This window comes from Artibeus jamaicensis, unplaced genomic scaffold, assembly GCF_021234435.1.
Source record: "Artibeus jamaicensis isolate MK-2021 breed Jamaican fruit bat unplaced genomic scaffold, CSHL_Jam_final contig_867, whole genome shotgun sequence".
Lineage (NCBI taxonomy): Eukaryota > Metazoa > Chordata > Mammalia > Chiroptera > Phyllostomidae > Artibeus > Artibeus jamaicensis.
The window spans coordinates 10,172,282-10,233,377 of record NW_026521995.1 but is presented as its reverse complement, the minus strand read 5'-3'; the positions used below and the strand labels follow the sequence as shown (position 1 = coordinate 10,233,377).

Below are 61,096 nucleotides of genomic sequence, written 5' to 3'. Positions count from 1 at the left end.
GATACCAAACTTTCGGGTTTTCTCTAGTGGCTCTTTACACTTTATTTATTGCATCATAAGCTGTGTGGTAGTGGTTTCATTTTTACCATGTGAACTGGATTATTCCACTGCAAATCTCCCTGGGGTTCTTGGAAAAATATCTGAAATTGATAAGAAACAGGACATTTTCCAGGAAATACCCAACTAAGGAATTATTGAATACTTTGCATAGTTTGCAGAGGTTTTAGGGAGATCTTAACTGTCTCTCTAGAAAGGTCAATCTAAAGCTTATTTATGTGTTTCGGGGACTTTCATGGAGTGCTTATTTTTAGAACAACGGAACAGACAGTAACTACTTTTTAATGGGTTGGGCCTTCAGCTGTGAGGCTTTTAAAGCAGGCTTCTCTTTTCCCAACCCAGCTGTGTTGCCACACACCAAGCAGACGTGGTTTGACCTAGAGAGAAAACATGGGCTCCATCCCAAGGAGTGAGAGCATCCTTTCCCCAGGGGCCCCGAGTCCCTATCCCAGTGGGTTTCCTGTGCCGTCCACTCGTGGCCTGCAGCTGTACTGCCCACACAGAGACAGTCTCACTGTAGGTGGCTGCAGCAGCCTTTGCAGAAGGGAGGACGAGGGAGCTAGTGACAGATGGCTGGGACAGGGGACAGCAGCCCGCACTGGAAAGGACAAGACAGAGCAGTCTCACTTCCCTCTTGCCTCTTCAAAGGCTTTTTTCTACCTTCTTTTGTTTTCTTCCTTTCATTCTTTTTTTTTCAAAGAAGATATGAGTTAGCATTAAATGCAGTGAGAGTAGAAATGAGTATTTCTGTGCTGATGATTATGTGTCTGAGATCATGAGCTTGATGGGATCTCAATGCCTAAAACTCATCAATTAAAATATGAGATCATAATTAAAAATCACATATAAGTGAATTAATAAATGTAATCTCAATAAAAATTAGTATAAATGCATTTAGCAAACATAGCAAATATTTTATTATAACAAATATAGCAAAATAGCACTCATTGTTTCTCTATGAAGAAAAGTAATGAATGCTTACAATTGCTAGATTATGTGAGGTGTTTCATGGTGTACAACCTCTTCCGAAAGGTGTGGAATCCCATGGGGTGATACATCCATAGTGATGGTCTCCAGCAGTGGTTCTCAGGGTCAGCACACCTACCAACTTGTGAAAAAGGCAGATTCCCGAATCCCACACCTTGATAATCTAATTAATAAATACATCTGGCAGGATAATCCAGAACTCTCTATTTTCATTTAGCTTTCTCTGGTTTAAAATTTTTTTTAACATTCAATATTATTTTATAATAATTTCAGGTATCAGCATAGTGGCTAGAAAATTATTACAAAGTGTTTCCCTTGTAAGTCTAGCACCGACCTGGCACCACACACGGTTATCACAGTATCACTGACCACACTCCCTGTGCTGCAGTTTACATCCCCGTGACTACTCTCTAACTGCCAATTTATACTTCTTAATCACTTCATCTTTTTCGCCCCCTCTCCTATCTCTGGCAACCATCAGTGTCAGACGCTTCATATTTCAGTGAACTCACCAAATGCTTCTCATGACAGATCAGGGCCCTGGATCAACCTTCCCTAGCCTCCCTGCAAAAAGAGAAGCAGAGCTTAGTGTGAAATACACAAAGTTAAAGCTGATGTTCACACTTCAGAACATTTGCTTACAAGCATGTGTGCATGACTCTGAATCTGTCACTTCATTTTCCCCAAATAGCAACATTTGTGTAGAGAAAAATCACAGGGAAAAGAGTAAAGTTGTTAATGCTCGTTGTTTACATGGAGCATGTGAGTGAAGAAGACACTAAACTTTGAGTTAAGGGAACTTTGTAGCTCAGAGCTGTTTAATTCACTGAATCAGAGGTACCTCTGGTCCTAATAGAAACACTTTTCATGATTTAAGGCCTGTCCAAAAGCCATCTGTTTTCTGAGATGCCTGAATCACTCTTTTAAAGGATGCTTTGTAGGTTTTTTGAAAAAAAAATGTTTAAAATATTACATGTTCCTGAGGGGGTGGAGAGAGAGAGAGAGAGAGACTTGGACTGTTGGTCACTCTGATTCCTGTTGTACCTTCATTCACAGCCTTTTTATTCTTTAAAACTTTGGAAAATTATTTAATTTCCATGTACCTCAGTTTCTTTATCCATAAAATGAGGGGTGACAATAGCTTATTTTTATCAATTCTAAAATAAACATTCTCCCTTATTTTAATATCTCTGAAGTCAGCGTACACCTCACCATTTACAATGAAAAAGTATTGCGTCCTAGATTAATTGGCAGCATGTATTTAGTGGTGCATAAAATAATGGAGTGTCTTCTAATGATAATGTCTTAGATGAAGTGAAATATGATAATACCTATGTCCTAGGGTTTTGTGGGGGTTAACTGAGTTAAGAAACAAAATGCTTAGTGCTGTGACTGGCTAATATAAATCACTTAAGAAGCATATTACAGTTCTAATATGTGGGCGGATTATAAATTAACTAGGCCTTCCCTGTTGAACCTTAAGATGGTCTCCGATACTCTTATCATTATACACTGCACTGAACATCCTTGTGTGTGAAGCTTTATGTGCATCTCTAAATGGGATAGATTCCTAAAAGTGGAATTATTAGGTCAAAATCATGGACACATTGAGGGACGGATTTGTATATATATATAATCACAGTGACTGGAAAGTCAGTCACACTTGGGTTAGAATCACTACTTACTTACCCTGTAGTGTTGGCCATTTTACCTAAACTTTCTGCATTTCTGGTTTTGCATCTATAAAATGAGAATAATAATAACATCTACAGGCATATTGTAAGGTTTAAATAAGATGATACAGTCAGACACAATATCATACTGGCCCACAGTAAATTCAAAATCAATGTAAGTTGTTGTTGTTTTTTAATTAGGGCATATTGACCAGCACTGTCTTGCTGCCTCCTACTTTGGAAGCCATACTTTGCACTCTGTAAAACCACCAGTTTACAACAGTGACCCCGTGTGACAGTAATGGAAACAGCAGCAGCAGAAAATCTGTGGGTGTGTCATGGGGCTTGTTGACGAGACTGTCAGTCCATTTGACGGTAGAAGCCTGTGCCTCAGATTCTTGAACCATCTGAGATAGACAGACTCTCGAAATGGATAATGAACACTGCCCATCTGAATATGAGAGCGAGCCTCAGCAATTGCTTCAAATATTGACAGGTGATGATGTCTTTTAGGTCTCAGACATACATGAATTGGTAGAAGAATTCACCATCATTTCAATGGAAACAGCACAGGAATGATTTATCTGTTTGAAAAATAAAACCATGAGAAATCACTTTGACAATTTTACTTGTACCTTATAAATCCCAGCAAACTCTAGTACTGAATTTCAGTGAACAGTGGGATTGGCAGGCTGTTACCCAAGCTATAATTCATGAACGGCCTCCTGGCTTGGACTTCTGGAGAGGTTGGGAGGGCTCGTGTCTATAAATACAACCAGAAGTGATTATATAATGAGCACATTGAATATATTAAACTGGTGATTTATCAGATGATGGATTTACATATTTCATAAATTTTATTTCAGAGAACATCACACCAATCTTAATTCCATGGTTTCTATAACCTACTCATAAGGATTAAATAAAAGAAGATATGATTTTAATATAAGCTTTTACTTTATTAAATCTATGAATATCTAGAAGTATAGAGATTCGAGTAACAGTTGAAAAGTAATTTTGGTAGCAAAACCAATCAATAAAACCCCAAAGTTATGTATGTGAATGGTCAGTTTGAATTATAATAAATTTAGAATATGTATATGATTTAAAAGGCTTATATGATATTTAAAGGTATTTGACCACATTTAGGAATTTATATAAGAACTTCATTAACAAAGTTATATGCAAGATCCAAAATGGTACTTCCTCTTTCTCTCAGGATAAATACCTGGGACAAAATTAAAAGGGTACAAGAAAAGTGAAAGGAAAAAGTGACTTTCTCTGCCTTCCCTGATCATTAAACACTAAATTCATCTTCCGTGAAGCAAACTGTAGATCTGAAGGCATCTTACATTTTTTACTAATAGTCAGATTTTTATTTAATAGCTGTATAATATAGGAAAAGTCGTGACTTCATTTTTAGCAGCAGTTTGCATTTCTTTTACTTGAATGCCTTGGTAAGAGAAAAAAAGGGTAGAAGGGTAATTCTTTGTCAATAAAGTACATTTTCCAAATGTGTCAAATAACTTCCTTGAAAATTTTCCAAATATGAAAGTAACACATATTCAACATAGAACATTTATAGACAAAAATCATTAAAATAAACACATTTTACATTTGAATTAAGAAGTATTTTAAATCTTTAAAATACACTTTAGAATTATGTTTTAAAATCTTAAAAAATTCAAAGGTATAAAAGGTATAAATAATCCTCTTTCCACACTTGTCTTCCAGCATTTCAGTTTCACTTCCAGAATCAACCAAGACTATCAGTCTTTTGTGTGTCCTTCCAAACACAGTCGGCCTGCACACAGGCAAGTGCATTGTGTCTCTGTGTGTGTCTGTGTGTACAGTGTCCTACCCTTTGTCTGTTTGACTTAGCAATTTTAACAATATATCTTGAAGGTAGTTCCAGATCACTAAATAAAGGGCTTATTTGTTTAGGTTATTGTCTTTTGCTCTAATAAATCAGCTGCAAGATTGAGTGAGTATACCTATACAATAAATTTCTAGAAGTAGAATTGCTGGATCAAAGCATATATGCATTTGTAATTCTGACAAATATTGCCAAACTATCTGAAGGGCATTTTTAAAGGTTGTTCTTCAAGTAGTTCAAAGAAACTCAGACATGGTTTACATTTTAATTTTGATTACAAATCCTGATTCCATAAATAATAGAGTGGAAAGAAGCCCCTGGGTTTTGAGAAAAAGTGTCATGATCATAACATTCTAGCCAGAGGGCTGAGAGCAGACTATATTGAACATGGTAAAAAGAAGCAAACTAGTTACAAGGTTATAACAAAAATTTAAGCAAGCTGAATGCCACAATAGGTAAAAACAATCACACACCACGAACCAGTGAGGTTACTGCAGGAGTGCAAAGTTGGTTTAACACCAAAGATCAATTACTATAATATACCATATTAAAGGAATAAAAAAACTAAATTGTAAGATCATTTTGATAGATGGGAAAAAAAGCACAGCATTTGACAAAACACCCATTTGTGAAGAAAAAAAAAAGCTTAACAAACAAAAAGAGAAGGTAAATTCTTCAGTCAGATAAAGGGCATCTGAAAAACAGCCACAGCCACCATCCACTTCATGGTGAAAGACTGAATGCTTTTTCAGTGAGAACAGAAACACTTTAAGGATGTGCATTCTTACCTCTTATATTTTACATTGTATCAGAGGTGCTAACCTGGGTAATTTGGCAAGGGAATGAAATAAAAGCTGCAACATTGTAAAGAAAGAAGTAAAACTGTCTCTCTTTGCAGATGACATAATCTTCCATGTAGAAAAGTTTAAGGCAGCTACAAATAAAAACCTTATTAGAACTAATAAATGAATCAGTGAGAATACAAGATACAATGTTAATATATAGAAATCAATTATATTTCCTTAACTTTCAGTGAATTCAAAAAAATTGAGAAAAAATATTTATAATAGTGTCACAAAGCATAAAATACTTAGAAATAAATTAATTAAAAGTGTAAGGCTTAAACACTGAAAATTAGAAAATATTGTTGAAAGAAATTAAATAAGAAGTAAATAAATGGCAGCTCCTCCCGTTTCATGTTTTAGAAGATTTAATATTGTTATGATGACAATACTCCTGAAATTGATCTAAAGATTCAACACGATCTCTATCGAAATCCTAGCTGCCTTTTTGGCAGCAATTGACAAGTTCATCCTAAAATTCATATGAACATGTAGGTACCCTTAACAGCCAAAACAATTTTGAAAAAGAAAAAGGTGGAGCGCTCACACTTCTCAATTTTAAAACTTACTACAAAGTTACGGTAATTAAGACAGAATGTGGTACTGGCGTAAGAATATACAGAGATCAATGGCATGGAGTTGAGAATCCAGAAATAAACCCAGGAGTCTTATGATCAACTGACTCCAGTAAGTATGACAATACCACTTATTGAAGAAAGGAGAGTCTTTACAACAAACAGTGTGGGGGCAATTGGATATCCACACCCAAAATCATGAAGTTGTACCCCTACCTCATACCATACACAAAAATTAACTCAAAATGGATCAAAGACCTAAATGTAAGAAGCTAAAAATATAAAAATAGCTTAGAAAAAACCACAGGGGTAATCCTTTACAAACTTGAATTAGGCAATGTTTCTTAAATATGACACTAAAAGCATAAGCAATAAAATGAAAAATAGATAAATGGATTTCATCAAAATTTACTTTATGTTTCAAAGGGAACTGTCAAGAAAGGGAAATTAGTCCCTCAGAATGGGATAATATACTAGCAAATTACATACCTAATAAGGGGCTTATAACTAGACTATATAAAGGACTCTTCAAACAATAATAGACAATCTAATTTAAAAATATCTGGTCTGAATAAGCATTTCTCCAAGGAAAATATGCAAAAAGCCAATAATTACATGAAGAGAATGCAACATTCATCAGGAAAATGCAAATCAAAAGTGATATACCCATTAAGATGACTACTATTTTAAAAAAACAAAACAGGAAAGAACAATTATTGGCAAGAATGTGTAGAAATTGGAACCCTTGTACTCCACTAGCGAGAATGAAAATGTGCAGCTGCTTTGGAAAACAGCCTAGTAGTTCCTCAGAAGATTAAATAAAGAATAATTACATGACTCAGCACCTCTACCCAAGAGAAGTAAAAACATATGCTCACACGAAAACTTACTCATGAAAGTTCATAGGAGCATCAATTACTATACCAAAAAGATGTCAACAACTCACGTGTCCGTTAACTAATGACTAGATAACCACACGGGGCATCACCATTGTTTGAAACAAGCAACAGGCCCAAAGTTGACTTGCTTTTGCTAAGCCCCACGTCTCCAGATCAATTTAACTTCTTTACAGTTTTAGCTCTTTGGGGAACGGAATCAGACGTCACACGATCAGGTACGAAATCGGTTTAACAGAGCCCTGCCCTCGCGGAAGTGGTAACTCGGCAACAACCAATCCGCTTTTTTCGCCGGTGTGACGTCCTTGTTCACCATCCCCCCCCCCCCGCCCCCCTCCGCTGCCTGCTAGTCTTTCATTCTGTGCAGCTCCTTCAGTTCCTGTCTGTCTGCTAGATGGGAAACTTTTCGGCCCGAATTAATTTTTGCCAGAATAAACTCAACGTTTTTAATATGCCCCAGTTTGTCTTTGAACTTGATACGATGGAATATTATTTGACCGTAGAAAGGAATGAAGTATTGAAAGCTGATACACGGATGAACCTTGAAAGAAGCCAGTCACAAAAAAACAACATATTGCATGATTCTATTTATATAAAATGTCTAGAATGAAGAATGTCTAGAATGTCTATTCCACAGAGACAGAAAGCAGGCGAATGGTTACTGGAACCTTGGGGGAGTGTGGGATGGGGTGGGCGCGACAGCTGACGAGCACCAGGTTTCTTCGGGAGGCGACGCAATGTTCTAACAATGATTGTGGTGAATTTCGCACAACTTTGTGACTTATACCGCAAACAAAAACCATTGCGTGCATTCCTAAAGAGGTGAATTGTTTAGTATATGGGTTAAATCTTAACAAACTTGTGTACAAGAAGAAAGAAAAATAAACCCTGTACCAGACAACCTAGCTTTAACTGCCATCTCTGCCCCGAATGGCTATGTGACTTTAGAAATATTACTTAACTTGTGCGTGCCTTAAAGTCTGCATAAATAGAGACAATAATAGTTCCTCTCTCATAGGGCTGTTGTAAGGATTAAGAATCAACACAGGAAAGGACTTAGAACAGTGTTTGGTAAAGAAAAACTGCTGTCACTTATACTCAAAGTGTAAATTCCAAAGTCAGTAGTTTTCCCTCATGACCTTGCTCTGTTTCTTTTCACGACTTTATTTGAAAGAGAAGGTGGCATGGTCAATCTACTGGGTTCTTTTTTTTTTTTTTTTTACAGGACGGCGGGAGAGTGGAAACATAACAAGTCCGAAAGCTCAAGTGTCTTCATTCCGGACTTAATATCTTCTTTTATAAGCGAACGTCTTTCGCCTAGTTTGACCCTCTAGACTTCCCATTCTTTTTCTCCTCGGTGCGCATGCGCAGCAGCCGCGTGCCCTTTCGTCTTAGCGTTCCAGCTACTTTGACAATGGCTGCTGGCGGTGTGAGTTTGTTTGCCCGTTTACCCATCTGCGGTCAGCGAAGTCAAGTCCTGCGTCCAATCCACAGGCTTCTCAGTGGCCCAGGAACTGTGGCCGCAGACCCCAGGAGAGAAGAGCAGTCCTTGGGGATCGCGGAGACAGGTGACGGCGTCGTGTCCTCGGTTTGCTCTAAAACCCGGACCGTCCCAGGGTGAGGGAAGGGGGAAGAGACTGGGAGCGCGGGCCAACGCGTGGCCCGTGGAATCGGCCGCGGAACTTTTGACAATAGGGTGAGACTGCGTCCCAGCCTCCTCTAATGTCACTACGGGAACCTAGGGTCGCCCCTCATGGTCATGGTGGTGGGGTTCCTTTTTTGCGGACTCCTGTTCTCCGTAATGAAATTGTTTAAATCTGTGACGTTCAGGTCAAGAACACAATTTGCTAGCGTTTTACAATCTGGTTAAATAATGCTCCCAATAATAACATGGATGCCACATACCAGTCAGTTACTTCATCATTCACAAACGTGCTTGATTTTGATACAAGTTGCTGATGGAGGCCAAGTATAGTGAAATCTTGGTGAATAACCGGTGTTCCTGGTTCACAAATGTAGGTCTCTGCCTATAAAATTTGCTGCGGTTGAGTTTATACCTTTATCCGTTTTGAGCAAAATAAATCTGGTAACAGGCGTTCACTGGAACAGGCTATTGCCTTGCAATAGCAATAGTGTGCTTGTGTATTGAGAAGCCCCCTGTTATTGAACACCTCTTGTGATCCTAGGGCTGTGTACGTTATTTACAGCCCTTAAAACAATATAGCAAGAAATGTGTCAATGTCTCCATTTTACAGGTGTAGAAAGAGGCTCAAAGAGCTGAGTGACTTGTGCGTGGTGGTCACGGAGCTGAGTTAATTTAAACCTGAAGTGTGTTAAACAGAATATGTGTTAATTTTGACTGTTGCTTGGAGCTGTGGTTTTTAGATATGAAATTATATCTGGGAACAGTTCTAAAGTAGGCTGAACAAGCAAAATAAATGATAGGCTTGCTCTTGTCATCAGATTGCAGGAAAGACTCATTGACAGTCGTAAAGTCACTTAATATGACATTTCAGTGGAATAATGATTGGGTTGTATTTAGTTAGAAGCTACTTCTGTTAAAAATTCTTAATAAAAGTCTGAAAGTTCGACTAAGGATTCTGCCAAAGAAACCTTTTTTTTGTTTAAACAATTAGCTTTTAACAAAGAAACTATTATAATTTAGCATCTGTATGGTAGTTTATATTTTAGAGTATCTTCATGTGCTTTTTAAAGAATAGAATTCTGTAAAGTAGGTATGGAGGAAATTCTTATTGGCTCCTTTTGAAGATGAGGAACAGGCTAGACTGTGTGGCTAAATCAGACTTACCCAGCTGTTCAGTGGCCAAGGTAAAACCTGATTCCAAGTCTGTACTCACTTATTACAGCTTTGTTGTTTTTCTTAGGAAATGTGTCTCAGTTCATATCATTAGGATAATAAACCGACTATTCAGGGACTCTTGTAGGGCATAACAAGTAACAAAATCTTCATTTGAATTTCTTTTGTTTTAAAAAGAAAAGGTAACCACTTTATATTCACTTAGAAGCATGTAATTTTTTGATGGAAAGGAACCTGGGAAATACCCAATTCAGTTTTTCACTCTGGGAGAACTCATTGCCAAAACATCCTTAGTAACAAGGAGGATACCATTTCATAAGCCAGGCAATTTCATTTTTGGTAAGCATTAATGTTTGAAAAAATGTTTATAATGAGCTAAAATCTCCTTATTTCCCATTTCCATGTTACTCTTAGTTTTGACACAGCTTTCACGTGAGTAGTGGGAAGAACCCTGATATAAGAATAAGAATTATTCTGCACTCAGGAGTGCAGGTGACAGAAACTAACTCAAATTAGCTTCATTAGATAAGGGAGGAATACCATCCCAGGAAAGCAAGTAGCTGTCCAGAAAGACATGGAGCTGCTTTAGGACTGACTGAATGGGTGTGGTCAATGGGAGGTATTGCTGTTTTCCTCAGCTGTTGTTATTTTGGTGGCTTTATTGACTCAGATTCTTCAGTTTTGGAATGATGGTGGGGAGCATGGCTGCCAGAAACTCTATGTTCATGTGCTCTATCATAGCTTTCTTCAAAGGGAAAAAATCAAAATAATCTTTTACCTGAATTTGAAAAATTCTATGAAAGAGCTTTATGAGGATATTTTGGAATTTGCTGAAATCAAAGTACAGTTTGTTTCCAATCTGTTTGTTTCCTTTATTTACCAGTATTATAACAACTTTTAGAAGGAAATGAAACTAAAAGCCTCCATTGGTTTGCATGCAACAGTTACATTTTCTGTTTAATGTCTTTGGAATTTTGTTGAGGGTATTGGTACTGGATGGTTTATAATCCCTAAAATGTACCATTCCAGAGTTTTAGAAGAAGCACTGTTAAGCCACCCAACTATAAGTCAAATATGTTGGATAAAAAAATGAGTTCCCAAGGTTCAGTGTTTGGCTTTAACTTGAATGATTTTTCTTTCTCCTTATATTTGGTTCACTTGTTTATTATTCCTTTGTGGTCAGTGGGTAGTAGTAGTAAATTCTTGACTATCACAGCAGTTGTTGTCTTCATTTCCCGTGATTGTAAAATTCCTACCCCCTGGAGTGGTTTTTAGTGGGAAAAAAATTTACCCTGTATTTCTTTAGTAAAATTGTCATGTGCTCTTTACAAGCAGCAACTAGGTTTTAAATTTTTTTGATTTCCCTGAGCACGTTGGTAGTCGATGCCTTGAGCCCAATCAAGACCCTTGACAAAAAAACAACTGTAATAACTTCACTACATTAAATTTCTAACTTCATTGTCTCACTGCACTCAAGCTTGAAACAATTTCAGGCTATGGAATGTTACACTCACATAGATTATGTATGTATGTATTTGAGGAAATGTTAAATGAGTGACTTTACTGGTTTTGCTTTTAAAATTTTGTGGATCTCTTTTTACCACTATGCATTGAATATAGTAAATCAAAACAGAAAGTGGGCAGTTTTAATGATAGTCACAAGAGAATGATAAAATGAAAATTGAAGGAGTGTAGTAGCTTCGTCCTTAGGAGAGAAGAAGATGAGATTTGGATAAAGTTGTTTTAGTTGGACGTAAAACTTGTATATACCTCACAAAATATGCTTTAAGTTTTACACATGTGTGTGTGTTGGAAATGATTTTTATCTCATTCATAGGCTCTGAAGACAGGACTCCCAAAAAGAGATTCTCTGAGGTGCAAAAAGAAAGACGAGAACAGGCACAGCGGACTGTTCTAATACTTTGCCCAAATAAAATCAGTGAAAAAAAGTTTCTCAAGTATTTATCCCAACATGGACCTATTAATAATCATTTCTTCTTTGAAAGTTTTGTAAGTATTTGAAAAACAATATAACCTATTTTTAAAAATTTCTTGCCTCTGCAATATGGTAAAGTTACATTCTCTTTTGTTATTTTACATTTTTTTATCTAAATTTCTTTAATGAGTTTTCTTTATATGGAAATAAAAATACAGGAGGATTGCAGATTTATAAGCAATATATACTGAAGGATTTTATTACTTGAATACTTTAAATAATTCCATTATTTTAGGAATAAAGGCCAGTGGGAGGGATCTTTGTTTGCTGTTAAATTTCTGTTTCAGCATTCTTTTCAACTTCTGACTAGTCTCACTTTATGGTGTTCCTTTTCTTAATCTGTTTTTAACTATTAAAACCAATATTTTTGTTAGAAGCATATCATTCGTAAATTTTAAACATTAATGTCTGCTCATGATAATTGCTTTGAGATACGAACTAAATATTATTGTGGCAACTACATCATTTTGAAATGTGGTCTGTTTTTCTGTTTCTGTTACAGGGTCTTTATGCTGTCGTAGAATTTTGTCAAAAGGACAGCGTAGCTTCACTGCAGAGTGTGACTCGTATTCTGAGCGTGGGCACAGAGGCCGCGATTCCATTCAGGTCACGTTTCTTCAATTTAAAGTTGAAGAATCCAGCCAGCCAGACTTCTGAGCAGTCAGATATACCATGCAGTAGCCAGTCGCCTCCCTCAAACAAGAAGCTTTTCGAATTACTTTGTAATGCCGAGAGTGTAAGTTTATAGGAATACTTCCTTGACACAAAAGTGTGTGTTTGCATTATTTTGTATAAGTTCTTACTATTTCATATTGAAACTACAGAGTATGTTGAGTGAGCAGTAAATGTGATCTGTCCCCACTTCCCGCCGCCATAGCCCATTTGTACCCCTCAGAAGTGACCACATTCCTCCCAAGTTTCGGGCTTTAGAGTACTGGGGCTTTCTTTATCTTGCCATTATAGTGACATAATTTGTACATGACATTGTTCTCCAAATTTTAAAATGTCTGATTTCTGGTTTTATTTTCTTTCTGCTCTATTAATGTTTATATTAGTTTTTGTTTTTCTTACTTAGATTTTTCAAAGGTTTAGCTAGTTTAGTAGTCTTTTCAAAGAATCAGTCCATGGTTTTATTTATCGAAATATTTTTTGTTTGATTTTCTAATTTCTTTTAAAAAGATTTCATTTTTAGAGAGAGGGAAGGAAGATAGAAAGAGAGGGAGAGAAACACCACTTGGCTGCCTCTCACACATCCCTCGCCACTGCAGACCTGGCCTGCTACCCAGGCATGTGCCCTGACTAGGAATTGAACTGGCGACCCTTCTGTTTGCAGGCCGGTGCTCAATCCACTGAGCCACACCATCCAGGACAATTTTCTGATTTTTAAAATTTTATGTCCTTTATAGTTCTTTTATTTATTTTTCTCGAATGCTTTATTACTGACATTATTTTCAAATATGAGCATTTATGCTATGATTTGTATTTTAAATACTTAATTCTACTTTATACTTTGAAAATGTAATCATTTCAGCATCAGTCACATACTGATGTTGAAACACACATACATACACACAAAATATACGGTTATTATTTTAAAGAGCATAGATCTTGGGCCTTCATTACTTGAAGCATTGCTTATTTCCAGTGTTTCTTGCCTTTAACATTAGTTCTTTTGTCTCCCCAACTTCTTTTAAAATGTCTAGTTTTGTGGTTGTTTTTGACCTTTTCTGGAGCATTTTACTGTTTTCATCTTCCTTATACAGTACTTTGTTCTGATTGACTAAGAAAAGTAATAATTTTAATTCTGGTCACTTTTATTTTGCTAGTGTCATTATTTCTCAGTGCTTTTAAAAAGGGTATTTTAATAAATCTACTTTTAAGGCTGAAGAGAGAAAGATTGCATATTTTAAAGAAGGTCTCCAAAGCCATTAATTCTCTAGAAGTGAAATGACAATTATTTTATATGACTTGTGCTTTTTGTACTTCGTTGGTATTGTTTTGGCCAGCTAGGTGGACGATCAGCTGAACACTCTGTTGAAGGAGTTCCAGCTGACGGAGGAGAATGCGAAGCTGCGCTACCTCACCTGTTCGCTCATCGAAGACATAGCAGCTGCGTATTTTCCGCACTGTGAAGTCAGACCCTTTGGCTCTTCTGTGAATGGTTTTGGGAAATTAGGATGTGATTTGGACATGCTTTTGGACCTAGATGAAATTGGAAAATCCAGTGCTCACAAGGTATATTTCTTTAGATCACTAAAATTAAGGTATTAGAAAAGTAAAGAACATCTTTGAATAAAATTATAACTGTTGATTTCTAAACTTAGTAAACACTGTGGTTAAAGAATATGGTCTATTTGATATTGTAAAGGCTTTCTTTTTATTTGTCTAATATGTGACCATTTTTTAGTACTGTTCTATTTATACATAATAAAATGGTTATTTTCAAAAGTTCAGAAGTTTTTAGGTTAGGCCAACATTTTTACTTACGGTGTTATTCAAAATATCTGCATCTTAACTAATTTCTTATCCGTGTTATCTGGTTATTGGAATATTTTTTAATCTCATGATCTTTGTCCTTAACTTAGAATTCTTTTGATTTTTGTTTTCAATGGCTTCATTAGGTACATACAGGTATATAGGGATATGATTATTATATTTTCTTGAATTTCTATTATATTCATTTATCATTAAATTATGTTTTTTATCTAAATGCTTTCTCCTTAAATTCCTTTTTGTTTGTTTAGGTGGCCACTTGCTATTTGTCTAATATTGTCTTCTTTTTTATTCTTCTTTTCAGCCTTTATGAATGTAAAGGGTATATCTCTTTTTACATTTAGGGTATATCTCTTAGAAATAGCACATCACCAAATTTTGTGCTTTTACTGTGAGTCTTTGAGTTCAATGCATTTATTATTACTGATAATTTTTGGATTCATTTCTCTCTAATTTTTATTTTCTATTTTCTAAGCTTTTTTGTTGCTTTTCATTCTCTTTCCTCCTACTCTTGGATTAATGCTTCCTTTATTCTTGCCTTCCCTTTCTCCTTAAAGTTTAGAATTTATGTACTCTGTTCATGTTCTTACTAACCTTCATGTCTAACAGAGTAAAGTTAACCAGTTTGTAATTCTCTGTGTGCTTGTTTTATTCTGTAGCCTGGGCTGAGGGCAGTTAGGAGGAGTGTGCTAGACTCTTGTGTGTTTTACAGTGCTGTGTAGACCATCCTTTGTAGCACAGCCATTGAACAGATGATTTGCTAGGGAGTGAATAGAAGTTATTTCCTAACTAAAATTGTAAATTTTCATAAAGTTTTTAATGTGTGAAAGATGTATAAATGTGAAATGTGCCATCTAACTTATGACAAAGATTATTTTAGCACAAAGCCAAAAGTTAAAATCTGCCTTTGCTCTTCAGTTTTTCTTTCTCTTAAAGGTTTCTATATTCTAGTGAATTTAAGTAACAGGTGAAAATTGGTGGCTAAGTCCTATTTTCTGTTATCTAAATTATTGCTGTGGTCAGGGTACTTAACTTCTGTTTTATCTTTGTTAGATAGTAGTATACTTGTGAGATTAGGAAGAACTTGTAATAATACTTTTATAACTTATCTGAAATTAAGTAGTGTTACAAGAAATAACAAGAAATATTTATTGATTTAGCTGTATATGAAGAATTTTTCTAATTTTTATTTATCTGATGGAGAAGAGTAACTTTTAAAGGATCTTAGCTTTTGCTCTTAATGATGTGTTTTTTTCATCTGTATCTTCCATAATTGCAGTGTTTGACTTCTGTGCAGAAATCTAGTTACCTCATGTGATTCTCCACGTCTTCTTATGTCAGACAGATTAGACTTGGTTATGCTTTCATAACAAACAGCTCCCAAATTTCAGTGGCTCCCACATCCCTGGCTATCTCTTGCTGAGGCCATTGGGCCAAAGTGGGTCAGCAGGCACTCTAGACAGGTGTCTCTGCAGCACCCAGGCTGACCACGGTTTCATCTCCTGTGCTTCTGCCATCACTGGTGCAGTGGGAAGGCCAAGTGGAGGACGGAGCTCTGGCTCTTGAAGCTTTTGCCTGGAAGTGATGCATGAAGCTGTTGCTTACATTTTATTGGCAAAGCAAGTCATGTGACTGTACTTAACATCAGAGAGGCAGGAATGGGAATCTTGTCAGAAAGGGGATGCAGAAATTTTGGTGAATGGCTTTAGTAACACTCACATTCCTGCCTATAGTTCAGTTTCTCCAGTTTCCTGGCTCTAATTCCATTACTTAGGCCTATTTTATGGTGGTGTTTTCACTTCTCTTACCTCAGTGATTTTATTCTTTTCTCATTTATATTATTTAAATTTTTTTAAATTACATTATCTTTTCTGTTTCTAACCCTTCCTTTGCATCTGAGGATGCAATCCAACAATATCCCTCTATCAACTAATCTGATACTACTTTCCCTATTGCCTTTCATTTGCCATCCTGAGATGATTTAACTCCAGATAAGTTTTTTTCTTCTATACCTGCTTAACCTTTTTAAAATTAAATTTATTGGGGTGACATTGATTAATAAAATTAGGTAAGTTTCAAGTCCACTTTACAAGTCTACAATACATCATCTGTGTATTGCATTGTGTATTTACCACCCCGAATCAAATCTTCTGTCTGTCACCTTGTATTTGACCCCCTGTCACCTTGTATTTGACCCCCTTTACCATTTACTACCTCCCTTACACCCCCTTTCCTTCTGGTAACCACTATACTGTTGTATGTGTCTGTGTTTTTGTTTTTTATCTTGTTTGTTCATTTGTTGCTTTCAATTTTATGTCCCACATGTGAGTGAGATCATATGGTTCTTGACTTCCATCTGACTTATTTTGCTTAGTGTGATCTTGAGATCCATTCATTTTGTCGCAGATGACAGTATTTCATGTTTTCTTATGGCTGAGTGTTATTCCATTGTATGGACCACATCTTCTTTATCCAATCATCTATTGAAGGACACTCTGGTTGTTTCCATCTACTGGTCACTGAATAAAGCTGCAGTGAACATAGGGACACATTCATCTTTGTGAATAAATGTTTTCGGATAGATTACCCAGGAGAGGCGTTGCAGAGTCATGTGGTAACTCATATTCTTAATTTTTTGAGGAACCTTCACACTGTTTTCCGTAGCGGCTGTACTAGTTACATTCCCACCAGTAGTGACTGAGGGTTCCTTTTTCTCCACAGCCTCTCCAAGTTGTTACTACTTGTTTTATTGATGGTAGCCATTCTAACAGGTGTAAAGTGGTATTTCATTGTAGTTTTTTTTTTAATCCTCACCCAAGACATTTTTTATTTCTTTTAGACAGGAAGGGAGACAGGGAGAAAGGGAGAGAGAGAAACATTGATTGATTGCCTCCCATATGTGCCTGACTGGGAACCAAACCCAAAACCTAGGTATGTGCCCTGACCCGTAATCAAACCTGCAACCTTTTGGTTGTGGGACAGTGCTCTAACCAGCTGAGCCATACCAGCTAGGGCATGAACGTCTCCTTGATAGAAGACATTCTTAATCTTGATAGACAATGTTTTGCCTTCTTTGCTTTTTCATTAAGGAGATCCACACTTTACTTACCGGTTTCTCTTGTTTGAATTTCTCCTTCCATATAAATTTGTGTGTTTGTATTTTAAAATACATTGGACTAGGGGAGCAAAAGTTATAAAGATGTTATAGCAAAAGAAATGAACTACATTTTGGAAATTTTAATGTTTTTTAAAGGAAATCCATTTTTTAATCTCATATAAAAGTTTGCCAGTAAGTAGAAATCTGGCAAGTAGAGAAAACATAACATGTTGATTTTTGAGGATTGTTTGTTTACATGTCACATTTATATATTTTTAAATCTTTTTTAATGATTATAAAGTAATAATTACAAGAATGTATAGTGTTATTATCTGTTATGGTCCTACCACTTTGAGAAATAACTACTCTGAGTAGTTTATTTTGTTCCGGATACTTTTCATTTAGAAACGCTGTTTTTTTTTAAACCACAAAGTTATTTTTTATAGATTATAACTTAATTTTTTCCCCTAGTTAATAGTGTTTTGGCAGTCAGTCTACCCCATCCTTTTCAATGGCTGCAGAATATTCCCTGGAATTTATGTACCATTGTTTATTTAACTAAAGCTTTGTTTTTTAGACAACTAAGGTGGTATCTTTTTTCCCCACCTTTATTACCTACTACATTACGTAATATTCTTTTGTTGTACATAATAGAACCCGATCCAAACTAACTTAACCAAAGGGAATTGGTAGTAGAAGCGGCATCGTAGAACCCATGGTCAGGAACGTGGATGAGTCTTAGGAAAGGACTAGAACTAGGAAGTATAAACTATCAAGAATCCATGAAGTGTTCTTTATTTCTCCCCACAAATTTGTTTTATCTTTTTCCCCTTTACTTCCTTCCCTCTACTGCCATTGATTTTCTTTACATTTTCTTCTTTGTGGTATACAGTGCACCTGCCCCAGAACTTCTGAGTTACATATTTCAGCCATGTGGTTGCCTCTGAACCTCAGTTCCAGTTCCTAGTAGAGATCTCAGTATGAATGATACAGCCTACAGTGCTTAGATTAGTTGCCCATGAGAGTAGGGGGTGAGTGGGTGGGTAGATTTCCATCATCAACATTGTTGGGGCCTGGATCCTTTTAGTAGGAACTTCTAGAAGGGAGAGTGGTTGAGGGTAGGGACCCCCACAGATAATGCAGCAGCGAGTGAACAGCTTGGTATATTGACTCATTTATGGGAGTATTCCGTTGGGATAAGGTCCTAGTATTGTAAGAGCTAGTCAAAGTATACACCTAAAATTCCAATAATATTGAAGTCATCCAAAAATTATATCCTAGTTTACATTTCCCCTCATAGTATATACATATTTCCCTACTCCCATTAGTGCTGGTTCTGTCAGCCTTTTTGCCTTTGCCAGACTGATGAATAAAGTCTCATTGCTGTTTTCATTTCTTTTGTTTGTTTCTAGTATTTTTTAAATTGTGAGAGTATGTAGATAAAATTCTGGGTTCAAGAATCATTAGGATACTAACATTAGACTTTATAGTCTAATTATGGTATTTAAGATATAGTTAGGTTTATTTGTGTTCTGAGTTTTTTTTTTTTTTTTTTTTACTTATTTTTTAGAGAAGGGGAAGGAAAGGAGAAAGGGAAACATCAGTGTGTAGTTGCATCTTGAGCACCCCCTATTGGGGACTTGTCCCACAACCCAGGCATATGCCCTGACTGGGAATGGAACCGGCAACTCTGGTTTGCAGGCCTGCTCTCAATCCACTAAGCTACACCAGCCTGGGCTGGGTTTTTTTTTTTTTTTTGTTATTATTAAATATTGTTCTATTACAGTTGTCCCAATTTTCCTCCCTTTGTTGTCCTCTGTCCAGCCCACCCCCCCAACTCTCACAGTCATTCCCCACCCTATTGTCCATGTCCATTGGTCATTCATACATGTTCCTTGACTGGTCCCTTCCCCTTCTTCCACCATTATCCCTCTCCCCCTTCTCTTCTGGTCACTGTCGTCAGTCTGTTCCTCATTTCCATACTCTGGTTCTATTTTGCTCATTAGTTTATTTTGTTCATTAGGTTCCTCTTAGAGGTGAGATCATATGGTATCTTTCACCAACTGGCTTCTTTCACTTAGCATAACATTCTTCAGTTCTATCCATGTTGTTGCAAAAGGTGGGAGCTCCTTCTTTCTTCTGCATAGAATTCCGTTGTGTAAATGTGCCACAGTTCTTTGATCCACTCATTTACTGATGGGCACTTAGGCTGTTTCCAGCACTTGGCTATGAACATAGGGGTGCATAAGTTCTTTTGATTTGGTGAATTTGCTGACTCCAGATTCTTAGTTTATATTCCCAGCAGTATCAGACATCTTAGAGTATAATCCTAGCAGTGGAATTGCTGGGTCAGAAGTTACATTTTTAGTTTTTTGAGGAAATTGCTATACTGTTTTCCACATTGGCTGCACCAGTCTGCATTCCCACCAACAGTGCACTAGGGTTCCCTTTTCCCCACATCCTTGCCAGCACTTGTTGTTTGTTGATTTGTTTATGATGGCCATTCTGAGCAGTGTAAGGTAATATCTCATTGTGGTTTTAATTTGCATCTCTCTGATGGCTAGTGATGTTTAAGCATCCTTTCATATGTTTCTGAGCCCTCCATATGTCCTACTTAGAGGAGTGTCCGTTCAGGTCCTTTGCCCATTTTTTAATTGTATTTTTTAATTATATTTTTTGTCTTTCTGGTGTTGAGTCATACAGTTCTTTATATATCTTGGAGATCAAACCCTTGTCCAAGGTATCATTGGCATATATGTTCTTGCATATGGTCAGTTCAAGTTTTGACGATTTTTTTTTTTAGTTAGCCATGCAGAAGCTTTCTAATTCGATATAGTTTATTTGTTTATTTTTTTCATTTATTTTCCTTGCCCTAGGAGATGCATTTTTAAAAATATTGCTACATGGGATATCTGAAATTTTAGTGCCTATGTTTTTTTTCCTCTAGGACTTTTATGGTTTCATGACATACACTTAAGTTTTTTACCCATTTTGAGTTTATTTTGGTGTATAGTGTCAGTTGCTGGTCTAGTTTCAGTTTTTTGCATATACCTGTGCAGTATTTCCCAATACCATTTATTGAAGAAGCTATTTTTACTCCATTGTATTCTCCTGCCCCCTTTGTCAAATGTTAATTGACCATAGAGACATGAGTTTATTTCTGGGCTTTCTGTTCTGTTCCATTCATCTATGTGTCTGTTCTTATGCCAGTTCCAGACTGTTTGATTCAAGTGTCCTTGTAGTATCGTTTGATATTAGGTATTGTGATCCCTCCTACTTTGTCCTTCTTTCTCAAAAAGAGGCTATTCAGGGTCTTAACTTAGTTCTAATTTCTTTAGTTTCAGAAAACAAGAACATGTTTTACTATGTTTCTTAGCCATTTTTATTCTGTTGATTTCTTTTTTTATAAGGAATTTTTTTCAAGAATTACTTTTTTTAAAGATTTTATTTATTTTAGAGAGATGGGGAAGGGAGGGAGAAAGAGAGGGAATGAAACTCAGTGTGTGGTTGCCTGTAGCACACCACTCCGTACTGGGGATATGGCCTGCAGCCCAGGCATGTGCCCTGACTGGGAATCAAACGAGTGATGCTTTGGTTCACAGGCCTGCGCACAATTCACTGAGCTACACCAGCCAGGTTATTCTGTTGATTTCTTATTCAAGTCTTTTTTGTCCATTTTTAGAATTAGGTAGGTTTTCTTCTCTTTCATGTGTACAAATCCTTCATAAATGAGGGAAAGTAGTCCTTATGTGACATTTGTCTTACTTTGTCTTTTATCTAGTACTGGGTATATGCTTTGCCTTCAGATGGTTTTAAAATTTTTTTTAAAAGATTTTCTTTATTTATCTTTAGAGGGGAAGGGAAGGAGAGAGAGAGAGAGAGAGAGAGAGAGAGAGATATCAATGTATGGTTGCCGCCCATGTGGTCCCCTGCTAGGAACTGGCCCGCGACCCAGGCATGTGCCCTGACTGGGAATCAAACTGCGATTCTTTGATTCACAGGCCCACGCTCAATCCACTGAGCTATGCCAGCCAGGTCTTGGTTTAAATTTTACATAATTGTATTTCTTCTTTTGTGTGTTCTAAAATTTTGTGTAATACTTAGTGAATCCTTTACTACTTTGAGATTGTAAAACTATTCAACCATTGTCTTCTAGTTCTTCACTGATAAAACATTTTACAGCGCCTTTGACTTATGTTGATACTTTGGTTTTTGGACCAGTGTAGGGATTTAGGTTGTTGTTTGTTTGTTGTTAGTTTATTTGTGGCCCCATGACTTATTTGTTGAGTAGTAATATTCCCCCAGTAATTTGCAGAGCTTATTTTATTAAATATTAAATTCCTCTCTATATAGTTAAGTGTATTGATGCTGTCTTGTCTCCTGTTGATCTTCTGATCTTGTGTGCATACTGTCATCTGCTTTTGCCTGTATTTCATTTTTTGTTTTTGTTTTGATTTATTTTTGCTAGAATGGATTTAGAGCATTCTTTTAGAAAAGATTGTGTAGGAAATTCCTTTTTATAAAAAGCTTCTATTTACAAGTATTTTTATTATTCAGAACTCAGGAAACTTTCTGATGGAATTTCAAGTGAAAAGTGCTGCTTCAGAAAGAATTGCAACTCAGAAGATCCTGTCTGTGATAGGAGAATGCCTTGACCACTTTGGCCCTGGTTGTGTGGGTGTACAAAAAATACTGAATGCTCGGTGTCCGCTAGTGAGGTTCTCACACCAGGCCTCTGGATTTCAGTGTGATTTGACTGCTAACAATAGGTATGATCGCTTAAGTTTATCATCTTAAATGTGAATAGCGTAAGGTGTTAGTATAGTTTTTCTCGTAATGAACTGTCTAATAGCTTTGGAGTCATAGATGTGCCTTAATAATAATCTTTTAAAGATTTGAACATGGGGTTCAAAAAGTAGGAAATATTTTCTGTTAGGCGCATTCGTTTTTTTGGTGTTCATAACTAAAATGTTAGGATATTGTGTTAAAATGTTACCATACCTAACTAACATCATTTTCTGGGAGAATTGCATTTTGTTGTTACTATTTATGCAGCCTGATGGCAACGTAAAGTACCTGTAGTATATAGTCTTCTCTGTATAGGCTTCTAATATACTTTGAAAATAAGGTATCAACTTGAGTTTGACTTCTGAATTACCTCCAAACATAGTCAACTTTGCTTCTTAAACAAATACGCTATTTACTTAAGTCAGAATGTAGTCTGAGTGGCTTTAGAATGTGTAGGTTTTCTTTAGCATATTTTCATTTTATTATTCTAGCAACCTGTTTGCTTAAAAAAAAAAGAGGATGAGAAGAACTAATTCCTTTATGCTCTAGTTATTTTTTCTTTTCTTTTGTTCTCAATAGGGAAAACATTATTAATTGAGTTTACTTTTTATTTATTTTTAAAAACTAGTATTTATTTATTTTCTTTTTACAGGGAAGGTAAGTGAGGGAAGTATTGATGTGAGAGAGAAGCATTCATTGGTTGCCTCTTGCACATGCCCCAACAGGGAACTGAACCTGCAGCTCAGGCATGTGTCCTGACTGGGAATCAAACCTGTGACCTTTTGGTTCATGGGCCAACACTCAACCAACTGAGCCATGCTGGCCAGGGGGAGAAGTTTATTTTTTAATTCTGGTATTCTCATTGCATGCATTTTATTTCACCATATTATGTTACATGAGTAATCATAACTAAAAATATTCAGAAAATCCTATCTAGAGTAGTTTTAATTAAACCCAAGGATTCACTAACAAGATAGTGCTGAGTACTTCTGAATTTCTCTTAAGTGGCTGATGTAGCAAAAATAAGTAGAAATATATACTGTACTTTCTAACATTTCTGGTATGTAAATGAGAACAAAATGACATTTATCTTTCTCTGTAATTATCATTGTCTTGTTGGGACAGGTTTTTAAACATTTGTTTTAATAGGCTTCAGGTTTTTAATCCTTGCATCATTTCTTTATATTGGATACTTCACACTATTTGATATTTATTTTTCAGCTTAAGTTAGCTTCATTTATATAGATAAAATATTTTTTATTCTAAAATAAAGATAACATCACAAGTTGCATAAAAACAGACAGCTTTTACAAAAATGATTTTTGGTAGAAAAATATTTGATTCCATGTGATATTTGTAGGAACTGCATACCATATTGTAAAACATTTAATCATTGTGAATTTCCAATTTGCCATTTATCATTCTATTCTCTTTACACACAGTAAGTAAATGCCATTGTGGTACTTTTATAGACTGTTTGAGATTGATACTGTTAAATAATTTTGTGCCTATGTCTGTTCTTTGAGAAACTAGAAATATATTTTGATCAGTAGGTACTTAAATATTTAAAAATATTTCTGATTAATAATTCTTTGCATTATAACATTATGGCTAGGAAACATGGAAAATAAGCTCTGGATTTTGATTTATTTATTTTTTTTTGATTTCTTAATAGATACTTTATCTTTGTCAGTTTTGGTTTTATAAGTGGTAGACTGAAGTAACTTTGGCTGAATTTTAAGACATTTATACTTTCTTGGTAAAATAAGTAGAATATTTACTTCTGTTTTTAGGCTTGCTTATCTACCAAAGGTCTAGATAAGCCTTGTGTAAAACTGAGGTGCAAAGCCATCACTTGCCTTTATTAGTACTTATTAAATAGCACTTACATAGTGTGTTTTACTTATGTAAGTCATGTTTAGGAACTTTGACTTAAAAATTAAGTTTTAGAACTACGGTGTAATTGTCAACATTTAGAAGAAAGTTTTAATAGTAATGAATATATTTGATATTCAACCATTTACATTAAATTTTATGTTGCCACCCTGGCTGATGTGGTTCAGTGGATTGAGTGCCGGCCCACGAACCAAACAGTTGCCAGTTCGATTCCCAGTCGGGCACATGTCTGGGTTGTGGGCCAGTTCCCAGTTGGGTGTGCATGAGTGGCAACCACACATTCATGTTTCTCTCCCTCTCTTTTTCCCTCCCTTGCCCTCTTTCTATAAATAAATAAAATCTTTAAAAAATTTTTATATTGCGAATACATTATACTTCTGGTTTCCTGGTCATGGTGTTCTGAAAACATTCAGATATTGAAAGATATTTAGGTGTTTCCAGTTGTGTGTTTTATTCTCCTTTGGAATCATAATTTGGTGGGTTGAAAATTCTTTTTATTTTTCTCTTTTGAAGGATTGCCTTGAAGAGTTCTGAACTCCTGTATATATACAGTGCCCTGGACTCACGAGTGAGAGCCTTGGTGTTCAGTATCCGGTGCTGGGCTCGAGCACATTCTTTAACGAGTAGTATTCCTGGTGCGTGGGTCACAAATTTCTCCCTGACGATGATGGTCATCTTCTTTCTCCAGCGGAGATCACCTCCTGTTCTTCCAACACTGGACTACTTAAAAACCCTAGCAGGTAGGACTAGAAGCAGCGTCTCTTCTTTCTGACAGTTTGAATGAATATTATTACCATGTGTTATCAAAGTCGTGTGTGTTTATTAGTCCTATAATATGTTGTCTGTATTTTTAAAGCCTCTTGTATCTTAAAGTGCTTTTTATTTTTTAGTGTCCACTAGGGGTCATAAGAGCAGATGATTTCTGAAGCTGAGGCGTATAGAATTTTATGAGAAATCTGTTTTGTTTAGTCTTTTTGTATCAGTTGACAAGGATATTTACAACTATCATGAGACAGTTGGAGCCTCTCCCTCAGTTTGACCAAGCCGGGGTCGGGATACAACAACATATTCCAGATACAGTTTTGAGTGAGTCATAGATTCATAGGTGGCTGTGTAAATTTGAACCTATTTCCAGATTTCTGTCAGTTGCTAAAAATTGTTTCATGATGTTTTAAGATCCTAATTTTTTAAAAAATTATAAGCAATCTTAGATAAAATTTAAAATCAGTATGCTACTTAACTTACAATATTACAAAATTGAAATTTTGATACACTTGAAACTTGAGGAGATAGCAAAGTATTAAAATCCTAAATTCTAAAAGGAAGATAATTTAGGGATACACTTACAATGTATTACACTCTGTAGTCTGCCCAGCCTGTGTATTGCTGCCAGATAATTCTTTTAAAGGACATGTCTGAAACTTCCCCGTTTAAAGTGACTTCGAAAGGGGCTTTATTCCCTACAGAGCAAACCTCAGGCAGTTTCCTCAGCTTGTTGTGTAAGACTGTCATCTGTCTAGCCCAGCCCAGTTTCCCAGCCTCCTTCCTGCCTCCTCCTCCGTGCTTTCCGTATTCCTGCCAGTACTGTGAGTACACTCGTGAGGTTTGTCTTAGCTCTTGTCCACACCGTTTTTCTACGTTGTTCTGTTGATACTCTCTTCTGTGCCACTTTCCCTTATTCCAGTTATAAATAATCTTTTCTTTCCTGTGAGCACTTTAAGTACAGGCTGAAATTGAGCTCCAAAACAGCTCAGGGTGACAGGTTAATGGGAAGTAGGAAATTTGCAGGTAGAGTGGTGGTCATGTTTCTCACTTTTGAGATTGAAATAGAGGGCAGCGCCCATGCTTGTCCTCATTTCATTGTTTGATGTTATTCATTCAACAAAGTATTGGTTACTTACTGTGCAGTGGGGATATGGCAAATATTCTCAGGAACTCAGTCTAGTACAGAGCTTTAAAATTCTGATAATTATTTTGGGAAAAGACTATTATTTGTGGACAAATTTAAGTTAACTTTCTGAGTTCTTATTTTAAATCTATTTTAAAATAAATTAAAATGTAGTCACATCTATGGCATCAAAACAGGTAAAAGGAATTTTGGAATTCAGTTTTCTATTTCAAAATAACAAATGGTTGTTTAAAGGTTTTCACCTTTTTAAACATAGTATGAGGTATTTTCAGGCTGTTTTTTGTAGGCATTTTAGGTATGAATTGCCAATAAATGCAAAGATAATTTGATATAATTATTGCTTTGGTCTTTGACATTCTAGCAATATCTTGAGTTGCTATAAAAGAATTTTTCCCACTTGATATTCAGATAAAAGCTGTCAATTTGTACATTTTTATAAAAGAAGACATGCATTTTGCTTGCTTGCTTTTTTTTCCAATACATATACCTTTCTAGAAGTTTGTTAACCACTGTTTAGAACCTAAAGTAAGTTCAAGTCCAAACTTTATAGTCTTGTATTTAGGGCCCTTTGTGAGCTTCCTTTTTCTCTTCTGCATTCATTCCTGTATGCAAATCAGGAGCTTCAGCACATTAAACTCCTCTGTGGATCCTCAGATGTTCTTCAATTTTTACTTCTCTGGCCCTACCTCTTTTTACATGAAGAACCTCTTCAAGATTCAGCCAGGGAAGAGAGAGAGAGAACCAGTCGAAGGTATCATTTTGTTAGGTCTTTCTTGCCTTCTTGCCAGGAGGTAGTGTTCTGTTGGCATCCAAGCACCCTGGGCACACCTGTATCATAACAACTTTGTTGTTACGATGTTGTAGTTGTAGTTCTTTGATCCGCAGGCCTTTGCCAAGCTTTTCTAGGGCAGGCTGTCTTTGACTTGCTTCAGATCTTCATTCTTGGCATAACATTGGGTCTGTAGTAGAAGTTCAGTAAATAGATTTCAAATGGGTGGGTGAACATTTTAACTTGAAGGCTGTTTATAATGAGCATGATAGCACCTTTCATATTTTGATTAGCTTGGAATTTCTGTTCTTTGTGTTTTCTTAAATTTCCACTACTTTCCCCCATGTCTCTTATTTTCTTGTGTGTTTTATTCTTTTTTTTGGCTTTGCTGCCTTTGTTATATTTACTTCTGTACCTGAGGGTTTTACTTCTGTACTTAGTGCCTCTCTGCTTATAAACAGTTGCTTAATTAGAGGGTTTGTTTGTTTGTTTGTTTGTTTAGGATCCTTGTTCTTCTTTTCCGAGAGGAATTGAAGGCTTGAGGAAGAAATGACTGGGTGGCATCTTTAACAAATTTGAGGCAGAGACCCCAGCATAGAGGAGTGCTCTGTGATCCAGTAACAACTTACTGAGTGCTAACTCTGTGCCAGGCACTTGGCTAAAAAATTTATGCATCATCTTCAATCCTCCAGCAAACCTTATGGGGCAGAGTTACTATTTTCATTTTGCAAGGGAGGAAATGAAGGCTTTGAGCGAGTATCTAAATTTCCTAAGGTAACATAGAACATGCTAGAATTCAAACCCAAGGACTTTTCAGAGCATAGATAGAATACACATAGAAGTACATGTATGTGTATCAACATTCATAAACTGAACACATCCATGTAACCACAACCAAATTGAATGAAGTGCCCCAGAAATAGCAGCCAGGCTCCCTTCCAGTCACTGCACCCCTTCCCCACCTCAGCTCTTTTCACAGGACGGATTAATTTTACTTGTTACAGCTCGTGTAAAGGACATCGTAGAGGATGTTATTTTGTGTGTGCTGTTTTCCCTCTCAGCATGCTTTTTAGGAGAGTCGTTCATATTGTTAGTGTATTTGTGGACCATTTGTTTGCATTGCTGTTGTGTGAATATACCAAAAAAACTTAAATCCTATTTTTGATGTGCATTTGAGCAATTTGAAGTTTGGAAATATACAGGTAGTACTAGTGTGGCAGTTCTGGCACATTTCTTTTGGTGAGTGCAGGTGATACAGTGGAATTTCTTTTTTCTTTTTCATTTTAAATGAAAAACTTTTATTTCTTTATTTTTCAATTACAGTTTACATCAATTTTACTTTGTACTACTTTCAGGTGTACAGCATAGTGGTTAGGTAATTATATACTTTAGAGTGTCCCCCTGCTACAGGAGTGGAATTTCTGCATCTTAGACTCTGGGTATATTCGGGTTCAGAGACATGGCCAGTTTTCCCAGGTGTCACTCCCACAGGTATCATATACAAGTTCTAACTGCTCCATGTCTTTGCAGTACCTAGTGCTGCCTTTTCCTTATGTAGCTCTTAATGCATGTGTAGTGGCTTTATGGTGTGGTTTGAGTTCCTTTTCCCCAATAACTAATGAAATTGAGCATCTTTTTATGTATTAGCTCTTTGAGTGTCTCTTGTGAGGTTTCTCTAAGTCATTGCCTTTTCTTACTAGATTATCTATTTTTTTAAATATTTTATTTATTTATCTTTAGAGGGGAAGGGAAGGAGAGAGGGAGAGAAACATCAATGTATGGTTGCCTTTCATGCGTCCCCTGCTGGGAATTGGCCTGCAGTGAACTGGTCTGCAACCCAGGCATGTGCCCTGACTGGGAATTGAACTGCGATTGCCTGGTTCGCAGGCCCGCGCTCAATCCACTTAGCTACACCAGCCAGGGCTATTTTTTATTTGTAGGGATTTTTGTATGTTTTGCATATGAGTCCTTTGTCACATGCTTTGTATGTGTGTATCTCAGGTATGTGTACACTGCTTCCCTTTTCACTCTCTTAATGTTGTCTGATGAAAAAAAGCCCAGGTTTTTAAAGTTCAGTTCTATCAAAGTCATACATGTACATAGATGAAGAGTAAAAATGTTCTACAAACTTTGTAACAATAACTCGCCCTCTGAGCCTGTTCTATCTAGGCAAGCAACCACTTTAACTCAAACAGCTGATCTAGTTGATATTTTAAACCATCCTTATTTCTAAAATAAAATGCTTGAATTGTGGTTTCTTGACTTCTAGGTTTAGCACCATCTATGACTTCCCTTATGGAAGAGGAGGAATTAACTGTCTTTTTCCTGTACCCACATCGCACACCTGCCATATTTTGGAAGTAGCTATAGCACAATTGTGGTGTGCACTCTTTACATGATTATGACTTTGTAAACATTCATATCTGACCCATGGACACTAAGACTGATTTCCTTTTCTACCTAACTTTTTATCTTTTGGGGGTTAATACAGATTTTAGTACTACTTATTTTCTTTTTTATTTGTTTGTTTGCTTAGTTTTTATGTACTTAACATTAATTAAGTCTCAAACTTGCTGCCAGTTGTCTAGATCATTTCTCTCAAGAGTCAGAAGCAGGAAAAATTTTATTAATTAATTCTTTCTTGCCTAGCCTCTGTTTTTTCTAAACAGCTTTTTATTTTGTTTTGTTTAGTCATATGTTAGAGACCTTCTTCAGATGCCTGGTGATCTTCAAATTTCTACTTCTGTTTGAGTTAGAAACAGAAAGTTAATTTCAGTCTCAGAGCTTAGGTGGGGTTTGTTGTCTGATGAATGTTTGTTGTAGGGTAATAGGGCTGCACTGTTTTATTTGGAGGAACTTTGGATGTCAGAATCGCTGGGTCATTCCTTTTGGGCTCTTCATAGTCCCCAGAAATGACTCTTCTAATCCCCCCCCCCCCCCAAGAACAGGCTAGGCTACTAGCATACTGAAGTTTTCTGTTAGAGAAGAAGAGTTGGGAGTGGGGGAGGGTGGAGTCTCAGTACTTGTTTAATCCACAAGCTTCCAGTTGTGCAGGAAGTAGCACTGCTGTCCCTGGGCTGGCAGGGGCACTGCCTTGTATGTCTGGCTTCTTCTTGGCCTTCTTTGCTGCTGGTTAGAGTTTAGTGTTCTTGTATCTCCTGAGTCATTGCTACTTGGTCATCTGTCCTTACGTTTGAAATTTTTATTGCTCTTATTTCTTCTGTTCTTGATCTTTAAAATTTTATGTCATTTTACTGTTATTTTAGTGGTGTTTTGGGGGGGTGAATATAGATGCTTGCATTTCTTTCACTATCTTTAGTCTGTGCTCATAACCAGGACATAGAGAGGCTGCCTCCCTGAGAGGCTGAGTGTTATTGGAGCATGTGGCGTGGTGAGAGGAGCAGGTAGGACTTGACTTTGTCTGTTGATTTACCTTGTCTTTTTCTAATTCCTCTCTGACAATTGTAGATAAGCATGCAGGATCAAGCATCAGGTATCATTCAAATTATTGGATGTAGGTCTTTGGATTTCATGACTTGGAATACTTCTTTCCAGCCCCTTCTTGCCTGTAAGGTCTCCTTTGAGAAATCAGCTGACAGTCTGATGGGAACTGCTTTGTAGGTGACTGTCCCCTTATCTATTGCTGCTTCTAGGATTCTGTCCTTCATTTTAATCTTGGCTAATGTAATTATGATGTGCCTTGGTGTGTTCCTCCTTGGGTCCAACTTCTTCGGAACTCTCTGAGCTTCCTGGATTTCCTGGAGGTCTATTTCCTTTGCCAGATTGGGGAAGTTCTCCTTTATTATTTGTTCAAATAAGTTTTCCACTCGTGGGTGTTCCTCTTCCCCTTCTGGTACCCCTATAATTCGGATGTTGGAATGTTTAAAGATGTCCTGAAGGTTCCTAGCCTCTCCTCATTTTTTTGAATTCTTGTTTCTTTATCCTTTTCTGTTTAGTCATTTTTTTTCCTCTTTCTGATCCACTCCTTTGATTTGAGTCCCAGTTTCCTTTCCATTACTATTGGTTTCCTGTGCATTTCCATTCAGTTCAATTAGTTTAGCCTTCATATGTTCCTCTCATTTGTGACTATAATCAACCAGTTCTGTGAGCATCCTGTTAAAGGGACTTATCTAAGAAAAAGAAGATAAAAAAGATGAACAGTGAAAGGACAGCAAACTCACAGTTACTAAGAACCACACCTAAAACAAAAACAAACTAAGAGGACAGCTAGATCAGGAGCAGAACCGTAGAAATGAAGATCATATGGAGGGTTAGCAACAGGGGAGTGGGAGAAGGAGAAGGGGGGAGGAGGTACAGAAAATAAGTAGCATAGATGGTAGGTAGAAAATAGATAGGGGGAGGGCAAGAATAGTAAGTAAATATAGAATCTAAAGAACTTGAGACATGTGGTCATAAACTAAAGAGGGGGAAGGGTGGGGGAGGGGTGTGCAGGGTGGAGGGGAATGAAGGGGGGAAATAGAATTATAATGACATAATCAATAAAATATATTTAAAAAAACAAATTATTGGTATGTACCTGCTGTATATTAGGCACTTGTTCTGGATTAGACTGGATGGAGAGGCAGTAACAAATAGGACAGCGGCCATGTGGTCCTAGACTGGTATAGGGGAGAAGAGTGCATCCACACAACCAACATGCAGTCAGATAAGCACTAAAGGGACAAAAGGGGAGGCCACCAACTTCGGAGTTAGGAAATGCTTTCAGGTGAGGTGGCCATTGACTTGATTTTTGAAGGTTGAGAATTTGTGTATTTGTAACAGTGGAAGGAAGATTAGAATGCTGAGGGAATTTATGGTGGTTGTACATTTATCAGTAATTAAGGAAATGATGATCTCTATAGATATAAATATTGGGTTGGTCAAAAGTTTTTTTTTTCTATAAGATGGCTCTAGTAGTGCTTAGTTGTCTTTAACTTCATTGGAAACAAGTTGTCTTTAACTTCATTTGACACAGCTGTATTGTGACAGCTGTCACGTAAGTGTGCATTAAAAAAACAACAAAATTAGTGAATTTTTATGTAGGCATTTGAATACTGAAGGTGGGAGAAAATCAAGCAATATTTTCAGCACATTATCCTTCATTATTTCAAGAAAGTTAAAAACAACTGAAAATGCAAAAAAAAAAGATTTGTGCAGTGTGTAGAGAAGGTGCTGTGACTGATCAAACCTGTCAAAAGTTGTTTGTGGGATTTCATGCTGGAGATTTCTTGCTGGACAATGGTCTTCAGTCAGAGAGACCAGTTGAGGTTGATAGCGATCACATTGAGACTTTAATTCAGGACAATTAATGTTATTCCACGTGGGCGACAGCCAACATACTTAAAGGACCAAAGATAAAGTTATTGGTGAAAATGAAAAGTATGTCTTTTATATTATGGAAAAAACTAAACAGACTTTTTGGCGCACCCACTACTATTAGGAAAGGGGAATGTTTACATCCAGTGTAGTGTTAAATTTATTGTACTGAATTCCAGTCTCTTTTAAAGTACTGCACTATAAAATTACTTGGTTTTTATAAAACTCTTAGAGCTTTCAGTTTGTGTCATGGGTGGATTGTTGAAAATAATGTAAAGAAAGGTGATAAGAGTGGAAATGGAGATCAAAATGAAATATTATTGATCAAAAATGGTGTCAAGATTTGAGTTGGTGAAAGATGGGAACTGTCTGCATTTTCATTTATAACTAGAAAACTGATCACTTCAAAAGATACGGTAAGAATGGTCAGTTGTGGATAGGCAGTTCTGGTAGGCTAAAGTAAATGTAATGTTCATGTTACTGTGGTAGGTGTGATTAGTCTAAATCTTTTAAATGGAGTTTTAAATCCTGGTAACTGTAAATAAATATGACACAGTAATAGGAAATATTAATCTATAACTGGTTTATTACAGTTTTCTGAATAGGGACTGCCTTTGAAATATAATATGAAATATTTTTATTTCTGTTTATGTAAGATGCAGAAGATAAATGTATAATAGAAGGCCACAACTGTACATTTACTTGTGACTTGAATAGAATTAAACCTTCAGAAAATACAGAAACACTAGGTAGGTATTTTTCTTCTTTTCTTTTTTGTTCTTTTTTTGATTGGAACAGACTTTTCCCTTATCATTCATGTTCTTTTTTTTTTTTTGCAGAATTATTACTAAAGGAATTTTTTGAATATTTTGGAAATTTTGCTTTCAATAAAAATTCCATAAATGTTCGACAGGTAAATAATATTTTAATATTTGGTTTTTAGGTATCTGATCTACTGTACTAATGCTTAGGGTTTTTTTTTAATTTTTAAGGTTTTATTTTTATTTTTTAGAGAGGAGAAGAGAGAGAAAGAAACATCATTGTGTGCTTGCCTCTCACGTGCCCCACAATGGGGGTTTGGCCCGCAACCCAGGCATGTGCCCTGACTGGGAATCGAACTGCGATCGTCTAGTTCGCAGGCCCGCGCTCAGTCCACTGAGCCACACCAACCAGGGCTAATGTTTAGTTTTTTTATTTTAAGAAATGAAGGTGGGGTTTATTTTTATTATTAAAGAAAAAAAACTTTTCGGAATCTTAATGAAGGAATATTTCAGTCAGAACAGACAACAGGATACAAAATTATGAGTGTGTGACCCCAGCCCTACCCCCCTCTCTAAAAACAGATAGGAAGAAGATTGTAGAAGCAAACAGCAATTCTGTAAAACAAAGTCTTTAAATCCTACAAATATGATGAAAATCTAAACTTCTTTTGCATTAAAAATTTTTTTTTTGTTATCTCAAAAGACCTGCTTTAGTGATATCCTGTCCCTCAGGAAAGAACCCAACACTCCTGTCGGGAACGTACACGCTCCAGTTGACCAGCCCGCCCCTGTTCCTAAAACCCTGTGTATACACGTGTCTTCACACCCAGGCCAGGGGGCGCATGCGACCGCTATGCCTCTTCCTGTTAACCGACCAGTGTCCACCCCTTCCTGGCCAGCAGCAGGCAGGGCGCAGAGAAACCCTTAAATGGTAGTGAGGGTTTAACAGTCCTGAACAGCCAAATTTCAAGCACCTCCACCCAGTTTTCAAAGCACTTTTTTTTTTTTACTATTATTTGAAAATTATAAGATTTAAAAAAATTTTTTTAAAGATTTAATTTATTTATCTTTAGAGGGGAAGGGAAGGAGAGAGGGAGAGAAACATCAATGTATGGTTGCCTTTCATGCGTCCCCTGCAGGGAACCGGCCTGCAACCCCAGCATGTGCCCTGACTGGCAATCGAACCGCGATTGTCTGGTTCGCAGGCCCGTGCTCAATCCACTGAGCTACACCAGCCAGGGCTCAAAGCACTTTAAAAAATGTTACTACATTTCAGTTTTACAGTAATAGATACTAATAAGGAGATTGATGCCTAGAGAAGATACATATATAAGTTGACCAAGATCAGTCACCTAGGTTTTTTTGGAAGAGCAAAAGCCAGCTCTTTTCAACATTTACTACTGTATCTTTCAAAACATGGAATATATTTTGAAAAGTTTTCTGGAAAGCATAATTTTATATGGAGTTCTTTTTAAATGGGATTTGTGTTCTAGACAACAAATTGGATATCTGGTCTCAAAGCTAGATTTTAGTGAGTTCCTTAATTCAGGCCCTTAGGTTTTAATTTATGTAGGCAAGTGAATTTCTGATTTTGGTTCTTTGGAATAGCCGGAGTGATAGACATTTTTCTGAAAAAGAAATCGCAGACCCCTAGGCAAAATTTGTTTGTAAGTGGAGGTGGGTACTTGAGATCCTTCTCTGATTGGGTTTATCCTGTTGGTCATTTTGAACATTCAGTTATAACCCTTACAAGATTGGCTATCTAAAATACATACTCAGATTTCTTGTTCCTTCAGCTCTCCTTTTTTCATTCTTTCTTAACTTTTATCCTGCTGATGGAGATTTCGTTTTAAAAAATGTGGGGAAGAGAGGGACTAAGACAGAGCTCTGGAATACAGTCTGATTCGTAATTAGATTCCGGTTTAGAACAAGGTCACTGAACACATGAAATTTCTTGTCCTTTTTGTATGCTACCCCTGAGGGCTCAGAGATGATAGGCAGGAGCTCTGCTGAGCAGTAGAATGAGAGAAGTCAGGGAATAAACACGTGCTTGCTCACGCTGCAGAATCCTGAGCATTCGTTTTGTAATTTTAAGTAAGAAATGGTGCCATTTTGAAAGGAAAAGATTATGTCAGTTAATGGAGTCATGGCTGCAGGTTTTTCTCTGTTTTCCCTATGAGCTGCCATGCCTGGCAGAGCCTTACTTAAGTTGGGTCTTTAAGAACGATGAAATAGGAAACTTTCAATGTTTTAAAATGAATAATGAGTAATCCTGTTTGTTTTCCGATTTTATACACAGGACATGTTACTATATTTAATTTAAGGATTCTAATATTGTGTGCTTCTATTCCCATTGTAGTAGATGTATCTTTAACAAATCTGAAAAACAAATGTATCTTTACCTTGCATTCTGCCATTTTTCTTTTTTGTTTTTTTTTCCTTCCCAGTTCTATCCTATTAGGTAAAAGATGTTACTTTAAAAATACTTTCATTGATTGGCTTAGTCCAGATACTCTCAACTGAACATCATCATCGATAGCTCATAAACCAAATTAATATTTCTCTAAAGAATGCTCATAAAACTGATGGAAAAAAGTCAACAGTGCATACGTACACACAGATGCAAAACACGCATTCATACCTAGTCCTTTTTGGAAAGAAATTCTTTACTCTGTGAAGTTAATGCTGGTATTCTACATGTTTTTGACATTTTATTAAGGCAAACTTCTTAATTCTGAGCCCTTCATGTATATATGTTTTTTCTTCCTTGTAATAATCTATAGGGAAGGGAACAGAACAAACCTGAATCTTCTCCACTGCACATTCAGAATCCTTTTGAAACTTCTCTCAACATCAGCAAAAATGTAAGCCAAAGCCAGCTGCAAAAATTTGTAGATCTGGCCAGAGAAAGTGCCTGGATTTTACATCAGGAAGATAAAGATCACCCTTCCCCAGCAAGTCATCAGCCATGGGGGCTGGCAGCCCTGCTGCTGCCTTCTGTCACAAACAGCGTGTCTCATGCCAAGAAGAAAAGGAAGAAGCCTGCAAGCGAAAGGGTTAAAAACTTGTTGGAGTCCATAAAAAGTAGCGGTACAGAAAATTCCACAAACACCAGTGGGAAAAGAACAGTTAGTACTCAGGCATAATGGCTACTGCTTGGCTTTGAGAGCTGGTTGCATCCTAGAAAATGCCTGGTGGAGTTTTCACAAAGCTCAACTTTCACCTGATGTCTCCTCTTTTCGTGATCTTTGATCTTCTCTTTGGGTCCTTGATCTGGTCTCAAGTTCTGGGACATTTTCAGGCTGATGAGGCTACGACACAGGCACTTTATTAAAACATCAGCTACAAGGAACAGGTGAATGAAGATTGAAATGTACTTTAATAGATACACTGTACAAAGCAAACGGTAAAAAATTAGTTTTAGAATCATTGTCGACACCTTTGTCAGTCCCTAGGTATGTACAGGTACAGTCGATAAATGCAATAAAGCTTCACATTTTGGTAATACTCTTTAGTATGTATTTCTGTATTCTGTAAGCAAAGTGCTTTTATTCACATATAAACTAAAAGGGGTTGGTAATGATTTTGAAAAAATTGTTCATGTTTTTAAAAGATGAATGCAGACATGTAAGTCACTATGTTCTGGGTATTCTGTGCCATATTGGTACATTGTATTTTAAATAGTTTTTCTGTTTTAAAAATTAAAGCCCTATTACTATTAATCTGTAATATTGCTGGTATCTCCTCACTTCTCTTTTGAAAACTTCTTTATTTTCTGTAGGAAATAGATGTGTTGAAATATAATTCCATTACATTTCCTATGAAGTAACTTTCATTTTAAGAAGCAAAAGTGTGGTGTTTGAAAACTCGGACTTGAGCTAGGTGGGCTTCTTGGTAAATTACTTGGTGCCCGTGGGCTCCCAGTTGTTCATGTGTAAATGGGATAATGGTGCCCACTGCACAGCTTCTTGTGAAGACCAGGTGAGGTACGTATGTCTTGAGCGTGGCATGTAGTACTTGGTACTTCTCTTTAGCTATTCCTTTTTTGTGTTTGTGGTATGTGATTACTATTCTTGACTACTCAGAATTCAGATTTAGAGTGGGTAGTAGTTTTCAAAATAGTTTCCCATGTAAATTTTCAGTCACAAACTATAATGAGCTCTGCTTTGGATGTTTTGGGAAACTAATAGAATTGTTATGAGGCAAATAAGTTCTGTGTATAGCCAACTTCTGAAACCAACAAATAAGTATCACTATTCTTTTTATAAGTGGTGTCTTCAAAAGCCATTTTTCACTCATTCTTTAATTAGGTTTATTTTGTTGGGCTAGAAACCTGTATTAAGAATTAAAGAGAGGTTTTAAAAGCATAAGTATTTAACAGCTTCTAAATGAGGTGATTTTTTTTCTTTTTTTGGACATTTTTCTCTTAGATTGGTGTTAAGTCTAAAATGGTCATATAAGTGCATGAAATGTATGTATGTGTTAGCATTTTCTTTTTCATAATTTGTAGAATGAATTTTGGCCCTGTAGGTCTGTTTTACTTTTCAGAATCAAACTTAATTTTTATATACAGTGATCTTTTAATATAAAGTTTTAACCGAATATGGACTACAACCAAATTTAATGTTTCTTATAAGTTCATTGTATCACTCAAATTTTTATTTTAATTTTTTAAATTATATTTTATTGATTATGGTACTTAGAGTTGTCCCAATTTTTCCTCCTTTGCTCCCTTCCGCCCAGCCCCATACCAGCTGCCTAGTGCAGTTCCCACACCGTTGCCCATGTCCATGGGTCATGCAAACATGTTCTTCGGCTACTCTATTCCCTATGCTGTACTTGACATCCCCATGACTATTCTGTAACAACCAATTTGTACTTCTTGATCCCTTCACCTTTTTAGTCCATCCCCCTAACCACCTTCCCAACTGGCTACCATCAAAACGATCTCTGTATCTGTGATTCTGTTTCTGCTCTGCTTGTTTATTTTACTTTGTGTTTTAGATTCAATTGTTGAGAGCAATGTATTTGTTGCCATTTTATAGCTCATTTTTAAAATCTTTTTCTTAAATCCCTTTAACATTTCATATAATAATGGTTTAGTAATGATGAACTCCTTTGACTTTTTCTTGTCTGGGAAACTTCTGCCCTATGGTTACAAATGATAGTTTTGCTGGGTAGAGTAATGTTGGCTGTAGGTCCCTGCTTTCGTCACTTTGAATGTTTCTTGCCAATCCCTTCTAGCCTGCAAAGTTTCTTTTGAGAACTCTGCATATAATCTATTGGGAACTCCCTTGTAGGTAAGTAACTACTTTTCTTTTGGTGCTTTTAAGATTCTCTCTTTGTTTTTAAACTTTGGCATCTTAATCATGCTGTGTTTTGGTGAGATTCTCTTTGTGTCCATCTTGTTTGGGACTCGGCACTTCCTAGACTTGGATGTCTGTCCTTCACCAAGTTAGGGACGTTTTTTATCATTACTTTTTCCAATAGGTTTCCTATTTCTTGCTGTCCCTCTTCAGCAACTCCACGATGAGAATGTTAGTACGCTTGAAGTTGTCCCAGAAGCTCCTTACACTGTCCTCATTTTTTTTTTATTCCTTTTTTCTTCTTGCTGTTCCGATTGGGTGTTTTTTGCTTCCTTATATTCCAAATTGCTGGATTGATTCTTGGCTTCATCCACTGTACTGTTGATTCCCTGTAAATTGCTCTTCATTTCAGTTAGTGTGCTCTTGATTTCTGACCGGTTCTGTTTTTATGGATTTCATTCCCTTTTCCATGCTGTTGAAGTTCTCTCTTATTTCATCTGCTGTTCCTCTAAGTTCCTTGAGGATTCTTATAACCAGCATTTTAAACTGTACCTAATAGCTTGTTGTTTCCATTTTGCTTAGTCTCCGTCAGAGTAGCTTTGCTTACTCTCCATTAGAATAGCTTGCTTATCTCCATTTTATTTAGTTTTGTCTTTGGAGTTTTGTTCTGTTCTTTCATTTGGGCCTTGCTTCCTTGTCTCTTCATTTTGGCAGCCTCCCCGTGTTTGTTTTTATATATTAGGTAGAGCTGCTATGACTCCCTAGCTTGGAAGAGTAGGGTCCAATGGCATAACCTCTGCTATTACCCAAGTTGGGTATGTGAGGTATGCCCACCATGTGGGCTGTGTACACCCTTCTCTTGTAGTTGAGCCTTGATTGCTGCTGGCAGGTCAGTGGGAGGGACTTAACCCAGCCTGATTAGCTTCAAGGACTGGCTATAACCACTGACCAGCAACTTCCAACCACTGTGGAGTTACAGCTGTGCAGGGGCCTACTCCAAAGAGCAGGACTTTTTGGTCCCTGCTAAGTCCTCCCCTTCCGTGTGTTGCTTGTGGAGGTGGTTGGGTGGTGGTATTCTGACGTGGTCTGTAGCTGTCCACCGGGTGTGAGGCTCTAGGGCTTCCCAGGAGGTGCAGGCCAATGTCAGTCACTGCCTTTGTTCTTTGCACGGCCACCTGGCTGCTGCTTTTGCTGGGCATGAGGTACCTCAACGAGGCCAAGCTGTGAACCAAGGCTGGCTGCTGCAGCAGTAGGTATAAGGCTTACTGAGACCAACTGCTGTTTGCTTGAGAGAATTTAGGAAAACCTGAAGCATGAGCCAAGACAAGCTATTCGCATGGGAAAGCCCCTGGAAACAGCTTGGGTAGGCCTGAAAGTTGGGTGGGGCAGAGCCTCGGGGGATCTCCAGGGCGGGACAGAGTGAGCTAAGTTAATAGAATCCCAGATATGGTGCCCACCTGCCAACTCTATGCAGGGCAGTTCAGAAAAGGAACCATGGCCTCTGCCAGCATTTCTGTCAGGGAGAAAGCTGCCCCCCAGCTCTTCTGATGCCACAATTCAGTTCCTCCCTCTAATTTTCTGCAGCCTTTCAATCTGCTGTCCCAGCACTAGAGCTCAGAGGGAATGAGACTAAGTCTGTGCACAGGCCCTTTAAGAGGAACTGCCTTGGAATCCAGCAGTTTCTGCCTTCCACAGCCTCAACCTCTACTGGTTTTTACATCCAGAAGTTATGGAGACTTGTCTTCCGGGCTTGAAATGTGGGCTGGGAGGCCTGTTGTGGGGCTGGGACCCTTGATTCCCGGGTTTTCCTTGCCATATGTGGGTGAGGGACAAGCCTGTTCTGTGTCTCTAACCTTCCTACCAGTCTAGATGTGGTTTCTTCTTTAATTCCATAGGACTTCCATTCAGCTTGATTTCTGACATTTCTGAATGATAGTTGTTATTCAGTTTAGTTGCAATTTTGATGTGGTTTTGTGAGGAGGTGAGCCTTGGTTACCATCATATTAGTTTTCTCTCACATTCCAAATTTTTAAAAGATAGTTTTTATTACATCTTGGGGATAATCAGGTACTTGTGATCGTCATTTTTTACTTACAGTTTTTTTCTAGTTTTGGGTTTTTTTTAAGCTATTACTAGGCTTTCATTCAGTAACTTTCACTTACAATGAGTTTTATTCAGCAAATGAAAGTAGTTTTGGTATGAGCCTCCATAGATTAGATGTATATCAACCAGTTAGATACATCATTACAAATTTAAAGCTCAGTAGTATGATTCCTGGAGTTATTGCCTGCCTTTAGGAAATTAGAGAACTGGCCAGAGACATTCTAGAAGAAACAGGTGTATAATCTCTCTTCACGAACGTTCAGTCATCGTGGAGGAGAGAGAATAAAGACAGTTTAAATAGGACTTCTGCTGTCTTTTTCTACTTGCCTCTTCTTTTTGCTTTAGGGCTATAGTCAAGTGCTAATAGAATTCAGTTGTTTCAAGTCACTTCCTCTTGAAATTCCTTGGTCTGAAAGGTACAGCTCTCTTCAGTTCATTGGGGCCTGCTGGTGCCATAGTAGGGAAAAGCTGCATTTGCATGTGTAATTTAAGCCAGCCCACTGAACATCTGCAGCTAAGTCCACAGGATCAGCGACCAAGACTGGCAGCTTGTCCCAGCAGCAGCCTTCCACTTCCTTCCCAGAGTTTGGCAGGATGCAGTTGGTGAGTAGCTGTCATTGTATTTTGATTCAGTCAGGAAAGGTTGTAGGCATGGAGTGTTCAAAATGCTACAGAAATGAAGCCATTTCTGCCTGAGCTGATCAGAGCTTTATCATACTGGGTAGGTGGGGGGGGGGGTGTTGAAAGGATGTCAGGTGGGCCACAGGAAGGCAAAGGGACTGTTGCCAGGAAACGAAGAACAGCCTTCATGGGAGTCAGGAAAGGGCACGGCTGGGGAACGGACACAGTTTTACAGTGATGCTCAGCAGAGCTGAGGTTGAGTGAAATGGTGAAAGGCTGCCAATGACAGGTTGTAAGAAGATGAGTGTACAGGGTGGGGCAAAAGTAGCTTTACAGTTGTTCTTTTGGAAAATAGTGCAATAACTGATGATAATATAAGAATAAACTTTCACGTACTCACAGCTGTAAACCTACTTTTGACCCACCCTGTATTTTCAGCGGTAAACTACTGAAGGTTTTCGTATAAGATGAATAAAAATTAAAGCAATGCTTTTAGACAGTATGTTGATACCAAGTAGTTTCAGATCACAGCTTTTCTTTTTTTTAAAAATTTTGCCCGCAAATTGACCATGATAGATCTCATCATTAAGTTTGGTAAAACTTTGCTTTTAAATCTTCCATAAAGGTCCAGAAACTGACTTGTCATATACCTCAGAAGAGGTATATGACTTGTCATATACCTTCATATTTAATAAGGGAGTAAAAATTACGTAGTTTAAAGCTATCATCAGGAAATACTAGGTCAACATACATAATTTTATGTAAAGACTTATTAATGAGAAATTCTTTGTAATATATACTTGGAAAGGAATGAAAACATGACCAGAAATCACTTTGTACCTTGGGATGATGTTAGAAAATTTATTTTAAATACTTGAAAAGCTTATTTTAGTTTCCATGCTGAGTTCAATTACTTGTAGATACATATTGTAAAGAATATAAACATTACAATGTTTCTCTGGAATTCCCATGGAGCAATTCCTGGAAAATGTCTATTTTAGGTAAAGTTTTTAATCTGTAGTATCCATGATACCAGATATATAAAATCACCACAATTTATTTAAAAATACAGTATTTGGGCCCAGCCTGTAGCTCAGTTGGCTAGAGCATGTCCCCATACACCAAGGTTTTTAATTCAATCCCTGGTGAGGGCACATACAAGAAGCAGCCAATCAATGCATAAATAAGTGAAATAACAAGTCTGGATCGCTCTCTCCCCATCCCCTCTCTTAAAATTAAAATTCAAAAATACAGTATTTGTATTTTAAATGTGATTCCTGTGTTAACTATGTCTGTGTATCCATCCGCCTTTCAGAACTCTGGAGTCAAAGCTATATTAAAGGTACTTGGCTTAGATTAATACGGCTTAATAACTAGTGTTTTAATTAATATTTGCTTAGTTTACACGAAGACTTGGAGTATGATGTAGAATGGTATACTGAAATGTTCTCTCCTCCAAACTGTCTTTAAACAGTAAAGTGTGGATTACGAAGCTGGCTGGTGTCTTGGAATGGAATCTGAAACTCAAAGCCTGATCTTTTTCCATCCATCTAAAATGTATATTGCTATTTTATAATACACATGATATAAAACAAGCTTCAAGCTTCACCTTCCCCCCGCCCTCGGCAGTTATTTTTGGCGATTTAGAAGGGTAATTTAGAATGACGTGTGTGATGATGTCCCATCATACCCCCCTCCCTCTTAGTTCTAATTGAACCTATAGTGAGCATTTTTGGAGATTCTGTGCTTGATTGTTTGGCATTAATGGTTATAAAGTTATTAGTATTGAGTGGGTTCCTTCAGGCTTATATAATTGAGTCTTTACAAGAGAAAACCATAGCACCTATTGCATATTTTTATATTTTTTATGTTTGATTTGATTACCTTTTTTTTTTTAAAGAAGTAACTACATTTAACATTGAGCAGTTAGACTTCATTTATCTGGTGCAGAGGGTAAGGTGGATTCAAATAAACACATTTTGGAGATAACATTGATTTCCATAACTTTGTTATCGCCTGTGGGCATATGACTTCATCTTTATTGTGCTTTAACTAGAGTCCTCTACCTTCAGTTCAGCCTATGTTAAAATTAAAACTTTCTTCCTTAAAATTGGCTAACTTCATAATTTGCCTCTTTGTGTTGGTAGTGCCATTGTTTTCTCCCAGCATAGCTCAAATTCTGGGATCCTTTCAAACCCCTTTTTCCACCTTACTTGATAAATCTTTCCACTCTATTTCTGTTGTCATTAGCTTAGTTCACGTCTTTATTACTTCTTTCTAATTAACACAACATTAATGTATTAGCTCGTTTCCCAAACTAATTTTTCCCTTTTCTGTGTACTTATTTAGACTGTCAGTTTTCAGAGGAGTAGGATTTAAGAAAGTGCATTTTATGGTAAACCAATATTAAATGACATGTTTGTCTATTGTGACTTTAAAGATACCTTGGAATTGTACAGAGCCTTAAGGTCATTCTAAGTATCAGTGAGCATTTTTGTACAGGTGTACAGAAAAGATGCTGATTAAAGGTTCTAATTAGTAAAATGCGCAGGACTTTTTCCCATAACATCCAAAAAGTGTTGTTTATGAATGCCACTGACTTTGTAACATTTTCACACTTCTCTAATATCCTTAATCTCCACATACTGGTGCAGTGGAGTCATTCATTCAGTGAACATGTACCCAGCTTACTCTATGTACCAGATACCATAAATCAGGACATACTTAACTAAGGTATGAGTTGCTGGAAAACTGATTTTTATTCTGGAATAGAAGGACTTAGCATAAGGGTAACAGTTCTGTCTATATATATTTATGAATTAATGATGCAGTCAAAATCCTATAAGCATTTTGAAAAAAAACTTGAAAAGTCACCAGAAGTGTATCTGGAAGAACAATTATACAAAAGTAGCTACGAGAAAAAAATTAATTTTGATAAATAACATTAAAATATAAGACAAAACTAAACAGAATGCTAGTGATTTGAGGTAGACCAATCAATAAAACAGTGCAGACATACACTCAAATGTACGTGGGAACTTAATAATATGCTAAAGTGCAGCATTTCACATCAGCAGAAGGATGGATTCTCAGTGAGTTGCACTGGGACAACTGGTAGCTATTGGAAAAAAGTAGTTTGGTCCCATTCTCACTCTTACACCCAAATAGATTCTAGGTGGGGTGGGATTTAAAGGTGAAAGGGGAAAGGACATCAAAAGGTGAAAGTAATGGATGAGTATTAGAAACTTGTAGTAAGGGAGTATGTCTATTAAAGAATGACTTGCATTGATGAGTACAGTTGGCCCTTGAACAATATGGGTTTGAACTTTGCATGTCCAATATGTGCGGGTTTTTTTTTTAATTGACCCACGCAGTCAAATCACTGTTGAAGGGTCAACTCCCTTGGGAATTGGGAATTTGTGAATGTGGATGGCCGACTGTAGTTACACACAATTTTTGAATAAGTTGGTCAGCACTTCTAACCCCAGTGTTGTTCAAGGTTGACTGTATACACTGATACATCTGACTAAATGGGAAGCTGTGCCACACACACAACCCTCATGCAACTCAAAAATTCTGATATTAATGGAAAAGGCCTTATTTTTCTAAGAAATAATGAGCTCTACAAATTTATAATAGGCAAAAACAAAGGTAAAGATAACTTATTGAAGCAATTAAAATGGACAAGTAAACTGTACAGTGGCCAAGCTGACTAATAATTATATGAAACTTAATTATGGAGTATTTTCAACAGCCACAAGTATACTGAAAAGTATAATGAATTTGCATAAATCCATCACCCATTTCACAATCCACTTACGGAAAATTGTCTTTCATTTTCCACCTCATTTACTTACCCCTTGTGTATTATTTTAAGAAAATTCCAGTCATTCTGTCATTTCATAAATATGTAAATATTTTCAATAACTTTTTTCTAACATCATAACAACTTTAAAAAAATTATTCTTTAGAGAGAGGGGCGGGGAGGGAGATAGCAAGGGAGAGAAATATTGATGTGAGACAGAAACGTTGATCAGTTGCCTCTTGTACGCACCCTGACCAGGGACTGACCCCACAACCCAGGCATGTGCCCTGATTGGGAATCAAACTGGCAACCTTTTGCTTTGTAGGTCGATGCCCAACCAACTGAGCCATTCAGGTCAGGGCCATAAGAGCTTTTTTCTGACATAATCACAAACCGTTATCAAACCTAAATGGAAAAACAAAAACAATTTTAGTGTTCAAATTTTCAGTTGTCTCCTGGATATCACCATTGTTTTTTCCCCAAGTGTGTTTGTTTGAATAAGGATCTGTTTACTGTCAGCATATTTGGTTTGTCTCTGAAGTGTCTGGGCAATTCTCATGTAATGCCTTAAATCCCAGTTGCTTCAAGGGATTTCCTGCATCATGGATCGTGCCCAGGGTGTCAGCACCGGTGATTGTGTGCTGCGGAGTTGTTCGATATTACTTAATGACCTAAAAATATTTTTTGTCAGGTTTTAGAAAACTTTGAACCATAGTTTTTCCTGCATTATTTTCTATTCTTGTTTTCTTTCTTCATTCCGAATATTTTCCTGACCTGCATTAGAGTTTACCAGTTTTTTCTTCAGCTATGTCTAATTTTTTAAAGTTTCATTGAATTACCAATTTCAGTAATTTTTGTGGTTTTTGTTGCAATTCTAGAATTTCCACTTGGCACTTTAATTTTTTTTCTGGTTTTCTGACAAAATTCTCAATTTCTTCTGATTTTCTAGTATTAAACACAGTTATTTTAAAGTCTGTGTCTGATAACTATTATCTGGTTCCTCTCTGGGTCCCTGTTTTTCACAAGTTGAGTTCTCTCCCAGTACACCTGGTGGTTCTTATTTTGTATGTGAAAAATCTTAGAGATTATTTCAGGGAGACTGATGCTAGTCTTCCTCCAATTGGTTTAGTTTTGCTTGGGGAAGGCAGGTAGGAGTACTTACTATTCTGGATCTACCTAATCTATTTTAGACAGGCCTCGAGATTTCGAAGTTGGATTCAGTTCCAGATTCTAGTTCATCTTTACTCAGAGTGTAGCCCAGTCCAAAGTACCCTTCTCCTTGGGAGCCCCTGAGCTCCAGGGTTGGTCCACTTTCCCAGTGAGTCTTTTGAAAGTTCTGCTAACTGAAATTCTGAATTGCCCCATCAGCAGATGGCCCTGTGGGAAGTGCCACCCTAAATGCTAGGCCAACCTGTGTAAGTTTTCTTCTCTGCAGTCCTGTCATTTTTCACTGCCTGCTTAGCATGCAGACTTTTGTTTTGCTGAGCTTTTCTAGTTTTCAGTGAGAGAGTGGGAGTCTCTTACCTAGTCTGCCATTATGGAAACCATTGAGTTCTTTGCCATTCCAGCTTCTGATTCCTGTAGTTCAACTATAGGAATGATGTGTATTATGCATTCAGTTTGCTTTCTTGCAAAGAGCTTTCAAATGCTGTCCCACTTGCCATGTGTTGAATCAGGCTTTGGGTCACAGTGCAAACACCTGGCTGAATGAATGCCTATTTTACCCACCCAGTCCCCCCCCCCCCAAGGAAACAGTGCATTGCATGTGGCTGGTGCCCTGTTTCAGAAGTCAGAAAGTGCCAGCATTTATTTCTGGACTGTGATGTCCTCATAGAGGATTTTGTACATGCCAATTCAAAGCTTAAATTTATGCCATGTGTGAATGAGTGCAAAATGCCCAAATAAGAATGGGGAAAATATTTTCTTTTTCCAACCAGATTGAGACAGTTCAAACAACTATGAAGTACAGTTTTTCTTCCAATTTTCCAAAATATTTATCTGGGTTGGGACAGGAATGAAGCACTTTAGCCCAAAATGCATCTTGGAAAATTTATGATTTATAAGAGAAAGTATAGAAATTCTCTTGAACTTTAAGCCTGTGTTATCAGGATATCTTATCCAGGAACAAAATTGTAGTGCATTTTTACACCAGTGAAATAATGTAGGTGTTTGTATCGTATGAGTCAGTTATTTCTCTAATGTTTGATTATTTTACACTTGTGGTTTCTCAGCTCTCTTGTCAGCCTATATTTGTTTATGTAACAAAGAAAAATCAATTAAAATAGCCATCACTATTTTGAGTTTTCAACTCTACATATATTCTAGCATCACTACATTACCAGGGACTTTAATTCAAGCATTTAACTATTTAATAAAATCATTTTTGAAAAATTATTTGATGTTTTTATCTTGATGGCTCTAACAAAGGCAGTACTTCAAACTTCTCGATGCTTCAAGATGAAAGTTATGTTCAGTAATATTTTAATTGAAATGTGTGGTTTAAAATGTTTCCTAATTTTGAAGTCCTTTGTAGTCCCCATTTTCTAAGCAATATTAGCTGTATTTGATCATCTAGATGAAGATAGATTTGACCATGATTATGTACATGTAAATACATACAGTGCCATTCTGGAATAAATCTTATTCATAGATTCATAAAGTATGCACAGCCTGATTTAGGAGAAAATATTTTAGGTTATTAAATTTAGTTACATAAGCTACAGTCTGTTTTAAATTCTCGGTAATTAAATGTTTTGCTTTTCTTGAAAAAATAAAGCTCATTACACTGGGAAGTGTAGAGTATTTGTTTTCTGAGACGATCAAAGGCAGACCCAATCACGCAGTAAGGAGGATTTAGAAATACTAGTTTAGCCTTTCAACTTAATGACAGTTGTTATCATCATGTAATTTTCTTATCTGTACTTGAAAGCCTTAAGAACAGTCTAACATTTGATCTAGCTAGGAGTTTCTTACAGGACCTCCTCAGTTCAAATGCAGTTCTTTTCTCTGATGTGGAATAACCTATGAAATAAAGGAACCCAGTACAGTGCCTGGCACGTGTTTAGTAGTCAGTTCTCTTACCCCCTTCTCACTATCTTAGTCCATGATTTTAAAGGTGTAATACTACCTTTAAAATTTTAAATCTAAAAAAAAATTTAAGAGCTCAGCTTCCATTTAAATCTTTAAACTTCTTTTTCTGAAAGGAAGATCAAAATTGATGTGTGGTGTTATACTCAGAATTCTATGACAGCCCTTAGATTCCTGCCCCCTTGACTTTATATCCTTTGTGATCCTCCGTCCTTGAGTGTGACCAGACCTGTGACTGTGAAGGGACGCACATGCCCATGGGCGGGGTTGCCTTAAACAGTGAAGGTCGTGGCTAAATCCTTCCTTTGATTGTTACAACCTAAGACTCCTTAGCAGACGAGAGAGAAATTCCTGGTGGCTTTGAAGAAGTAGCTGCCATGCTGTGGAGGACGAATGGCTAGGACCTGAGGCTGACATCTATGAGCCAAGAGCAGTCCCTGCCATCAGCTAGCAAGAAATCAGGGGCCCGGGTGCCAGCCGGGCGGAGACTATGAGATCAGGCAGCTGACCCTTGAACCACACTGTTTGAGCTGCGCAGCTCCACTTATGTGTGGGTTTTTCAGTAAATACAGTCAGCCCTTCCTATCTGCAGGTTTTGTGTCTGGGTTAAACTAATCGGGGATTGAAAACATTCCCACCTGCAGTTTTCTTACTTGGGTATTCAAATCTAAAGCTGCCTTCAGAGATCAAGCATAGACATAGACACACAACATTATTTTCATTAAACCTAAAAAGTATCTCAAAATGTCTAAATCCATTTTTTGCTATGTAAATGAATGTTTTTAGATCAAAAGATTTTATTTGTCATTCAAGTGATTTTTTAAAGGCTAAAGAAATTCTTTTTTCTTGGACAATTATGAGGTTATTAGTTTATAATTAGTGAAAACCAAAGTTGACTAATACAAATTGAATAGGTTAAGAACTATAACTCTCATAGACAAAAAACATTTGAATAAAAAAAATGGCTTCTACTTCCAGCCAAGATGGAGTAATAGGGACTGACTTACTCTCTCTCATAATAACTAAAATACCAGACAAACAGTATGAAAACAAAAAAATCATTTTCATGAATTTGGACCTAAAGTAAAAAAAGTGAGCCCCAAGAGAAAGGAAAGAAATGCAAGGAGCCCTGCTGTGTTTCCCAGTGGACTGCCCTGAGGGTTTCCAGCTCAGGGAAGAAATAGGACTCCCTGAAAGAAGAAGATGGAAACAGATGCACAGTACTTTGCTGTGCAGAATACTGGAGAAGAGGGACGCACACAGGTAGCGTTTGGTTGGATTATACTTCTAAACCATTCTGCCAACCGCGCCTTTTAATGGGAGAGCCTAATCTATTTTCATTTAAAAACAATTACTGATTAAGTACTTAACTTCTGCCATTTTGCTATTTATGTCTTTTTTAATTCCTCTATTACTCCCTTCTTTTGTATTTATTCTAGGATATTATTTTGATGCTCTTATTTACATTTCTGTATATTTTTTACTTTGTGGTTATACTGGAGATTAAAATTAACATCTTAAGTTTGTAACAATCTAGTTTGAATCAATACCAATTTAGCTTCAGTAGTATACAAAAATCTGTGCTCTTATATACTTCTGCCCCCTTTTTACCTTCAAATTAAATTGTCAAATTAATCTGTATATGTGTACGGTCATTACACAGATTTATAATTAATATATGCATTTATCTCTTAAATCATATAGAAAATAAAAATTGCAAACAAAAAATACAATAACACTAGCTCTTCTGTTCGCCCATGTAGTCACATGTGTGATGTTCTTTCTTTCTCGATAATGCCTGAAGGTTTCCCTCAGCGGTTCTTGTAAGGCAGGTGTACACATGCCTCCCTGCCGCAGCTCCTGTTTATCTAGGAAAGTCCTGTTGCTCCTTCATTTTTTGAAGGATGGATAGTTTTGCCAGATACAGTCTTCCTGTTTGACAGTTTTTTTTTTCCTTTTACCATTTTAAATATATCTACTGCCTTGGATCTCCATGATTTCTGATAAGAAATTAGCTGTTAATCTTATTGAGGATTCCTTGTACACAATAAATTACTTTTTTTTGGTGCTTTCCAGGCACTTTGGCTTTGATGGTTTAATTATAATGTGTCTTAGCATGATTCTCTGAACTTATCCTAACTAGATTTTGGTAATATTCTTGAATGTGTAGATTTATATCTTTCACTAAATTTGGGGAGTTTTCAGCCGTTATTTCTTCAACTGCTCTTTCTGCCGCCTTTGCTCTCTTCTCCTTGGATTTCTGTTTGGGCAGGTTGGCAAGCGTGGTATGTCACGTTCTGACCCCTTTTCCTCGTGTTTGTGTGTTTGTCTTCCTGCTCTCCACAGTGGATCATCTCAGCTTTCCGACCTAAAGCTCACTGATTCTTCTGCCTGATCAAATCTCTTGTTATTTCCTTCCAGTGAATTTAAAAAAATTTTTAATTGTTATAATTTTCTGCTGTAAATTTTTGGTTCCTATTCCTGGTTTTTATCTGTTAATTGATATTCTCCACTTGGTGAGACACTGTTTCTCTGGTTTTCTTTACTTCCTTGTCTGTGGGACAAGGGGATCTCTTGGTGCCAAGTGACTATGGCCTGGGGCCAGCATGACACAGGCAGAAGGCATCCCGAACTTTTCTCTGCCGCCATCCTGGGCCTTGTGTTCCACTGGGTTCTGCAGATGCTTACTGTACTCCAGAGTCTTCCAGGGGTGTTTTGGTCTGTGAGTAGTGAAATTACTGCTTCTGTGAAGACCTGGGTTTGGAGCTTCTAGTCAGTCACCTTGCTGAGATCCTATTTATATCTTCTTTGTTATGTTCTTACTATTACATAAAATATACTTTTTATCTTTATATATTCTTTATTGAAGTGTTTAGTCAAATCTTTTACAATAAAATTGAGGTTTTTACTTTTTTTAAAATTGACATAACACTGTAAGTTTATAGAACTTACTAATATGATACATTCGATTATCATACGATTGCCATTATAGCACTAGCTAATACTTCTGTCAAGTCATATAATTGTTTCTTCTATAGTGGAAACAATGAGGATCGAGTCTCATGCAAGTTTAATGTTTATGAAACAGTTTTGTCGTTCGCCCTGGCTGTACTGTGCACGAGATGTCCAGGACTTCCTCATCTGTGAGTTGTGCGCACGCACCCTTAACTGGCAGCTCCCCATCCCCCGCCCTCAGCCCTTGTGACCGCCATGTTACCTTCTGTATTTTGAGTTAGTTTAGTTCTTTTTAGATTCCCTATGTAAGAAATGTCATACAGTATTTTTGTTTCCCTGTGTGACTTATCTCACTTAGGATGATGTCTTCAAAGCCAGTGTGTGGCGACGAACACTTCTGTTCATTTCAATGAAAGGAGAACAATGGTGGACAGTGTTTTAATTTTGCTACTATAAGTTGATTATATATATGCTAGATGTGACATCAGAAAAAAATAATGCTTGAAACATTGTAAAGTAATCATCTTTGGTTCTGAAATGCATTAATACACTAATGCATTTTGACATAGTACTGATTATGTTGCATATTTCTTGGCATAAATATTAACCTACAAAAAGGTTATAGTTGTGATTAGGTAAACAGTTTACATAACTAGGCTTGAGTAGGAAGATTTTAGTAATGAATTCCATGGTAGTGTTTGCTGATGAAAGCTGCGATATGCGTGTCCGTGCAGAAACGCCACATGCTTTGTGCTTTCTGACCGCTTCCCTGCGCCATGGCAGCAGACAGTAAGGCTGGATATCGGTCAGTAGGTCAGAATTACAGTGTCGGCATGTGGATAAATTGAAGGTATTATTTCAGTTTTGATTGTGTGGTTTTAGAATGGTGAGTGGGGTACATGAATAAATTTAAAGCCCAATCAGACATATAACGAAAGAATGGCAGTTTGCTTCATGGAAGAGTGTTCCAGTACATTTCCTCTCCTCAGCTTTATTCCTCCCAGCCAGGAGGGAAGAGAATTAAACTTAAAAGAACACGTACCCCTTGGGCAACGCAGAGGGCTGGTTGTGCAGTGTCACCTTACAGAAGCTATTCAATGTGACCGAAACAGGACACACTTTTAGTAATAAGAAAAATATGTCTCCGTAAAACCTAATTGCTTCTATTTTTCTCTGCTCCTTAATCGTACTGTTCTGCTTCTGTTGACTCGAAATCTTATTCTTAAAAGGGCTGGTGTCCTCTGAAAATGATGGCACTGGGATCCAAGTAGTAGCTTCACAGAGTTTTCTGGAAGCTCATTAAAATGTTAATTATTCTCGTACATGCCCAGATGATTTCAGAGCAGTATGAACCTGTGTCAGAAGGTGCGTGTCCCCGCACCGAGGGCGCGGGTCATCGGCCGCTGTGCGGAGGAAGCGTAGGTGAGGCCTTGCTGTGGGAGCTGCGGGCAGTGGTGGTTCACGTCCCCTTCAGGTGCTGTTGCCTCACCTTACTCTGAGACTTTAGTATCCTGTTGTACATCAAAAATACATTACAAATACTATCAAATGATAATGAGTACTTATGCGACACTCTTACTGTTCTTTCTGTCTGCAAATATCTTCTGATTCATCTTCAAGCTTATTTCTGTTTGTTAGCCCAATTCTTTTTTTTTTTTTTAAAAAATATTGTATTTATTTATCTTTAGAGGGGAAGGGAAGGAGAGAGGGAGAGAAACATCAATGTGCGGTTGCCTCTCGTGCGTTCCCCGCTGGGAACTGGCCTGCAGGGAACTGGCCTGCAACCCAGGCATGTGCCCCCACTAGGAATTGATCCACCGTCCTCTGGTTCACAGGTCCCTGCTCAATCCACTGATGTACGCCAGCCAGGGACTCCCAATTATTTTTTCTTAAAGTCCAAACTCAAAACGGAGAGTTGGCCTCATTTGTTGACCCACCTACACACCTAGAATTTGGTCCTTTTTTTCCCTCCTGCTGCAGCTCCAGTCCGCGCCGTGCCCTGTCCTCAAGCAGTGCTGGTGCCCTCCCTCAAGTTGCTGCGTCTCCTCACTGCCCCCCTCACTTCGAGTTCGGATTTCCCTCCTTCGATGTGCACACGGTAGTTAGTGTCTTGGTCTGCTCGGGCCGCCCTGACAAAATGCCGCGTACCTACAGTTTAGACAGCAGAGACTTACCTTCACACAGTCCTGAGGTCCAAGATCGAGGTGCCCCCAAGGCTACTTTCAGGGAGCAGCTCTCTCCCTGGCTTGCAAATGGCCTCCTTCTCACTGCATCCTCACAGTGTGGAGACTGAAGTCTGTGGTGTTTGTTTCACTTCCACCCTCAGGACCTCATTTGCTGTTAATTACCTCCAAATATACTGTATTTCTAGGAGTATAAGACATGCTAGACCATAAGATGCACCTTGGTTTTAGAGGAGGAAAATAGGAAAAAAATTTTCGAAGCAAAAAATGTGGTAAGATATTTAATAACCTGTGACCCCGCTCATGGCCGCCCACCCCCCCCACCCTTTAGTGAGCCAGGTAAGCTACATTTGGACTATAAGACGCACCCCCCCAAATTTATAGTCTGAAAAATACAGTAGTTACCCTGAGGGTTAGGGCTCTAATATATGAGTTTGAGGGGGATTCAGTTTAGTCCATAACAGATGGATCTTTACAAAGTTAACATCAAATGACTTTTTTTCCTGTGTAAAATTCGTCAATGGCTTTCCTTCACTCTGAAAATGAAACCCAGACTGCCCTCCTTGGCGTACAAACCTGTGCGTGATCAGGGCCACCCACCCTACCCCGGGGCCACGTGGTACAACCCAGGAGTCGGGGTCCCGCAGGAGAGAGCCATTCTCGAGCCGACCCTCAGCCGAGCTACTTTCAGTAAGTCTTGATAGACGAGGGCGGGCAAAGTAGGTTTACAGCTGTGATGGTGTGACAGTTACTAAAGCTGTTGCAGTCATCGTAAGCTGCGCGTCTTTTTCCATACAAACTGCTGTAGACCTACTTCTGCCCATCCAGGCGAGCTCTCTGTTTGGTTACTCAAGGCAGATGGACCCTCCTTGCCCAAAGTTTGCTTCGGCTGTCTAGACTCAGGTGCCATACATGAGCTCCAAGAGGGCATGTCAAGGTTTATTAGTTCCTTGAGGTCCTTGGGGAGAGCAGGGCAGATCTCCCACACCCTCTGAAAAGGCTTGAGAGAACAAGGAGAGAGACTGGAATGGGTTCTTTTGTGCTTAGGGTTTGGGCTGGGGAGGCGGAGATAGGAACTCATCTGGACTGAATCTCCTGCCAGGATCGAAGGACGGGACATCAGCTCTTCTTAGCAGCTTGTCCAGATGTGGGCACAATGTGAAGAGGGAGGGGTGAGGCCTAGGACTTCTCAGCAATCAAAAATGTCAAAAAACAAAGTCAGACTTCTTGTTATACTCCCCTAGCTTCTTGGGCGTCAAGAAATCCTGACTCTTTGGCCCTTTGCTCTTCCATACAATTTGAAGGTCAGCCCAGCAAGTCTCATAAAAAGGCCTATTAGGTTTTTTTTTTTTTTTTCAGAATCACATTGACTCTGTGTGAGTTAGGAGAATTTCTGACGTCTTTTTGATATTGAAGAGTGTGTATCTAAATTTTTAAAAAATTTTTACTAAAAATAACTTTCCACAATCTTTGTGTAACATTTAGTCATAGATATGTTACACTTTTGGTTACTTTCATACAATTCCATTACATGAAATTACACTTCTCACTGAATCTAACTTCAGAACATTGATTTTGTACTCCACGACCTTGTTAAATTCTCCCACTTTATAAAGAGTCACAGCATCTGTGAATTAGAACGGTCTCGTTTCCCCCCATCCAGTGACCACAGCGCCGATCTCTGTTCCTGGTCTTGCTGCACCGGCCGTGCCCACCAGTGCTCCGCCGACGAGTGTGGGGCTGGAGGGCAACCTGGCCCAGTGTGCAATCCTAAGGGCAAGGCATTCGCCATTACCAGGGACCTTTGCTTTAAGTGGTTGTGAACTCCTTTGATCAGGTTAAATATTCCTAGTTTGTTAAGAATATTTACCCAGAATAAATGTGAAGTTGTCAAAACGGTCTTATTTATTTTTTTGCCTGTTAGTATGCTTTGTGCTCTTCTACGGAAAGCCAGGCATGATGTGCTGGGTAAAAGGAACTCTGGTAAACAGGCTTTTAACGATGTAGTGGGAAAGTGTGGGGGGAGGGAAGGTGTTCTGTAGTCCTATGATTAGGTCTCAGTGTATTCGTAAATCATGGTCCTGGTTGTGAACTTTCAGGGGGTTCTCAGACTCTCCGCACAGTTCCTTCGGTGGGACAGGGTGCCTAGGGAAGGCTGAAGCTGTGTTTTCCCACCCTACGTCGAACCCTGGGGTGGGGGCGGGCGGCTGGACTTGGGCGTTCCCCTTGTCTCACGTGGATGGCTGTGGCCTGGTGGACTCGGGCATTTCCCTTCTCCCCGGGCCGGTTAAGCTTAAATAAAACTCCCAACAGGTTACCCTCGGATCAGCTGTTTCTCTTTAGGGCAGGCCTTGCTGTGAAGAACAGAATGATCTGGTGCATCTCCATAGGACGGCGTCCCTTCTCCCTGCCGGAAGCAGGGGGATTTCCCCCTGAAACTCACCGCGAGACCCTGGTGCAGAGACCCTGGTGCAGCTTCTGGCGGTTAATGTCACAGAAGCGCCCCCCTTCCTCCCCCCAGAGCTTTTACTCCCGGACTTGCCTGCACTGAGCCTCTAGCAACTTATCAATTACAGTTCAGGATTTTTCTACCCTGGTACTGGTTCTCACGGATGTTTCTGCTCCAGTGAGGCATAATTTTCTGTATTTGTCTGTCTTGCTCTGCAGTTTTGGTAGGTAGTATGTGACGTTACTTGCTTGATGGGTCTAGAAAGAGTTGATTTTTCAGGTCATTCAGCTTTTTCATTGTTAAGATGGGATCATAACCTCCAAGCCTCTCTATGCCAGATGGGACAACAAAAGCTGTTTATGTACTTCAATGCTATTTTTTTTATTTGCTTAAATTTTAGAATTATTCAAAGTTTATCCTAATGTAGTGACTATTTTTTGTCCCCAATAAATCATTCCTGTTCTGTTGTATTTTATTTGATGTTAATATGTAACTTTGCCCTGACTGGTGTGGCTTGGTGGGTTGAGCACTGGGCTGTGAACCAAAAGGTCGCTGGTTCCATTCCTGGTCAGGGCACATGCCTGGGTTGGGGCCAGGTCCCCGGTAGGGGGTGCGCAAGAGGTAGCCATACACTGATGTTTCTCTCTCTCTAAAAAAGAAATAAAATCTTCAAAAAATATATGTAACCTCAAAAATTTTTGAGTAGTATTTTACCAGTATATTATTATCCATTCCTTTATTTTCAGTATTTTTAACATTCTTGTGTGTCCCCCTTAGGCAGTTTTATTTTTTCCAGTCTTGTTATCTCTGCTTATTAACTGATGAGGTTAGTATATATATATTTGTGATTCTTTTTATATTTGAACTTGTTTCTATTCTTTGTTTTTCTATTTCTTTTACTCATCTGTGTTTTTCCCCTTTTTTAAATTGAATATTTGTTCTTTAATTTTTAATTTAATTTCCTTTTATCCTCCCTGGTATGTATACACTACTTAAGCCCTTTTGGTGGTTACCCTTACAGCTTTGCCATACATATTCATCCAAGTCTGAACTCTCCCAAACCACACAAAACACTTCGCTTTGTTTGTTCTTCTCCGACTTACATACTCTTGTTACTCAGTGTTCTAATTCTTTTCTTTTCTTTTTAATCCTAAAAATTAAATCTTTATATTTTATGTAAATGGCATTTATATAAAAACATTTTTACCGTTTTATTTGTTCTACATTTCTACTTGCATTTCAGAAATATTATAATTTTCCATCTTCCCTAGTGTAGCTCTCTTGGTAGATTCTGTCAGTTTTTGATTATCTGAAAGTATCTCTATTTTATGTTAATTCGGGAAGGATCATTTTGCTTAATTCTTGAAGATTTTGGTTATATTCTCTCAGCGTTTTGAAGAGATTCCATACTATTCCAGCATCTGGTGTTGCTATTGAAAATTTGTTGTTAGTTATATTGGCAAGTCTTTCCGAGTGAGCTGTTTTTCCCTCTAGTTCCTCTCTCTTTCTGTTTTAGCTGTTCTGTAGTCTGTTATAATGTGTTTATGCAGGGGTTTTTCTGAAACTTGCCCCTCCTGGAATAAATTGTTTTTCTTGAATGTGGATTCATGTATTTTTATCAGTTCTGGAAAATTCTCAGCAAGTTCTAGTCAAATGCTTTCTCCTTGATATACTTGAATGCCCTTACCCACTGCGATTAAAGAATGGACACGCTCATTTCTGTCCTCACATCTCTTATTTCTGTGGTAGAATTAGTGATTTCTTCACATTTTCCAGCTTCCCTGGCTGTTAGGCTTGGCCTGAGTTCTGGCCAGTGGAGTTTAGGTGGAAGTAATAATGGAGGACATTCCTGCACACACAATGTGCCCCTATAAAAACAAACAAATATCGGCAAGTTGAATTCAGTGATAAGTAAAAGGTGTAACACGTTGCGACTGAGTGGTGGTCACACCAGAAGTGCAAACTTGGTTTTATGTTTTAAAATCAGAGCAAAGAAGGAAAAAAGTATGATTCTATCAATAGATACAACAAACTACAACTAACATCATATTTGACACTAAATTATCTAATGTTCTCCACCCAATTATTGAGAATGTGTACTAGTAACGCTTCCATAACACATTACCCTGAAAGTCCTGTCTAGCGTAATTAGGCAAGAAAATAGAAACTTGAAAACGAAGGGGAGAAACTAATTAAACATGACCCTGTGGAGCTGCCCAAATTTGAGAGAATTTTTATTAAGAACACCCTGATTTGGCCAGTTACACCGCCCAGTAGTCGCACGCTTGCAGAATAAGCAAGGACATCACAGGTCGAAGCCACAATAACCAGCTGCATTTCTGTGCACTAAGAGCAAACCATCTGAAAAGGAAATTAAGAAAACAATTCTAGCCCTGGCCGGTGTGACTCAGCTGGAGTTGTCCCTCAGACGAAAGGTCATGTGTTTGACTCCCAGTCAGGGCACATGCCGAGGTTGGGGTTTTGTCCCTGGTTGTCTCTTTCTCCCTCCCTTCCCCTCTCTCTGTAATTAATAAGCATGTCCTCGGGTGAGTATAAAAAAAAGCAATTCCACTTATAATAGCATCAATAAATAAAATACACATGCCCTGGCTGGTGTGGCTCAGTTGGTTAAGCACCCCCTACATAGACTGAAAGGTCGCGGGTTCCATTCCCAGACAGGGCACGTGCCGGGGGTGTGGGTTCGGGACATTTCTCTCCCACTGCTACTTCTGTACCTCTCTCTCCTGCTCCCTTCCTCTTTCTCTAAATCAATAAGCATGTCCTCTGGTGAAGATTTTAAAAGTAATAGTCATAAATAAAATAAAATATCAATACAATACAATACTTAGGAAGAAAACCTAACCAAGGTGGTAAAAAACTTACACTCTGAAAACTACAAAACATTGCTGAAAGAAATGAATGACATTGGTAAATGGACTAGCATTCCTTGTCCATGGATTGGAAGACAGTATTGTAAAGATATCAATAACACCCAAAGCAACCCACTGCTTCTTTGCAATCCCTAAAAAAACCCTAATAGTGTTTTGTAAGATCTATCCTAAACCTCATAGAGAATTTTAAGTGACTCTGAATAGCCAGAACATCTCAAAAAATAACAAAATTGGAGGACTCACACTTCCTGACTTCAAAACTTGTTGCAGAACTCTAGTAATCAGAACAGTGACATAAAGACAGACATGTGCAGCAGTGGAATAGAATGAAGAGCCTTCTCCATTTCAGGATTATTTTTAGAAACATCTTGTTTATACTAATACTTTAAAAAGTGTTATTTCTTTTATTTAAACCCTTGATGTATCTAGAACTTACCCTGGTGTGATATATAAAATTCATAGCCATCATTGTTTTCTGGATGGTTATCCAGTTGCACCAACACCACTGTCTCAATCACGCATCTTCCTCTCATGGATTTTAAATTCTACCTTTATTATATAATTTTCAATTTGTACTGGGGTCTATTTCTGCTTTTTTACATTCTTCCATTGATTTGTTTATCAATATACCAGTACTCCACTGTTTAAATATTATGGCTTTAGCCCTGACTGGTGTGGCTCAGTGGATTGAGCACTGGTCTGCAAACCAAAGGGTTGCTGGTTTGATTTCCAGTCAGGGCATGTGCCTGGGTTGCAGGCCAGGTCCCCAGTAGGGGACACATGAGAGGCAACCACATATTGATGTTTCTCTCCCTGTCTTTCTCCCTCCCTTCCCCTCTGTCTAAATGAATGAATGAATGAATGGATAAATAAATTTTATAGCTTTATAATTTGTTTTAATATAAAAATGGCTTATTTTTCTCTTGCTCCTACTTTTCAGAATCTTCCTAGCTAATTTTGTTTATTTACTTTTTAATATGAACTTTAGAACCAGTTTGCCAAGTTTCATTCAAACCTGACTAGGTGTTTTAAACTGGGATTGTATTAAATTAGTAGATTAATTTTGGAAGAGTTAGCAGCCATATGAGCTTGAGTAGGCCTATCTAAGACCAAGGTGTCCTTCCATTTCTTTACATTCTCTTCTCTCAGTTGTGTGTTTAAAGTGTTCATCATATAAATCACGCCTGGATTTTGTGACGTGCGTTCCCAGCGGTGGACCCTTTTTTTTGCTGCCGTGGAAATGGGAGCTTTTCTTCCTTTACGTCTCCGTTTTTAGGATTCCCAGGGTTACCACTGAGTAAACAGACACCAAGAGAAGCAACACTGTGGAGCACTGGCAAGTGGCAGAGATGAAACTTGACCCCAGGTTTTCTGATTACACCTCTTGCCCCAGCTTGTGGATAGAAACTATCCACTCTCTGATATATACTTGGATAACAAAATATATTATTACTGTCTCATGTGTGTTTCTTTTTGGTTAAAGCTTAAAGGAATCTCAAAACATAGTTTCACCTGCTCTCATTTTACTGATGAGGGGAATGATGCAGATTATCAAGGAGCTGACTTTAAAATTTATGGGGGAAAAAGAAGAAAACTGCATTTCATGAGATCCTGTCTTCCTGATTTACCAGTTCCTTTTCCATGACGCAGCTTGAGAACCTGTGGGAGGCCTTTGTCTATGGGAGCTGGAAATAATGGCCTGCAGCTCTGATTTTGAGTATTTATTGATAATGCTATTTTAGTCACCCCCTGCTGAATTTTTTTATAGAATTGAATTTATAAGGGCTATTTCTATTTCCTATCCTTGTTTAAAATATCCAATGGTAGCTTTGCTACCATTGAATGTACAAGAGGAAGTATTTGCTTTAATTAAATTATTTTTAGTAAAATAAACACTTAATATTTTGATATGTAGACAAAGGAACCCTATTGTATCAGTAAGTTTTATAGACTCTGGAAAAAATTTTTTTCAGCAAGTACAAAACTTTGAAGCATTCCTTTCTTTTATTTTGTAATTCTTTATGGTGGAATCGCTTAGAATATCACTTCTGTTTTAAATAACAGAATTTAATAATTGAGTAAGGAAATGTAATTTGGATTATAAAATTATTGATTTATAAACATTTTTTAAAAAGTGAAAAAAGCTTATACATATAATACATGCTCACATTTTAAAAATCAGACATTATGGAACTGAATGAACTCAAAAGTGAAACTCAAGGGGAAGTTTTTTAATGTAGTTTTTTGGCATCAGCACATTTCATTTCACATTGCAATAACCAACCTACACTTGGCTGACCAGCGTCTTGGATTCTTTCAAAGGAAGCCAAGAATGATAGGTGGGCAGTTAATACTGTCATAGACCTGCAGAGGGAGCTCGATGGATCTTTTTTCTCCAGTGTGTCTGTACCTTGGTTAATGCAGACTTTAGAGCTGTGTATCCAGCCCAGTGTCTTATGAACTGTCTGTTTTTAGAGTCAAGGTAGTTTTTCTGTTCTTTACTGCTTCACTGTGTAATAAATTACCATCCTGGGAGTGGGGGTCAGTGCATGCAGGGTTTTATTCAGATGTGCTCTGCAGGGCTTTTGAAAGGCTCCCAAAAATCTCCCTTCTAGCCATAGACAGTCTTCTGGCTTCTTGAGAACTCAGCATCCTTGGAGTCTCTAGAGAGAGCCAATGTCATTTCCACATGGACCTCTGTCCTCTGTTTAAACGGTTTGTTTTAACTTATAAATGTAATACATGCTCATTGTAGACAATTTTGAAAATTGAAAGCACGTTAAAGAAGAAAAATCTTACCCATAATCTCTAACCCAGAGCTAACCACTGTTAATATATTTCCTTCTAGTCTCTATATACAGAGCATTACTGTCCAGAACATTTTGGGTTCTGAAATTTTCTTTCTTTTTTTTAATGAGGTATCACTGATATGTCAGTTTAAGGTATA

The 61,096-nt window shown here is 37.6% G+C and overlaps 1 protein-coding gene and 1 long non-coding RNA gene across 4 annotated transcripts; one reads left to right on the top strand and one right to left on the bottom strand.

Annotated features, from left to right (window-relative positions):
• Positions 1–1,030: 1,030 nt before the first annotated feature.
• LOC119063883 (uncharacterized) lies at positions 1,031–7,117 on the bottom strand. Of its 3 annotated transcripts, XR_005085264.2 has the most exons (5): positions 6,957–7,117; positions 3,353–3,480; positions 2,734–2,784; positions 1,557–1,608; positions 1,031–1,165 (listed from the first exon to the last, which is right to left on the bottom strand). It is a non-coding gene; the product is annotated as an uncharacterized LOC119063883 (long non-coding RNA). The 3 variants fall into 3 exon arrangements; XR_008393050.1 differs by lacking the exon at positions 2,734–2,784 and having other exon boundaries at positions 6,901–7,117; XR_005085263.2 differs by lacking the exon at positions 2,734–2,784.
• Positions 7,118–8,292: 1,175 nt separating this feature from the next.
• On the top strand, positions 8,293–37,262 carry MTPAP (mitochondrial poly(A) polymerase). The gene is made up of 9 exons (XM_037165497.2): positions 8,293–8,474; positions 11,562–11,734; positions 12,223–12,456; positions 13,731–13,955; positions 21,868–22,079; positions 24,508–24,734; positions 32,645–32,737; positions 32,828–32,901; positions 35,533–37,262. Exons 1-9 carry the CDS (start codon positions 8,321–8,323, stop codon positions 35,893–35,895), a joined length of 1,755 nt encoding a protein of 584 aa, XP_037021392.2. The 5' UTR covers positions 8,293–8,320; the 3' UTR covers positions 35,896–37,262.
• The last annotated feature ends 23,834 nt before the right edge of the window (positions 37,263–61,096 follow it).

Coding starts and splice junctions, on each gene's coding strand:
- MTPAP (XM_037165497.2), top strand. CDS start 8,321: ATGGCTGCTGGCGGTGTGAGTTTGTTTGCCCGTTTACCCATCTGCGGT. Junction 8,475..11,561: donor CTTGGGGATCGCGGAGACAG/GTGACGGCGTCG, acceptor TCTCATTCATAG/GCTCTGAAGACAGGACTCCC. Junction 11,735..12,222: donor ATTTCTTCTTTGAAAGTTTT/GTAAGTATTTGA, acceptor TTTCTGTTACAG/GGTCTTTATGCTGTCGTAGA.